The sequence below is a fragment of the Tiliqua scincoides genome, chromosome 2 (genome assembly GCF_035046505.1).
Source record: "Tiliqua scincoides isolate rTilSci1 chromosome 2, rTilSci1.hap2, whole genome shotgun sequence".
Taxonomy (NCBI): domain Eukaryota; kingdom Metazoa; phylum Chordata; class Lepidosauria; order Squamata; family Scincidae; genus Tiliqua; species Tiliqua scincoides.
This window is the reverse complement of record NC_089822.1, coordinates 119,881,863-119,942,810: the sequence shown is the minus strand read 5'-3', so window position 1 is coordinate 119,942,810 and position 60,948 is coordinate 119,881,863. Positions and strand designations below refer to the sequence as shown.

The following is a 60,948-nucleotide window of genomic DNA, read 5'->3' as shown; positions in this document are numbered from 1 at the left end:
ACATTCAAAATGTTCTATCCAAATTATTATTTTCCAAGTTCAGTGGCATGGAATATTTCACTGATGTCAGAAAATGGAAGTCCACTATTATGTGTGGTCCTGAAAAGGCCCATTAAGGCCCATCTTATTGGAACTGGGATATATAATATGCCAGTGGTTCCCAAAGTCCTACTCAGACTTTGGGAACCCTGTAAGTATGGGGAGGGGAGAGGAGGGGGCAGCAACATGATCAAGACGATCGTGCTACTGCCAGGGAGGGAAAAGTTTTTAGAACTTACCTGGGGGTTGCTGTGGCTCTCCGGAGGGTCTGGGGAGCCTGCCACCCCATGTGCAGGAATCCATGAGTCGCCAATCGGCTTTGAAAAACAAAAAATAACACTTCCTGTTTCTTTTTGTGCAACCAGTTTTTTTTTCTTTTTCAAAGGAGTTTGGAAGCTCATGGAGAGCTACAGAGGGAGTCACAGGCTCTCCAGACCCTCTGGAGAGCCATAGCGACCCCCAGGTAAGTTTAAAAAAACCCTTCTGTCCCTGGCAGCAGCACAATTGCCCCAGTTGCGTTGGTGCCAATTTCTGAGCCATTCCCTTTAAAAGGGAATGGCCCTTTTCTGGTTCCCCAGTGGGTTATGACCCATCAGTTTGGGAACAACTGTAATATGTTATACCATGATGTGTTCAGCCTTCAGGTTTTATCTATGGAGGTCCATAGTCTCTGAGTAACGGGAGGAGATATCTCTGCTTGAGGAATGTGACTTGACCTTCCTTAAAAGAATGTAATTAATCTCAACAAACAGGAAACACGAGGAGAGTAGAATTTTGTATTCAGACTGTGCTTTCTTGAAAACCATATGACTTTGAGAATAGAAACTAATCTATAAGAAGCAGGAGAACTTGCCAATTTTGGTAATAGACTGAATTTTGAATATGCATCAGGCCTTTGGAACAGATATATAAACATGGAATGTCTGTATCTGATTGTACATGTCTCTCATAGCTGACCAGCATGCTAGCTGTGATTGACTCTGTGCCAGACAATTGTCTTGAATAAACAGAAGAAGTGAATGTCAGAACAGTGGGCTGTTTGTCTCTCTGAGTTCTTTCAGACTTAGAATGCAGGGGGAAGGGGATAACCAGATTCCCTTCACATTGAAAAGCACTACAGTTCACAAATATTTGCAAAGCTCGGGGAACACCTCATTGTCCTCTTGATCGTTGTAGGTTCTCATCTCCCCATCACTTTGTATTTCCTAGGGATCTCTGACAGTACAATCACATTTATTATCTTAGTAAGTGGATTTAGGGTTGAAGAAGATTAGGAAATACTATATATCCATATCAGGGTGCAATCCTAACATGGTGTTAGGCTGGCCCAAGTCCCTTGCGCTGGCTCAGGAGTGTCAGGAAAGTGCGCCACTCCGGAAGCACCCCTCCCTGTGCCATCATGGGCTCTGGGAAAGGTGAGTTTGCGCTGGTCAAGCTCGGCCATGGCAGGGGTCTGGGGAGGGCGGGTAGGAGGCAGGAGGGAGGCGTTCCAGGGTGGGGAGTGGGCAGCAGGCATTGCTGAGGACGGGCGGTTATGCTAGATCCTGACCCCATTCCTGGGCAGCCTGGGCCAGCCCTAGGCTGCTCAGAATTGTGCTACTTCCAGGTGTGGCGAAGATCTGAGTAGCCCCACTGGGGCTGCAGTGGCTCTCCCCCGGGTAAGGGGAAGCGATTCCTCTTGCCCTGGACTGAGCCACTAAACGCCTGAACCTCGTGCTGGATACAGCGCAGGCATGCTGGCCTGTCCCAGCGCAAGTTAAGATTGCGCTGTAAATTGATTGTCTCCAGATCAATGCTTGCAGGTTTTATAACATTTCTACTACTCATGAATATACTACAGTTAGATGCAATATTGGCCTGCCAAAGTCTGTTCTTAAACTGTAGCACTAAAAGGAGCATGCAAGCAAGTAGGATTACATCATGTTTCCACAAACAGTGATGAGAACATGACATGACATTACAGCTAATCTATTTTTCTCTATTTAACCCTCCATGCATATAAGAGGACATCATGACCAGGCTTTACAATTCCACCCTCCCTGCAAACGAGAACGAGACTGAGCCAGAGATCTTCCTACTGACTGGTCTCTCCAGCCAGCCATTCATGCGTAAAGTAATCTTTGTGGTGTTTCTCTTCCTCTATCTGATTACCATCACTGGGAACGGACTTATTGTGCTTCTGACTGCAGTAGATTCGCACCTCCACACCCCCATGTATTTCTTCCTAGGCAACCTCTCCCTTCTTGATATCTGCTACACTTCCAGCACGATCCCTCAGATGTTGGCCCACAGCCTTGCAGAAAACCCCACCATCTCCCATGCCAGGTGTTTTGCTCAGATGCGCATCTCCCTCTTCCTTGGTGTGACGGAATGTATTTTGCTGGCTGTCATGGCGTATGACCGCTTTGTGGCTATATGCAGCCCTCTCCACTACTCACTGATCATGAACAGAAAGGTGTGTGGTTGTTTGGCTGCCTCTGCATGGACCTTGGCTTTTCTTCTATCTGTTGTAATCTTCTTCATCATGAAAACCCAACTGTGTGGCCACAATGTTATCAATCACTTTGCATGTGAGGTGCAAGCTGTAGTGAAACTGGCATGCTCAGATATCTCTGCCAGTTTGGGTGTTACACTAGGCAGCAGTGTTTTTACTCTTCTTGTACCATTTGCCTTCATTCTGGTGACTTATGTTCGCATTGGTCTGGCAGTGTTGAGAATCCGCTCAGCACAGGGGTGGAGAAAGGCTCTCTCTACATGTGGCTCTCATCTTACAGTGGTTGGGATCTTCTATGGCACAGCCATAGCTATGTACTTGAAGCCACCAGACAGATCTTCAGACCAGGACAAATTTGTTGCAATCTTCTATGGGGTGGTGACCCCTATGCTCAACCCTCTGATTTACAGTTTGAGGAACAAGGCTGTGAAAGAAGCGTTCTGGAGAGTGATGGGACGGAAAATGGGTGCTTAATAAATGTATTGAAATAGTTCTTTTGAGTCTTTCACCTTTATTTTATCTACTCAAAGCAATATATACTAAGAAATTGATTGTGGTATGAGGTACAGGAAGGAAAATGGATTCCTAAAATTTAATGAATATATTGGAACATTCCTCTTAGGTTCTCAAGTGGGAAAAGGTACTTGTTCAAGCAGAGAAATATCAAGCTGCTGAAGAATTATGCACCGTCCCTCCATCCTTTTTCAGCTTCAGACTTATTCCTCTTTAAGCTATTTCTCTGTAGAAGAACTGACCTTTGTCCTGATAACACATATATAGGAATGTTGAGAAGGCATAGTTTACCTCATAATACTTGGCATCTTCAAGGTTAATTTTGTATGTGAAGAGGCAAGTGAGAAAAAACATTAGGAAATAGTTACAAAATGTTTTTGGAACAACATATTAAGCACAATAATTTCATTGGAAAAATTGGGGACCAACCAAGTGCATTAAATGAATACTGCTAATGTTACCCCTGCTAATTGGGTAAGAGGCACTTTTTCAAGTGGGTGCTCCTTTTTTTAGCAGGGGGAGAGTAACTGGCTCACCTCACCCCAGCAGTGTCTGTTCTAGTGGCTGTCTGCTGGTATTCATTTGCATCTTTTTAGATTGTGAGACCTTTTGGGACAGGGAGCCATTTAGTTATTTTGATTTTTCTCTGTAAACCGCTTTGTGAACTTTTAGTTGAAAAGCGGTATATAAATACTACTACTACTACTACTACTACTACTACTACTACTAATAATAATAATAATAATAATAATAATAATAGAGGAAGTCACGCAGACATTTCAGCTGGACTTTGGACTTTGCTCTCAGTCTGGAGAGGTTGAAGAGCTTTCCATCTGATCTGGTCCGGAGATAGATGCCTTCTGTTGCAGTTCCAAAGGCATGCTTCAGCAGAACAGCGAAGAAAATCCCAAACAAGGTTGGTACAAGAACACAGCCCTGCTTCACGCTGCTTCGGATGTCAAAGGGGTCTGATGTGGAGCCATCGAAGACAACAGTGCCCTTCATGTCCTTGTGGAAGGATCTGATGATGCTGAAACAGAGACGCCTGCGTTGGCTCGGTCATGTCGCGAGAATGGATGATGGCCGGATCCCAAAGGATCTCCTCTATGGAGAACTCGTGCAAGGAAAGCGCCCTACAGGTAGACCACAGCTGTGATACAAGGACATCTGCAAGAGGGGTCTGAAGGTCTTAGGAGTGGACCTCAACAAGTGGGAAACCCTGGCCTCTGAGTGGCCCGCTTGGAGGCAGGCTGTGCAGCATGACCTTTCCCAGTTTGAAGAGACACTTGGCCAACAGTCTGAGGCAAAGAGGCAAAGAAGGAAGGCCCATAGCCAGGGAGACAGACCAGGGACAGACTGCACTTGTTCCCAGTGTGGAAAGGATTGTCACTCCCGAATTGGCCTTTTCAGCCACACTAGACACTGTTCCAGAACCACCTTTCAGAGCGCGATACCATAGTCTTTCGAGACTGAAGGTTGCCAATTCATTCATTCATTCAATAATAATAATAATAATAATAATAATAATAATAATAATAATAATAATGCTAAATGGAACTGGGATGGAATAATGTTACAGAAGAACGTGACTCACAGAGCAAATCTGTGCATGTTTACTTGGATAGAAATAAGAAACGTATACAAAAGTGAGCATAGAATAGCAGGTTTAGTCTATATCAGTGTTTCTCAATAGGACTGGGCCCTAAGAGCCTGATCCAGAACCTGGCTATTTTTTAGTTTAAACCTCAGGATTCTTCAGCCTCAAGCATCCAGTTTCAATGTGATTATACAATGTGGAATCAGTCTATTATTTATAAAAGTTGTAAAATATCACTTCTACATTATAAAAGAATGAGAAAGGGTCATTTTCTATATTACTTGGTATGTCAGTGAGAATGCTTACATGTAAGTTGATTCCCAGAGGTACCTTGGAATGATGCTGTTTCATGATGCAGAATCATTGGGAGGAGGGTACTGTGGGTAAAAAGGAGGCCATCAGCCTCCACTGGAGAGGAGGAACAATGCAGCAAGGGAACAGTGTTCTGGCAGAAACGAAATGGAGAAAGAAGGAACAGTGAAAGGTGTGACAGGTAGGCAAGTTTTGCACACATGCCCATTCGTTGCCAACCCTCGAAAAATCTGGCTGAAAATTCTTATTGAAGAAATGCTGGCCCACTAATTTGGATCTTCCTTCAAAACAATAAGACGTTAGTGGCCATTAACCTTTCGTCAATAACAAAGTCTGAGGCTTCCTTCTCCCAAGTAATAAAGGAGCCCACAGAAGCCATGAGGCTGGAAAGTGTGATCGCTACGAACCACCTGCCCCTGGCTTGCCCACCTGCTTCCCCCTCCAGCCTTCTTCAGCCACTTCTAAGGCAAAAACCCTCTTGGGCTCCTCCTCATTTCTTTTCTTTTTTTACAATGCTTTATTTATTTATACTTCGCTTATCTACCACATATTTATTAACCCAAAATACAGGTTTAATATTTTCTCCAAAATAAATTGACATCTATAATTTATTTTATTTACCTTCTCTTTTAAAAAATAACCCTTTTATTTATCTTAATACCACTTTAATTTTCACAATACTTATATTCCAAATTCCCTTTTCATCCACTTTAATTTAATTTAATATAATTAATAAAATATTTATCTTAATTCCACTTAATTTCCGCAATGTTTATATTTCAAATTTTCATTTACATCTATTTTGATTTAATATGGTTAAAAAAAAAATTCTACTTATTGTTCAACCATTTTTACCTTCTTCTTATTGCTTACTTTGTACTCTATCTTATTGGTGTTCCCTCTTAGTCCTCCGACTGCTTCTTCCACTTCTTCTTTTTCTTCTTAAGTCTGTTGAATTTCTTGGCCCCCTCTGTTTTTCTTTCTTCTTTTTCATTCTGTTATTCTTGGATTCAATCCATAAATTCTTCCTCTTCTTGAGACAGCTTGCTCTCTGAACATTTCCTCTTTTTCCTTCCTTAAGGTTCTTAGTTATTATGACAATTGCTTCTTCCGTCTCATGTCCCATTTCAAAATACTCCACTTCTTTAACTTCACCCGACATCTGATCCATTCTTTTTTCTTCTCTATTGTTTACAATCTGTTCCTGCGAGTTTACAAGGGAGGAGCTTATTTGCCCAATTTGTTCAGACAGTTCTCTGACCTGTTGCTCCATTTCTCTTCTAAAATCCATCGCAAAATCCACCAACTTGGCCTGGCTTTCACGAACATCTTTTAAATTTTCAAAAGCCATTTTTATCAACACCAACTCGAACCACTTCCTGCAGGGCTACTTTCCAATTTTGTATCCAGGGCTACTTTCCAATTTTTATATCCAAAAAAAAGTCAGTCAAATCAACACACTCAAATTAGGTTAGTATGCCTTTAAATGACCAAAATAAAAAATAAAAAAATTCAAGCCTCTTGCTCAGAAACCGAAAGTAACAGTGACCAGGCTTAAATCAAGGCTTTTTGCTGGGAAAATGAAAGTAGACTTTATTTCCTTCGTTGAAGATTACTTATTTATCTCTCTTCAGTACATACCATTAAAAAAAATAATCTTGTACTTACTCCAGCAGGGGAAATACCAATTCACCTATTCCCCCCTTGGGTGGCTAATGGCCAGCGTGAATAATTTAGAATTATCTCCTCCTCCTCCAGACTTCTTACTTACAGTTCTCGGTAAAACTTTTTAACGAGCCAAGTTTACTCACTCTTAATAGCTTTTTTCGCTGCGATGTTGTTGTATCTAGGCCACGGGAGGGCGAATTCTCAGCTTTCCGAGCTTCTCCAAGATGGCGCCTGGGATAGATATGATTCAGCACAGAGCAAAACAGAGAGAAATCCTTGAAATTGTCTGTTTCTAAGGACCCCCCTGCTCGAGCTCTCAGCTCTTCGTACCGTCTTCCTGGCACCGAAGCGTGCCTTAGTTGTTTAGGCACATGAAAACACATCTATTTCGCAGTCTCTTCGGAAACCCCCAAAGTTCACTGCAACTTTGCGGAGAGTTAGCTCTGCCCCCCCACATTCGTTACTCATTTCTGAGTCAGTGGCCTGAAGCCCGAGTCAGTGCCAGAGTCATCGACATGGGTGGCTCAAGTGTACACGAATTGGCAAAAAACGTGTTTTCGCAACTCAAACTCGAGTCACCTGACTTGAGTTTCCATCCCTGGTAATGGGACAGGGTGGGTAGTTTGGGGCTGAACTGGGAGAGTTGGATGTTGGAAGTAAGGGGGTGGCACCCGTTGCAGTGGAAGTAAGGGGGTGGCACCCGTTGCAGGTGACTTGAACCTGATGCTATTTTCCCTGGTACCAGGTACCACACACCCCACAGCATCAATCCCAGCTTGACTGCAATGCACTGGGGACAATTCAAAGTACTGATTCTGACCTTGCTAGCTCTCAATGATACACCACAGGAAGTAGTTTCTCCATTACATCCCTCCCCCATAATTTTAGAATTGTAAGAAAGGTTCTGCTCTGCTTTCTGTCCTCTTTCCTGGGAAGCTTTGCCAAAGATGCAAGGTTGGACCTTCTGAGTAATGTCCCCAGTTTGTGGGACAAGCTCCTCAGGAGATCTGCCTGCCTCCTTTCTTTCTTATGAGTTGACAGCTAGTTGAAGTTTTCCTGTTGATCGAGGCATCTCGCGGTGGCTGAATATATAGTGGGCAACGTGTTTAACAGCTGTTGCTTATTTCATCCAACACAGGGTTGGAGATCTTCTTTTAAAAATACTTTAAATGTGATGCATTTGTTGTGATCATATTATACTACTGTGCCCATCATAGCCTGCTGTTTTGGCACGAAATAGAGCATGAAAATGCCAGGAAGAAAGACATACATATCCTGCATGGGCCAAGATTTTAATTGCCAGTTTGGGACATATTCTCAGAGGTATGGGTGATTCTGCCCACACAGGTAACCTTTGAAATGGCTCAGAGGGGGAAAATGTCTGTTGGAAAGAGTTTTATCCCTTTATAATTAGAAAATGCTTTTGTTAGTTTCTAGCCACACAAATGAGTTGCTTTTAGGTTGCTTCACAGTGTCCAGATCTCATCTTTCCTCTTACCTCTATGGATAAGACCATTCTTGGAACCTCTCACTAAGTACCATCTTGAAAAGATTTGCCTTGATACAGTAGTCCTGATATCAAATCCATTTGCAGACACCCGAATAGAAGGCGTCATGGAGAGTGAGGTACTTACACAGCAGCTAGCTGTTGTAAATGGCCAGTGGAATTGGCAGGGATGTTGACCCATTTTACATTCGCACTATAGACCTAACCTGATCTGTTAAGTTTATCTTCTGTTAGCTTTTGGTGAATTTTATTATTTTTTAATTACTTTGCTTCTTCCTTTGCTCTCACTACCATTTTTTTTTCTTAATCAAGAACTGTTTCACTATCTGCATGATGGCTATTTATGAAACATTTTTACATTATTTTTTAATTGTCCTTAGGCTGCAATCCTTTCCATACAGACAAGGGAGAAAACGCCACTGATTAAAATGGTACTTAATTCTAAATAAACATGCTCAGCAGCTGACTTCACAAGGCGGTTTGATCCAGCTACATCAAGCAACAGAAGTCAAGAGAATTGTCTCTAGCCAGATGTTTTCAGGAAGAAGATCAGACGAGCCCTTCAGGGTCCTTTCTCATGGATAGGTGAGTTCCCCACGGTTTTTTTCTTATTTATCACTGCGAATTTCAAATGCCCATAGGTTTTACATTCAACACTCTCTTTGAGAACATTTTCTATGCTGCTATTCTTACCTATCAAGGCAATCCAAGGTTGATCCACGATAAAATAAAGCAATCAAAGTGCAAACAAAAGAAGAAATAACAAATTAGAAAGTAAAAGAAGACAGAACAACTGAAAAGCCACAGGTAAATAACTCTACCAAAACTGCTGGACATCACCCCCTACAGAAGCTGAACAAAGAAGCCAGGTTTTAACATATATCTAGGGAAGGGATCAACCACACCATGATGGGGAGATTATTGTATAAGATTGGTGTTATCACTGAAAAGGCTCTAATAGGGGTCACCCATGCCTCTTATGGCAAAGGCACACGGGGAGGTGTATACAGGAGGAAGTAAGGTCTTCCCACTTCACAGCCACAATTAACAATGTGGCTGTCAGATGGAAAGTTGAGAGAAAGAACACCAAATATCTCCAATTTACCACCCTATCAGACCCTCGCATGGAGGTGATGTCCATCAGCTGATGTTAGCCACCATAGAAAAATGGAGCCTCCTTGTTCAGTAGCAGTATACCTTGCTGGAGGGAACAAATAGCAAGAAAAGCTGTCACTTTATGCCCTGCTGGTAGACACCCCAAACACATCTGGCTGACCAGCATGGGCAACAAAATGCTGGACAAGATGTTCCAGTTTGATCCAGAATGTCTTCTAGGTCTTAATATAAAAATGCTTGAAGAGAGGAACAGCTGGAAGATCAAAATAACTGTATAAACCAACAAAAACATGGAAACAAATATTTAAATGTCTTGGGGAGTGCAAATATAATTGCACAGGTTCTGCAGTTATTAGGGCAAAACAAGGGGGACCCACAACAAAATGCCACAGTGTATCTGCAGCTCCCTAAGAAGAGCGCTTTTATCCCAGTTTTAAATTTACCTGGAATAGGATTTTTTTAAAGCAATGTTTGAATCTTTCAGAAAAAAAGGAAGAATCTTCAGGAGGGGAGAAGAAAAGGGGCATCTCTTGACCCTCCCACTTGCCTGAAACCTTCCACAGCTGGGTTTTAAAGTGCTACAGGGCTTGGTTTCAGGGCTGGCTGATGGATCTCGCTATACAGGATGGGGAGGGGGGAGAATAATAAAGAAAAATACAGGAAGAGAAATCTGCTCATCTGAAGCTTAGTGTGATTGCAATATGTTTTCCAAAATTTGTCAATGCTGTTATGAAAAATACTGTCAAAGCACATCAAGATCAGAGTGTGTACCTTTGTAAGCAAGCTTGCATTATGCTTTCTCTTGATAGGGCCTCCAGCTTACTTGGAAGTGGTAGGCAAACTGGTACTCAGGTGTGGCATGTTCTGGCCAGTGGCCACTGAAATTGTGTCACAGCTCATCTAAGCAGCAGGAACGGCAATGATAGTTTTTTTTCTGCAGTCTGAAGATGCGCAGGTGAAAGAAATCTGACACTGGAGTTTACTGAAAAAGGTTGCTAAGAATTTTCTGGCTGACAGGCAGAGATGACCCAGCCAGGAGACCAATGGAACTGGCCGCTTTGTGTGGTGGACTGGTGGACAGATGGAAAATGGGGTGGGGGGGAGAGGTGCCATTAAGTCACTGGGTGGCCTGAGGCAAGACACCTGCCCTTAGCTGCAATATGGGGATAATAATATGTACAGAGAAATCCAAAGCACAGCTAGTCAGAAGTAAGTTCCATTGCATTCAATGGGCCTTACTCCCAGGAAGGTGTACATGGAATTGAGTCCTGACTCGCATTACAAGGTTGTTCTGCACTGAGAACTACTTAGCATATTCAAAAAGTGCTATCCCAAATTACTGTTTTCTAGGTTCAGAGGCATGGAAGCTCATCAATATACCAGCGACACCTTGAAATGTTTTCCACTGCACAAGTATTTGCAAAGATAAAGGAACGCTTCATTGTAATTTGAACATAGCAGAGTCTCTTCTCCCCATCACTTTGTATTTCCTGTGGGTCTCCATCAGAACAATGCACATTTATTATCTTAATAAATGGATTTGGGATTGAAGAAAATAATCAGCTATTGTATATCCAGGTTGCTGCTTGTGGTTTTAGGGTATTTCTTCCCCACTATCTACGTGGGCCCAATCCTATCCAACTTTTCAGCAGCAACGTAGCTGCACTACAGCCCAGAGTTAAGGAAACAAATGTTCCCTTACCTTGAGGAGACATCCAGGATTGCCACCCTACCACAGGATGCAGTGCATGCCCATTGGAACGGTTACATCCGTGCTGGAAAGTTGGATACAATTTGGCCCCAAAGGTTCTAAGGCTAGGTGGAATACTAACCTGCCGGATTCACGTTCTTAAACTATAACGCTAAACTGAGCACGCAAACTAGTAGAATTACATAACCTGTCCACAATTAACAATGAGGAGAACATGATCTCATATTCCAACTAATCCATATTTGCCCATTTACCTTCCATGCAGGTAATAGGACATCATGGTCACACTTTACAATTCCACCCTTCCTGCAAGCAAGAATGAGAGTGAGCCAGAGATCTTCCTACTGACTGGTCTCTCCAGCCAGCCCTTCATTCGTAAGGTGCTCTTTGTGGTGTTTCTTTTCCTCTACTTGATCACCATCATGGGGAATGGACTCATTGTGCTATTGATTGCAGTAGATTCGCACCTCCACACCCCCATGTATTTCTTCTTAGGCAACCTCTCCCTTCTCGACATCTGCTATACTTCTAGCTCGATCCCTCAGATGTTGGCCCACAACCTTGCAAAAAATCCCACCATCTCCAATGCCAGGTGTTTTGCTCAGATGCTCATCTCCCTCTTCCTTGGTGTGACGGAATGCATTTTGCTGGCTGTCATGGCGTATGACCGCTTTGTGGCTATATGCAGCCCTCTCCACTACTCACTGATCATGAACAGAAAGGTGTGTGGTTGTTTGGCTGCCTCTGCATGGGCCTTGGCTTTTCTTCTATCTGTTGTACCATCCTTCACCATGAAGATCCACCTTTGTGGCCACAATGTTATCAATCATTTTACATGTGAGGTGCAAGCTGTAGTGAAACTGGCATGCTCAGATATCTCTGCCAGTTTGGGTGTTACACTAGGCAGCAGTGTTTTTACTCTTCTTGTACCATTTGCCTTCATTCTGGTGACTTATGTTCGCATTGGTCTGGCAGTGTTGAGAATCCGCTCAGCACAGGGGTGGAGAAAGGCTCTCTCTACATGTGGCTCTCATCTTACAGTGGTTGGGATCTTCTATGGCACAGCCATAGCTATGTACTTGAAGCCACCAGACAGATCTTCAGACCAGGACAAATTTGTTGCAATCTTCTACGGGGTGGTGACCCCTATGCTCAACCCTCTGATTTACAGTTTGAGGAATAAGGATGTGAAAGCAGCGTTCTGGAGAGTGTTGGGACCGAAAATGGGTGCTTAATAAATGTATTCAAATAGTTCTTTTGAGTCTTTCACCCTTATTTTTATCTAATCAAAAACTAAGAAATTGATTGTGGTATTAGTTTTTGTAAGGAACGGTCTGCTTTATTTAATGTATGCTGGAAATGGTTGTTAGGAGCACAAGCATATAAACACATTAGTCTAGTTCAGGGGTCAGCAACCTGCGGCTCTGGAGCCGCATGCAGCTCTTTCAGCTGTCTGCTGCAGCTCCTCCGGGTGAAAGTGGCGAAGTGGGTGACAGGAGGCACCTGTGTTGGGAGGGCAGGCTGCTTCCCTTTGCCCCCTGAGCTCACTGCCCTCCTCCACCCCCACCTGCCCCACATTGGTTTCCCTTTTCAATTTTGCCGGCTCTGCAGGCTTAAGCGCCCTGTTTTTCCCTTCCCCAACAAGACGTCCTCCTCCTCAGCCCTTGCAGCCCGCCTTTCCCTGAGCAGGTCCCCACTCAGTGCAAGGAGAGGCTTTTCCTCCACAGCAGAGGAGACATCCTGTGTGTCTACTCAGTAGTAAGCCCCATTACAGCAGATGAAGCTTACTCCCAGGAAAGGGTGCCTGGGATGGCAGCCTTGGAGCCTGCTCCTATGCATGTCTACTCAGTTGTAAGCCCCATTACAGCAGATGAGACTTACTCCCAGGAAAGGGTGCCTGGGATGGCAGCCTTGGAGCCTGTTCCTATGTGTGTTTACTCAGTTGTAAGCCCCATTACAGCAGATGAGACTTACTCCCAGGAAAGGGTGCCTGAGATGGCAGCCTTGGAGCCTGCTCCTATGCGTGTCTACTATGTTGTAAGCCCCATTACATTGGATGAGGCTTACTCCCAGGAAAGGGTGCCTGGGACCTTGCACTGCAGGCGTGGGAGCCCCGCGCCCAGCAGGTCTGTTCGAGAGCAAGCCCCGCTGTAGTCCCTGGGCTACTCCCAGGAAGGTGTGGAGGGCTGTAGCCTCAGCCCCCTCCTATGCAGGTCTACTCACAAGTAGTCATTGAGGCTTCCTCCCAGGAAAGTGTGAAGAGGACTGCAACCTGAGAGCTCCAACCAACTTCTCTGCTCAGAAGTCCCATTGTAGTCAATGGGGCTTACTCCCAGGATAGTGTGGAGAGGGTTGCAGCCTGAGTGAGGGAGGGAGGGCAGGCGGGCAGGCAGGGCAGAAGCTGGCCTGTGTCTTCCCCCCTTCCCCCCAGCTCTGGCTTCTTCTCTTCCCCACCTCTGGAGTCTGTGTCCTTTTTTCCTTCCAGCAGGGTGCCTCTGGAAGGTGGGGGGAGTTCTTTAGTATCCATGTACGATTAGCAGATGTCATAACCACCATATGTATTGGAATCCTGGAAGATCTGGTGAGGAGGTAGATGTGGTGTCAGCAGTGGCCCCTTTAAGGGTAAGGCCTGGGCATCCAGCAGAGTGTGCTGCACAGCTGCAGCCACTTGAAGGCAATAGGGCCCTCAAGGATATAAGGAGCACCTGAAGCAGGAAGGGGATGTGGGTTGGAGGTAGGAGTGCAGGTTAGAGAGGTGGCTGACTTACTTTGGAATCTGACCTTGGACTGTGACTTGGCTTATTAACTTTGGACTCTGCCCTGGATACTCTGACTGACTGCTGGAGACACTGGAGTTTGGTGTGTGGCTGCTGTGCCCAAGACCTGCTGATGACCCAGGGTCTGCTGTAGTGGTGGGAGGCTGCTGGTAGGAGAGAGGACCTCTGCAGGTTGAACAGGCGAGCTACCCTGGAGGTGGGATCCAGCAGGACTGCAGGGCAGAATCAGGGTCATTTGTTGGGGGAAAGAAGGGGAGCTAATTTGCTTAAAGTGGGCATAATTCTCCAGGCAGAGAATGGCCTTGGAATCAGGCAAAACACCATAGAGGACCAGGCGTCTAAAAACACAGGACAAGAATGTATGACAAAACTACCTAAAAGCTACAAGAGGGGGCTACATTATAAAAATGGGAACTATAAGAGCATAAAGTTAAAAAAAAACACTATATATGCAGTTTTATCTTCATTTTAGATGTCGAAAGGGTTTTGTGGCTCCCAAGGTTTTTTTTCCCTCCAGAAAACGGGTCCAAATGGCTCTTTGAGTGTTTAAGTTTGCCGACCCCTGGTCTAGTTGTAGGGTGAAGACACAATTATATACCTTTCCAGGAGGGAAGACATTTTACTAGGACCAGCCAAGGTTTTCCTGGCAACTGAGGTCATTGCCCAAATGCTGCCCCACACTTACTTGATGATTTGCCACACTTTGCTCCTCCTGCTTCTTGAACTGGAAACAAAAAATGGAGATGGCAAGGAACAGGAAGTGCAGAGGGCAGGAAAATGATAGTCTAGAGCAGTGGTTCCCAAACTTTTTTAGAGACTCTAGTGGCTGCTGCCTGGTTTATAAATGTCAAGGGGTGTGGCTATAATGGTGTGTAGGCAGCAGCGCTCTTCCCAAGTCCCAAACCTACAATTTGAGAATCACTGGGCTATAGCATCAAAGACACTCTAGTCCACCACTCTATGCTCCTCGTTTCCTCTTCCACTCCATCTTTTCCAATCCAGGGGGTGGGAGGAGGGGGGAGCAATGGAACTGAGTAGGATGATGGAAGTGGACATCACCCCTCACCAATCTGCTGCTTGAGCTGACTTCCTCAGTTGGTCTCACTGATGGGTTGATCAAGTATGTCAGCTTTTGCAACAACGACAACAAAACCACAACCACCACAAAAAAATAAAATCTTGATATACCACACTGTGTATCACACTATGTAACAAAATTTATCTGAATGTTTCTAATTTTCTTTATTAATTTTGGTGTAAGGATTTCCAAAATGCAGCTATTTCCTGCATTGCATAGCATAGCCTAGTTTAGCCACAATGTACATTATGCACCAATAATATGATGTGTATTACAATGCCATTCTAAAATGAGGTGAGGTACCTGCCTTTGATACTGTCCAATTATTGCGTATTGGTGATGGTTTAATTGAACATTTGAGACCAATTCCCAGCGGCTTTAGTCTGCATTGAAACTATTTGCAATAACCTCAGGGCTATGAAGCCAGTTGGTAAAAGTTTTCAAGTGATAATTAGAGAGCCCTTGCATTTCTTGGCTTCCAATTAGGTTACTTCAGATTGTCTCAAATTAGTTGAAAGCCAGTGGAAGTTTCTTTCCCTATTAAAACTAGTACATGGATGGGCTGTGATCAGGATTGGAACCATGGTGAGGCAAAGCAATCAAGTGGTTTTGGCCTGTTTCCCTATGCTGTTTACGGGTAGCCCAATCCTGAGCTGCCTGGCGTGCAAGGCTGCAGCAGTGCCGAAAATGGCTGCCGCCGCATCCCGCACACTCCAGGCAGCCGCTGGCGGCTCCTTGGGAGAAGAGAACTTTCGTTCCCATTCTGCAATGAGGCTACGATTCTACAGAGGTTCAAAGGTCAGCATGGAATCAAGAGCCTCTGTTGTCGGGTGGCCAGCCTGACACAGAGGCTCTGGATCCAGTGGAGCAAAGCTCCACCGGTCCCACCTCCCTCCAGCCCAGCTCCCTCCCCTGGCATACCTCCTCCCCACCCTCCCTCTCCCTCCCCAGAACTCCTCCTCCCTGTCTCCCCCCAGGCCTCCACCTACCTGTCCGCTGCTCGGCGGTCCACACAACTACTGAGTGGTGCAGCTCCGGCGCTCACCCAGCGCTGGGAAGCGCCAGGCTAGCACCAACAGAGCACCAGCGCTATGGCCTGCAAATATGCCTTACAGCATGTTTGCGATAGTGCACACCAATGGTGAGCCGGTGCGCAAAGCTTAGGATTGGGCCCTGAAACACCCAAAGCACCCAGGGCCACATTTCATCTTCCTCTAAATGTGCAGTTTGGTCTAAGGTCTCCTTTCCACATTTCTGACGGATTTTGTGAATCCAGGGCTTCAAGGCCTCTCTGGCTTAGGGGAGATGGTACAATTCAGCTTCCTTGATCCCCTTGGGGTTTGGCGCAGAGAAATGTGAATTGCCAATAGGCAATCTATGGGTCTGAGTCAGGGTAGGATTGGTCAGTTATGTGCTGTCTCCTCTACGGTAGGAGAAGGGGGAAAGCATGTCTAGCTACAGGTTCTGCTGCAGGCTGTTGATTTTCACTGATGTCAGTAAATGTAGCCAAGTTTTAATGCAAATCTTGTTTCATGACTTGCTGGGGAGTTTCTAGGCAATAAATAACTAATATAATAATTCATTTTTAATAACCAGCATCATCCATCTGCAGTGTATACTAGCATGCCCTAAGGTACTTCAGTTCTCAAACCTCCCATTGTTGTGTCATTGGGGGAACTTCTATGTAGATGACCAGACCCTGTCCACCCCCACCCCAGGGCTGAGGTATCCATGTCTTGCAGTATCCTCCCATCCTCCTGTGCTGTGTTTGCATGCCTTGCGCCAGTTTTCCACTACTTGTGATGTGCAGGAGTGCCACGTGTTACAGTACTGTTGCATAAATTAACAAACAACAGAAAAGATTAGTTCTAACTTCTAAAACTTGCTGTAGCTGATGGAATAAGCAATTAGATTGAATCGATGAGGTTACTGAGGATCCACAGCAAAAGGCTATCATTGAGACAAATACCAAAAGTCTCTTGTCTCTGCTTTCACAGCAGAAGGTAAGGCCTGGAATCCAGGGAGTACAGCTTCTACTAACTCCAAACCAAAGGTCCTTAACCAAAGACCCACTTGTGTTGGCCCTTACTTGCAACTTCAACACATCAGCACAACCTGCTTTAGAATATTGTGGGGGGGGGGGGAGGTCAACCAGAGCATCAGAACTGTATATTTTTACACCTTAGGAAGGAAGACAGATTGCCCCACCCAAATAGTTTCATAGGTGATAAGTGATTTTTGTAACTGAGCCTTCTTGATTTATAACCTGTGGCATCCCTAACTCTCTGTGATGACATGAAACACATCTCAGTCATGCTGAGATTTGTGAGCTCTGGATTTCGAATCATATCAAATCACAATGGTATCTCCAGGCTAAGATGTTTATTAAGCATTTAAAATTAAAAAAAAAAGTTTTGAAACCTCAGAACATGCCAAGACCCTGCTTTTTGCCTAACAGCACAATCCTATGCATTTCTACTCAGACATCCTACTGAATTGGAATTTGCTTCCAGGTAAAAGTACAGGGTTTCAGCCTTATTGAAATAACATAATTGGCATACCTTTGAAAACAGGATTGTCCAGAGGCATGCAATTTCTAAAAAGAGTCAAAGAATTTACCCATGATACTTCCTAATTGTTCCATATCGGCGATGAGTTTAACAGGATATCTGCGACAAATTCCCAAAGGCTTAGATATTTATCTCTGTGCAATGGAGACTGTTGGTAAATGTTTTCAACTTATAATAACAGAGCCCTTTCATTACTTTCTCATCCCAGAAACAGATTGATTTTCAGGCAGGTTGCTTCACATTGTCTAGAAGCCGTCTTACCTTCAATTAGAAAAAGAATTTGACACTGACTGACAGAATACCCACAAATGTTAGCAGCCACATTACAGAGGAACTTGAGGTATTGCTAGTTTGTGGGTAAAGTATTTATAAGACAAACCAAATGACATAAATATCCAGTAGATGTTCATTTCTAGCATGCTCAATGCTTGGAGTTTTTAAATATTTGTCATTCTAAAAGTTTGATATATTTCTTAGCCTGCAGCCATAATTATTGCAGCTATTTGAAATCCAGAGTTTTTCACAGATCTTTATGAGACATTTTTCCATACCCTTTCAAAAAAAAAAAATTTCATTATAAAAGCAATTTGTTCAACTTTCATCAAACAACAGAAGGAAATATCAAGACTTTCTTAACAGTTTTTGGCTGGTAGATCAGTAGAGGAGGTAAGTTCCTTTCATTATTGGTAGGTTTTTGTAAAAATTCACAGTGTTTTAGTATAGATACAAGATAAATCACTAAACTTCATGGCTGAGGGGGGATTTGAACTTAGGTCATCCTGATTCATTTGACTCTTTGTCCACAGTGTAGTTACTTTGATTTTAGAAATGGGTTATGTCAGAATGCCAGATGCAAGGGAGGGCACCAGGATGCAGGTCTCTTGTTATCTGGTGTGCTCCCTGGGGCATTTGGTGGGCCGCTGTGAGATACAGGAAGCTGGACTAGATGGGCCTATGGCCTGATCCAGTGGGGCTGTTCTTATGTTCTTATGTTCTTATGTGGATGTTCCCACCACCAACTGTGAGAAGCCTGTATTGTTGTTTTATATTAATCCTGAACATCATAACTCATTTTCTGTGGGGAGCAAGATAATTATCCTATCTTTGAATTATCCTATTCAAAGATATCCTATTCAATAGGATATTCAAAGATATCCTATTCAAAGATATCCAAAGATATCCTATTATCTTTGAATTATCCTATTTGAATTACTCAGAAACTTCTTTGAGAGCAATAGGATCTGATCTATGACAAAAAGTACATATGAAACAATTTGGAAACCATCAACATTCATGGAGAGCCTAGTAGTGCATTCTCCTCTTTTGCACTTATTAGCTTTTTTTTCCTTCCAGAATGTTTCTTTGGGTGAGGGAGGGTAGGGAATTAAGGGCCAAACTACGCAAGATGTTAAATGCATCACTGGTCCTTCCCCAGCCCTTTGCTGTGGTCTTGATTCAGCTCTCCCTATGTATACTATCTGACAGGGAAAAAAATATCTCATTGCTGCCCATGTGATCTTTTTTCCCTTTGTAAATTGTTCACACAGGACCCTGATCTGGCCTGGGACTGTGGGGGAGAAACTAAGGTTAAACACCTTTAGTGCATTCCTGATCTGGTTCACCTTATCATAGGAAAAAGAAAACTAACAAAAAATACCACATGCCCTAGCTCTGGCACAGTGATTATCCACTTATATGAAGAGATAATGTTTTTACAAATAGAACATTCTATGTCTGTTCTAACCTTCTCTCATGTTATCTTGACATGTAAATTCTGAGCCTTTGGGCAAAGACCTCCCCTTTTCTATGTTCCCCAAACACATATCCACCTAACATTAATATAATTGGATTTTAATGATTATAATTATCCACATTCTGCTTAACATTTGCATCCCCCAGTCCCTGAGATCTTTACACAGAGGCTGGATAGCCACCTATAGGAGATGCTGTCGTTGTGGGTTGGTGAAGCCCTTTTAAAGAAGTGTTTCAAAATAATATTATGCTAGCAGCCAATTATACTGAAGTAAAACTTCTGTATCCATAATTCAAGGGTAGTGATGTCAGTAATAACAGGGTTGCTACTCTTAATCCCAGATTATCATACGATATTAACAACATCTCAAAATTAGCCTCGCCAGTCTGTAAAAGGGCAGCCTATGCTCTGCATGAACTGCATGGTATTCCTATGCATGTATGTGTACTAGAAACAAGAGGTATAAAATTAACTACTGCAAAATGTGATCCTTTTTTGAAAGGCTAGATCTGTGGTTCCCAAATGGGTTTCAACCTGAATTTTGATGGGTTTCAAAACTGACAAGCTGATAGCTAACATGGAAAATGTAGTGTGCCCCATGGCAATTGAAATGGAGCAGCACATGCACATTTACTGTAGAGTAGGCAACCATGCCTAAATTCACTTTGATGGGCAATCCAAGAATGGTCAGAATGGTCTCAACCCAATGAACATGGAGCTCAACAAACATTCCAGAAGGCGGTGCCCTCCATGCCATAGTAAAAAGGATAAAAACAGGGGCTTGAACTGCTGGTAAAGTGAAACTTTTAAAAGACTCATAACCCTAGGTGGGTCTCAGTAGACTGTCATTTTAAAAAGTGGGTCCCGGTGCTTAAAAGTTTGGAAACCACTAGGTTAGACAAATGAATGGAAGAGGACATAAGGACATATTAATGGCCATAAGCCATGACAGCTAAATAGAGCTTCCATGTACAGACAGAGGCACTATACCTTTGTGTTGGGCACAAACTACAAAGAATGTTTCTTTCATGTTCTCCTCATGGACATCCCAGAGGCATTTAACTGGCTACTGCTAGACCAGTTGAACCTGTGATCTAGTATGGCAATGTTTATCATCTTAAATACTGAATATAAAAATAGCACTTGGGCAATTGTTTTCAAAAGACTGATGGATTATTATAAGAAAAAGGGGAAGATGAGGAGGGAGGGAAAACAACAGAAAAAGGAAAAATAGGATGTGGGGAAAAGAAATAAGAAAGGCAGGATAGGTAAAAAGTAGAAGTGAAGAAATAGAGCACAATGAAAAACCAAAAATAAGTAAAAGAGTGCATTAGAATGATGAATTGGAGAATAGGGGGAAAATAAGATTCTGAAAGGAGAAAGAGAAAGAAGGAAAATATCTGTGTTTAGGAACCTACATGGGGACTGCAATATATGAAAGAGGATGAGAGAATAAAAAGAAAGGGTGAAAGGGCTGGATAAAATAATCATGAAGAGTAAAAAAGGGAGGGAGGAGGGAAATGGGAGAATAGGAAAAAGAAGAGGAGATCAAAGGCAAAATAAACAGTAGCAGGGAAGAGAAGTTGAGTGTAGGAAGTAAGCCAGAAGATTTTCCGGAAAAACACACATGTACAAGTACATGCTCACTCCTCCTCCACCTCTTCCTCTCTGAGGTGGAAGGCTGGCAAGCTGAAGCCCAAAACTGAAATTCAAAGTGCTTTCAGCAGGCTGATACCCTGGACTTTGGTTACCACTGTCGGAGACAGAGATGGAGAGGAGAGGAACTTGGGGCTAAAACCCAATGCTTTCCTCTTGCCTGGAAGTAAGTTCCATTAAACTCAATGCGACTTACTTTGAACAGCTATGTATAGAATGTCACTGTAGGAATAGTGAGAGTGGAATGGGTGAACATGTGGTGGTGGTGGGGAAGAGAGAGAGAGAGAGCATCAGGGAAATAGAGAGACTGAGGGAAATGCTGAGCAAGATGGACAGAAGAAGAGAGAGAATCAGGGAAATGTGGAAAAAAGTGAATGGAGGGTGAGAGGAGAGCCTGCAGAGTTACACACCTTTCTCTGAAGCAGAGTCTTCATGAGCACACCTCCACATGCTGCCATGCTATAATGGGGGCAAGGGAGACACTGATGGAAGCCAGGGACAAGAAGGGATGCAGGCAGTTGCCAAGAGCCTGGCCTTCCATCAGCAACACCATCCAGTACTTCAGCAGCAAGATGCTGCTCACCTGCTCTCCACCCCTGAGTGTGGCACAGTGCGCACATGGGCGCAGGTTCTGGATTATCTGAGCAGTGCAAGAAGTGTAGCAGCACTGCAGCAAGTTGTTGTCAAGATACAGGAGCTGCCGCCCAAGACTGGGAAGGAGATGGCAGGGTGCTTTGGGTGCCATGGTGGTGGAGCTGGCCTCACTGATGAGCTGCAACCTCATCCTAAGGCCCGCCATGCCCCTAATACTGTTCACTGAAAGGTCATGAAGCTTCCTATTTTTGTATTGTGAGTTGACAAAGAACGGAGATCCAGGTGCTCTTGACATTTCCCCATCTAATAAATTTGCAGTCGATTGCAGAATAAAATAAGCAACAGTCAGACAAATTTAGTGGACTAAATAGAGAATATTGTCCATTAAATAAATTGTGTACTTCATAGTGGTGCCAAATAGCTTTACTTGAATGCACTTTGCAAGTGCCGGATCTGCAGCTCAGATCTGGCAGTTTTGTAATGGTCTCCTCCCATACAAGAAAATAATGCAGTCATTCCCAAACTGTGGGTCTGGTTCCACTGGTAGGTTGCAACCTGATTTTTGGTGGGTCCCCAAAGGGTGATGGAAAAATCAGATAACTAATTGACTCAAGCCCTGAGGCTATTCAAAAATCAGATACTGTAGCTGCTAATTATCCCTGCAAAGAGCTCAGATCCTGCAGTTTGCAAGCATATGTAAATATAGACTGATAAATGTTGTGGGTCTTTTTCTGGTTATTTTTCTGGTTATTAATACTTGTACATAAATAAAATGCTATTTCTATCTATCTATCTATCTATCTATCTATCTATCTATCTATCTATCTATCTATCTATCTATCTATCTATCTATCTATCAAGTGGTTGATTGATTATTTCTTTCTAGATCTCCTTTAAAAGTCTGGTAAACCTAGGTGGGTCCCAACACTTTAAAAAGCCTGGTGCTAAAACCGTGGGAACCACTTGCATAATGATTAAAAAAAATAAAATTCTTGCTGGGCCTACCCCCACTTCCAAGGATTCTCTTCCCCCACTTGCCTTTCTTGTGGCTATAGAGGTGGCAACATGGAAATGGAGAGAATTTCTATCCCCCTCCTCTCCCTACTGCCTGGCATGCAGTCCTCATATATGCAAGACAATAGGAGTGCTGGCAATTGTAGCCTTTCCAGCATCACTCACAGAAGGCAGAAACTCTAGAACAGTGTTTCCCAAACTGTGGGTCGGGACCCACTAGGTAGGTCATGACCCAATTTCAGGTAGATCCCCATTCTTTTTAATATTTTATTTGTACTATATTAGACTTGATGCTGCCATGGTATGTGACTGCATTTGGGGAAATGTTACAGACCTGTACTCTTAACAAGCTACTATGTATATTCTTTTAACAATGACAGTCAATGGGACTGACTCCTGGGTAAGTGTGGGTAGGATTGCAGCCTAGGATTGTTAAAAATTTTCCTGCTTGATGATGTCACTTCCGGTCATGACATCACTTCCAGTGGGTTCTGACAGATTCTCATTCTAAAAAGTGGGTCTCTGTGCTAAATGTGCGAGCCATTACCCAGCCATCCTTGCATCTGGACCATTGCAATTTTTCTGTCCCAGGTATCACGGAGTACAGAAGGTGAAGCCTCTCCAGTATCCTGTTGTTGCCACTGGATCATAAGTAAGTGGGCGGTGGGGGAGACATTTGGGCAGGTGGCCAGGGAGGGGTGTTGGGAGTTTATGAAGTCTTGTGGAAGGGTTCAGATTGGCTCCTGACACATTCCCAGTGATATCGGCAGGAGTGTGAAGGATCCAAACAGACTTGGAAAGGAGAGCAAAAGCACCAAACTATTTTCTCTGTGGGGGGGGGGGGCAGATAGTTCATTATCTCTAACATGAACATTTTGTGTGGACAAAAAAAGAATTTGGACAACTCATTTTACAAATTCATTAAACATTAAGTAAACACTCTAAATTATACTGTGATGTAATTTGGTTTATTTTATTTTCTGTTCCTGCAGATAAATATGGATTAAGGCAAAAATGCCTACTTCTGCGAGCCTCAATAGTGACAATGACACTTTCCCAGAGTATTTCATTCTAACAGGTCTCTCCAGGCAGTCCCAGGTGCGTGCAGCGCTCTTTGTGATTTTTCTAATGCTCTATCTGGCCACTGTCTTTGGGAATGGTCTCATAGTTATCTTGTGCATCATGGATTCTCGTCTCCACACTCCCATGTATTTCTTCCTTGGCAACCTCTCCTTTATTGACGTTTGTTATTGCACTAGTTCTGTCCCCCAGATACTGGTCCATTGCTTCCAAGAACCTCCCACCATCTCCTCCAACAGGTGCCTTGCCCAGATGCGCATCTCTCTATTCTTGGGGATGACAGAGTGCATACTGTTGGCGGTCATGGCGTATGACCGCTTTGTGGCTATCTGTAGCCCCTTGCATTACACACTGATCATGAGCCCAAGATTATGCATTGCCCTAGCAGCTTTTTCCTGGATCACATCTTTACTACTGACACTAATACCCTCCTTCACCATGAAAGCTCGACTGTGCGGTCACAATGTCATCCACCACTTGTCATGTGAGATACGAGCTGTCTTGAAACTTGCCTGCTCGGACATCTCCACCAATGTGACCTTCATGTCAGGGAGCAGTGTTTTCACACTCCTCATACCATTTTCTTTCATCTTGGTGACTTATGGACGCATTGGTCTTACTATATTGAGGATGCGCTCAGCTCAGGGACGCAGTAAAGCTTTTTCAACCTGTGGCTCTCACCTCACAGTGGTTGGTATCTTTTACGGCACAGCAATTGCTATGTACACACAACCTCAGACCAAAGCCATCTCAGAAAGTGACATATTTGTCTCCACCTTCTATGGGGTGATCACACCTATGTTGAACCCCCTGATCTACAGCTTACGGAATAAAGATGTGAAGGCAGCTGTGTACAGAATGATGGGAAGAGAAATGAAGACTTAGGACTGAACCATCTCCATCATTCTTGTATATTTCCCTCTTGAGGGAAAAAGTAATTTTGTGGACAATTTATGGTCTGATCCCAACTAGGATGGGGCTGACACAAGGAGCCATTTATGGCAGTGGTAGGGTCTTCTAGTGCCGTAAAATAGCTGACGGCATTGCTCACAAAGCAAGGCCGGTGGCCATTTTCCACGTGGTGCCACAAGACTGCCGACTTTGCCAAGCCTACTGCTAGAGGTAAGCCATTGGTGGGGGCGGGGGTGGGTGAGTGGAACAGGGCAGGAAGCAGGAGGAATGCGGCAGGGGGCTGGGTGGGATTGGGGGGCATGTCGGGGTGGTCAAGGGGTTTTCAGCAGGGAGAGTTCCACCAAAAGCCTAACCCCCATTTTGTACCTGACATGCTCCCTTTGTTCTACTTGAACTTTCACCAGAGACTTAGCTGGCATAGGTTCAAGTAGAACCATTGGGGACCATGCAGGAGCAGAGAAGGGTAAGTGAAACATTCCTTTACTTCCCTTTCCACTTCCACATGGTCTTGAGCTGCCTGCAGGATGTACAGGGCCCGCTGCACTCTGCAGGTGGCATTTAGTAAGGATTGGGCTGTTAGATTAGGAAAATGGTGCTGAGGAGTATCTCAAATATACTCCCCAACATTCTCCTTTCATAACCACAAGAGTAAAAGCAGCAAGAATTTGGCCCTGCTATTTCCCACCAGGAAGCATCAAGATGATAGCACTTTCGTTTACCCCTTCAGTAATGCCTTGCCTCCTTAAAACTGATGCTGGGAGCTGAACTAGACATGATGTTGATCACACCATTGGGGCTTGTGCATGTGTTTTCCAAGTGGAAAGGAGACAAGGAGACCCAGTTAAGACCAGGACAGTGGCCAGGTGCTTCTTTGGTTTGTCTTTTAGGGTGCAATTTAGGGCGCTTGAAGCAGGCAGGCTAGCGAGCCTATGCGGCATCCAGCACAAGTTTGGGGCCAAAAGCAGCGCAGCCCGAGGCAAGGGGAAGTCTTTCCCCTGATCCTGTGTCACACTGCAGTGGCCTCAATGGGTCTACTTGGATCTGCGCTACCTGACAAGGTGGTGCAAATCCGAGCAGCCCGGAGCTGCACCGTGCTGCCCAGGAATGGGGTCAGGTTCCAGCATAACTGCTGCATCCTGGCCCCGCCTCCTGTTCCCGCCTGCCCGCCCCAGGAACCCCTGCCACCCACCCTCCCTTGCCCTGAAATACCTCTCTCCCACCTCCTCCCTGCCCTCCCCGTGGCCCCCGACCCCTGTGTCAGCCGAGCTCAGCCGACACAACTCACCACTCACCCTTCCTCCAGGGCCCACATCGGCGCGATGAGGTTGGCGCACGCCCGTACGCTGGCCTATCTCCTCGGAAAGTGGCTCAGAAGTGCCTTACAGCACCTTTGTGACACTTTCAGGCCGGCGCAAGGGACTTGCATAAGCTCAAGTGAAGGGCAGGATTGCACCCTTAGCCTTATTTAGCCTCTCCAACATGGTCTGAATGAAAATTTATTTGCATGTTTTATGAAAAATGAAAAATGGGTGACAAAAATGCATATATGTGCAAGAAACATTTGTGTACCTACAGCCCTCATTTTTGCTGCTTAACAAATATAGCTGCATTTTAATCACATTTTAATCACAGTAGCAATGTGTTTGCCTGATATTTTCCATCTGTTTCTTGGTATAAATTGTTCATTAGGTTTAACATGTATATTATACATGCACGTTGTAGGAGGACACCACACATTAAGTTGTATCAGTCATAAATAACCAGAGTTGTCTGCCATGAATAAACTGCATAAATGTACAACGTTTATACAACTGTTATATTGTATTGGGTAGGAATTTGGCCATTTGATCACCTTCACAGTCATTTGTTCATGTTTGTTTGTTTCTGAGATTTCCACACTGCTTTTCCCCTGGTGCTCAAGTCTGTTGTTAGCAAAGTATTAAAACATACATAATAACACGTAGATAAATACTTAAAACCACAGTGTGTTAAAAACAGCAGATTAAAATATGCTTGCACCCAGCTGGCATGGGGTTGGGCCATTGTTTCCTCCAAAGTGCTCAGGATGGTGTACATATTTCATCCCCTCCTTTTTTGTCCTCACAACAATCCTGTGAGGTAGGTGAGACTAAGAGAACGTGATTGGCTGATGGTCTCCCACAAACCTTCATGGCTGCCAGGAATTTGAACCAGGTCTAAGTCCAACTCATGAGGAGATGGGTTCCTAGGATCACTTGACTTCCTAGCTGAAAGCATTGTGCCTCAGGGCTACTTCTTTCTTCCCCACCCGCTTTCCACCAGTTGTCCTGGTGGTAAAATAAGAAGCTGCTACCTGAAGCTGCTTTAAGAAGCTGCTATCTGACTTCTGTGATTCCCACTTTGTGCCCCATGGTGACTGACATATACAATGCGTAGATTCCTGTGATTCTCGCCAGAAAAAAATACTTTCTTTCAGTCCTTTAAAGACCTTCTCCTTGAGCCTTTCTTGACACAAGGCAGCAAGAATACAATTCTTCATAATCTTGAGAGGTCTACAACTCTGAGAACTACCAGTTTTGATCGCATTTGCTCCACAGTTCCAGCGTCCATTTCTGCCAGATTTCTTAACTTATGCCTAGTAAAGAAGTAGGCTCTGAGTCATCACCTTCCGAAGTGCTCCCTTGACTTCATTGTTCCTTAGTGTGTAGATGAGAGGGTTGAGCATGGGAATAAGAATAGTGTAAGACACAGCAAGGATGTGGTCCTTGCCTTCAATGAAGCTGCCTACGGGCCTGGCATATGAGAAGATGGCACATCCATAATGAAGGAAGACCACTGTCAGGTGGGCTCCACAGGTGGAGAAGGCCTTGCGAAAGCACTGAGCTGAGTGCATGTGCAGAGAAACCACCAAGATGCATCCATAAGAGAGCATGATGAAGGAGAAAGGGATAATGAGCACCATGGCCACCAAGGATACAATCGTGGCCTCAATGCTTTCATAGCCAGGGCAGACCCGATTCAATACAGGAGGGATGTCACAGAAGAAGTGATGGATTTGGTTGGGTGCACAAAACGGCAAGGAGAAAATCATGCCAGTGAGGAAGGAAGAGAGAATGAAACCACCGCAGATGCAGCCCATCACTAAGCTCCAACAGATCTGTTGGCTCATGAGGGACCCATAGTGCAACGGACGACAAATGGCCACGTAGCGGTCCCACGCCATGGCTGTCAGCAGCAGACAGTCAGTTATACCTAAGGCTACAAAGAAAAACATCTGCGTGGCACATGATGCTAGGGAAAGGGGCCTGTTGGGGAACAGCAGATCACCAAGCATTTTAGGTATCACGACCAAAGTGTAGGCTGTCTCAGACAATGAGAGGCTGCCTAGGAACAGGTACATGGGCGTATGGAGTAGTGAATCAGCCCGGACTATGGTCATAATCAGTACATTGCCTGTCACCGTCACTGCATACATCATCAGGAAAAGTCCAAACAACAGGTGGGCTAAGCCGGGGTGACTGGTGAATCCCAATAGGATGAACTCAGTGACCACAGTATGGTTGACGGAAGAATCACGGACCATATCTCTGACCTGTAGGGGCAGATAACATGCAACAGGAAGACAGACAATGGCATGGATGCTGAATGTCTTGACGCAAAAATGCACAGCAAAAGGGGGTTAAGCCTCCAGCTGATGGACAGAAAATGCCACGGGGGTAATCCGAACAAGCTTAAATAATTCACCAAATGTTACGTTTGCACTGTGCAGCATTTGTTTCCTGATTAATGCCCCAATTCTATCCTGCTCCACCAGTGCTAGGGCCTTACAGCACGTTCGTGACAATGCGCAGGCGGTGAGCTGGTGCGCACTGAATAGGATTGGGCTCTGAGTTCACTGGAAGTCCAGTGATGGGCTTACGTGTTAAAAAAAAAAAGGGAAGTAGTGCTGACTGGGGAAGGAAGGGTAAGAAGGAGTATTATGATCAGAGATGCTTTAGTGTCCATTTCAAACTGCTGCTTAATTCTTTGGGGTTTTTTGAGGGGGAGGGGCATCTTATGCTACTAAAGATGGTACAAGTATATACACTAGGCAGAGTGAGAATTCCTTTTAACCATTCTTCAACTTTTGAATCAGTACTATAGTGAATCATTATTATTATTATGTGAGGCCTTCCTGTGGGGGGAGGGGAGGGCCCGCCTGGTCTTTGCGAGGGGGACCCCCTTGTGGAGGCCTCAGACTAGTTCACCAGAAGAAAGGGGGGGTTGTGTCACCCGGCCCCCCCTCTTTGGGTTGGCAGCATTTTCCAGAGTCAGGAGCTACCAGGGTTGTTCCTGAGATGACTGGGAAGGCTGCTGCCTTTGGGGGGTGGGCTGACTTTGCCCACCTGGGTCCTGTAGCCCTGCAGATGATGTCGGGAGGTCCAGCTGTGGGCTCCCGATGTCATAGCCAGGTGCCCTGCCTGGTAAGGCAGGTCCCTGCTGGCTGGGCAAGGGAGTGCTCCCCTTCTCCCCCCCGAGGCGGGGGAGGGGTGGCTGCCCAGCAGCCGAATAACCTGTGTCCTGTCTCCCCCCTCCCTCCTCCAAGGCAGAGGGAGAAGCGCAGTGTTCCTATGCTGCGCTTTGCCGCCCACAGGAGTGCCCTGGTGGCCCCATGTTCCACTGGCTTCCTCCTTGATCCTCTGGCCCAGAAGTCTTCTCCCTGGGTAAGCTGGGGACCTGTGGGAGAAGGGGAACCCCAACAACCGCTTTTCAACAAAAAGTTCACAAAGCGGTTTACAGAGAAAAATCAAATGACTAATGGCTCCCTGTCCCAAAAGGGCTCCCAATCTAAAAAGATGCAAAAAGAACACCAGCAGACAGCCACTAGAACAGACAGTGCTGCGGTGAGGTGGGCCAGTTACTCTCCCCCTGCTAAAAAGAGGAGCACCACTTGAAAAAGTGCCTCTTAGGGCGCAATCCTAACCGGCAGTTATGCCGGCACAGGAGCCCCTGGAGGGTTGCAAACGTGCCGTAAAGCACATTTGCTCCTCCATGGGAGGAAGCTGCATTGGTGCATCCAGATGTGCTGAAGGCCGGAGGAAGCCTCCATGGTGGCTTCCTCCCCGCCACTTGTGCCTGCGCACATGCGCCAACACAAGTGGCGAAGGTAGGCGTGGGGGGCGGGGAGGAGACGGGAGGGTGGCATTTCTAGGCGGAGGAGTTGGCGATGGGTGGCCCTGTGGTCGGGCGCACGGGGAGCCTGGGGCGGGGCTGGGACCTGGTGGTTATGCCAGATCCCAACCCCCGTCCCCGGGGAGAACGGAGCAGCTTCAAGCCGCTCTGCTCTTCTCGGACTTGTGCCACCTTCAGCAGCCCTTACCCAGCGGTAAGGGGAAGAGTTTCCCCTTGCCTCTGGCTGAGCCACTTCTGGCCAGAAACCCACGTTGGATGCAACGCAAGCCTCCTGGCTTGCCTGCTCCAGCGCAGGTTTGGACTGCGCCCCTAGCCAGTTAGCAGGGGTTAGCAGTACTTGAGTAATCCAACTAAAATGGAGCATTTTAAAGTCCCACTCATTTCAACAGCATTTAAAACTCTGCATTAAGTTAATCTGTTCCTAAAACTGAGGTTTTTTTTTTCTAATAAACCAACTGAGTTTTGGTTTATTAGAAAAATAAAATTTATTAATAAATAAAATTAGAATAATAGAATAAATAAAATTAGAAAAATTGGGTTTATTATAAAGTTTGAACCAACAAAAAACTGAGGTTTTTTTTTTCTAATAAACCAACATGGCTACTTATGATTTTTGTCCTTTTTACCAGGGCTATTGGTGAGAGGGATCTCACAGAACCCACAGAAGCAGTGCAAGGCTTCAGCAATCGCAGGATTCCTGGGCTGTGTGGTGTATTTCTATGGAGTAAGAGGCAGCGCTCCATGCGTTACTGGATGTTACTGGGCCATTGTGTTTAAATAACAAAAAAAATAGCCAAACCACCTCTCCTATATATTTTTCCACAGTCAGAGAGTAGGTATAACACAAAAGCATATCAGTATTGAGCAGCGATAAAAGAAGCAACAGTTGATCATAATAATAAACCATATGGGCAGCCCAATCCTGAGCTGCCTGGGGTGTGCATCCAGCATGCCTCAGCCTGCCGCAGGCGGCACCTTGGGAGAAGGGGACTTTCATTCCCTTCTCCCAGGTAAGGGAAGCAGCCCCACAATGGGGCTACTCACTTTACCGCTGATCAAAAGGTCGGCAGTAAAGTAAAGGCATTCATGTAGGGCGCCAAGCCCTGCACAAACGGACAGGATCCGGTGGAGCTGAGCACCACTGGACCCACCTCCTGCCTCTCCGCTCCCTCTCCCCTGGCACGCCTCCCATCCACCCCCTCTCCGCCCTCTCCACGCCTCCCCCCTCCCCGGAATGCCTCCTCCCCACACCCCTGCCCACCCCCGCTTACCGTGCCACAGCTGTGTGGTCCGTGAGACCGCCAAGCAGTAGAGGACAGGCACCCGCCCAGCACTAGCCCAGCGCAGGCCAGCGCTGGGCTAGCATGGGCACTGGCCCGGCAGTAAGCCTTGCAGACTTGCCTTACAGCACGTTTGCGACAGTGCGCTCCAGCAAAAACCTGGAGCGTGAGCTCAGGATTGGGCTCTTAATCATCTACTTGTTCCTGTGATGAGTCTTTATCAGAACTATTAGCATACTTTATTATAGATGTAAGATCTTCGAAAGAACAGCCGCTGGTCTTAGGGGAAAAACATGAATAGCAAATGCAATTACATGTCCTTTGACATGGTGAGAAGTGACCTTAGACCAGGGATTTTCAACCTTTTTCATCTCGTGGCAAACTGACAAGGTGCAAAAATAATCAAAGCACACCATTGGTTTTTTGACAATTGACACAGCACACCATGCTGCTGGCAGGGGGCTCACATCCCCCAATGGCCCTCCAAACAAATGACCTTCCCCTAAACCCCCACAGCGCACCTGCAGATCATTTGTGGCACACTGGTTGAAAACAGCTGCCTTAGGTTGCCATTATCCATTGCTTGCCATGAGATGCCCTATAGTAGCATAAAACTGCAAGGGTATGATACCCTCTCTACCTCCTTGCAGAATATCCCATTCGTTAGGAGCAAGGTGGTGATTTTGTTTCCTTTTTCAAAATGCATGGCAATTCTTGTCAGGATCAGCTCATGAGGCTCTGCCATCGGAATGGGTGCTGATCCACCCCCCTTTTATGAACTCCTCTTCACAATGCATGCACCACTGCCTCTTCCTCCTGGCTGCAAAAGAAATTAGCTGGGCAAGGCAAGGCAAAGTCAGCCTCAGCCCCCTTTCCTTCAGCTGAAGCTCCTTCAAGTTTATTTTAAACAGGTCTGCAGCACTGGAGCTCAAGGAAACAAGGCTGGCCTGCCTTCCTCTTACATCATTCTCCTGCTACTTTCTTAAGCACCAGGGAAAGTGTGGATGTATTAGTGGCAAAGCACACCAGTCCCCCCCCTTTTTTTTTGTCTTCCTTCAGCAGTGAGAAGATGCATTTGCCTGATCAACTTCTTGCTCACTTTGTGGGTGGTGGGCTAGGTGGGAATGGCAAGCAGGCCCAGAGTGCAGGACACCTCTCATCTGTTCACAGCTTCCCCCCCCCCAACTCATTGCTTGAAATAGCTGCTTCAGGGCCCAATCCTAACCAACTTTCTAGCACTGATGCAGTAGCAGTGCAGCTGCAAGGTAAGGGAACAAACATTCCCTACTGCAGGATACAGCGCATGCCCCATTAACATGGCTGCATTGGCGCTAGAAAGTTGGACAGGAGGGGGCCCTCAGTCAGCCTTGTCATTGGGCCAACCCCAATCCTTTAGTATATTATAGCTTCCTCTCCAGTTAAATCTTGAAAGCCAGATTCCCTTGATGGACAGAACTGATGAATGCTGATGGAAAATTCCACTTGAAGGAAACATGGATGGCAACTGTGGAAGGGACAGAATTCATGCAATTAGAACTTACCTCCAAGTGTCCCCAGGACTGGTTTGGTAAGCCTGTGCCCAAACCGCAAGGTGGACAAAGTTACCACATCAACCCGCAGAGAAAATTGTGCCATTACAAGAAAATGCTGTTTGAGGAAGGAATTTCTAGAAGCATTACATAAGAAGCCACAGTTCCGATTAGTTATTGTGAACATCACCTCTTGGGGCTCTTTGACAATTAAGCTGCTGTGGAGCAGACTTCCCAGCAGGACTAACTTTGGAGTCCAACCTCAGGGAATTTACAGACATAATACTGAATAGCAGTTTTAGGATCACGGGCTGGGGTCTCAACAGTTTGCTGCCCCATTCCAAGATGGCGCTCAGATGTGTACTGAGCAAGCCAACTGTGATGTGGAGAGAATGGTGGTTTGAAACCAAAAGGATTCTAAAAATACAAACCTAAACAACTTGAAGGTTCTTCCTCAGCAGTTAAGGCAAAGCAAAACAGTCATTTTGTCTTTTCCAGACTACCTTGAACTGCACAGTGTTTGTACAGAGGAGATATGGGAAACTCCACCAGTATCAAAGCGGTCTACCAAGTATTCTGACCTTTGAATGTTTAGTTTTCTAATGATTGTTAATACATTTGCAACTTTCTTACTGAAGCCCATCAACGTACAGGTCATGAAACTTGAAAAGGATCAGGATTCCAACTATGGTAGCATTTGATCTCCTCGGATCATGCTATCTGAGTCTCAGAGCCAGAAATGATTTGCTGAAAGTGCCTAAAGCAGGGGTCTCTAAACTTTTCAGCCAAAGGGCCTCATCAAATATCTGGCACACTGTCGAGGGTTGGGGGAAAAAAATTAAATATAAAATTTAAATAAATACATTGGATATGGAACTTAGATGAATGAATGAATGGGCTCAAATGTCCAGGATTTCTCCAAGCACCAACACAGCCCAAGATATAAAACACACACTTAAAGGGACCCCCATTCTCCCACCCCACAAGCACAACTCTGGATGTGTTTGGTCAACTGGATCAGAAGCTCTCAGGGGGTCAGAGGCTGGCTGTGGGGCAGATAGAGACTCTCTGCAGGCCACATGTGGCCCCCAGGCTGGGGTTTGGAGACCCCTGCCCTAAAGGTACATGGGACAGGGTAGGAATGAATCAAACCAGTCAGAACCTAAATACAATATGTTTAAAAGACCACACCAATCCTATCCCCCCCATGCTGTAATATGCAGCCATGGCAAAATAGCAAATGGGAGCTAAGAAAAAACATTTTTAGTTACCTCTGCATAAGCCTACAGGCCACCTATGGGTGCCCTTGGACATACACCACCCATTTTGGTGGTGACATTTGGGTCATCTACAGCTTCTGGGTTACCAGAGGCAGCTAGTGGGACACTGTGGGAAATTGGGTTCTGGACTGTGGCCTTTGAGCTTGATCCAGGTGGATTCTTCTTATATTTGTGCTTTGAATGCATCCTTAGGGGACAGGCAGAGGGAGCAGCGAAGGGGGGGCACAGCAAAACTTTTCTCAGCATTGCCTTTGTCTCTCAGGTGAAGCCAACCCATTTTCATACCACCTTCTTTCTAGTGATCCATGTAAGAACCTGTTCCTCCTCCTTGTTCTGCCAAATATCCGACTCCTGCCGACTACACCAATTTGTCCTGTCCAAATATTCCAACTCCCTTCTAATGCCCGCTTTTTGGCTAATTAACACCTTCCTTTTCCAAGAACAACAGCTGCGGTGTGCAATGGGATGAACACAGAACTCCTTATCTATAGCAAATAACAAGAATTTATTGCTACAAACACAGTCCAGTCTTCTGCAGTAGAGTTCCTCCTCTCCAGCAGTGTGTCTCCTCCAGCAGGGTCCTGGCAGTCCTCTCTTCCTGTAGGTCTGGGTCAGGTAGCCCTCTTGGTCAGTGTCCGGCTTCCGGCTGGGTCAGCGTCCTGCTTGGCCAGCCCTTTGCTCCTTCTGAAGCTGCCTTTTATCCTGCAGCCCCTTGACAAGTCCAAATTAGGCTCAGCTGAGCCATCCCTTCAGTCCACGACCATTCAAAGTCCCATCAAGGTCAAATGAAGCTCAGGTGTCCATCAGTCTCCATTGGCCTTGATTGATTACAGCTGTGGAGCCAGCCCTGCCCTTCCCAGAGCTGTCAACCAGCTGTCAAAACATGGAATCGCTGTCAACACCACAGCATCCACCTGATGATCTTCTGATCTTCCATTACACTCCTTCAAGTCCCTTTTCTTGTTTTCCTAGACAAGTTTTTATCAGGACACCCTGACCCCCCCCCCCCATTTTTACTTGGGAAACTCTTTTGCCATCATGGCTAACATGCTAACCACCTTCCTAACTCCCATGCTAACCCCCATTCATGTTAATGCCCAACCGCCTTCCTCTTGCCATCAGCCCAAATAAAAGCAGCATGAGACTGGACTGCATTATGCTCATCTGGCATGCACCCAGCACCACAGATATGTGTGCACCTATGTGTTAAGCAACATACTACCCTAATCACATAATTTCGGAACTGCATTATTAGGAGTGGTTTGGTATGTATCCAGGGATATATATATATGTGGTATGGGAAGGCACATTGCATGGTGGGAGGGAATATGCACTCCCTTACGCCAACCACATAAGAACATAAGAACAGCCCCACTGGATCAGGCCATAGGCCCATCTAGTCCAGCTTCCTGTATCTCACAGCGGCCCACCAAATGCCCCAGGGAGCACACCAGATAACAAGAGACCTCATCCTGGTGCTCTCCCCTACATCTGGCATTCTGACTTAACCCATTCCTAAAATCAGGAGGTTGCACATACACATCATGGCTTGTACCCCATAATGGATTTTTCCTCCAGAAACTTGTCCAATCCCCTTTTAAAGGCGTGTAGGCTAGACGCCAGCACCACATCCTGTGGCAAGGAGTTCCACAGACCGACCACGCGCTGAGTAAAGAAATATTTTCTTTTGTCTGTCCTAACCCGCCCAACACTCAATTTTAGTGGATGTCCCCTGGTTCTGGTATTATGTGAGAGTGTAAAGAGCATCTCCCTATCCACTCTGTCCATCCCCTGCATAATTTTGTATGTCTCAATCATGTCCCCCCTCAAGCGTCTCTTTTCTAGGCTGAAGAGGCCCAAACGCCGTAGCCTTTCCTCATAAGGAAGGTGCCCCAGCCCCGTAATCATCTTAGTCGCTCTCTTTTGCACCTTTTCCATTTCCACTATGTCTTTTTTGAGATGCGGCGACCAGAACTGGACACAATACTCCAGGTGTGGCCTTACCATAGATTTGTACAACGGCATTATAATATTAACCGTTTTGTTCTCAATACCCTTCCTAATGATCCCAAGCATAGAATTGGCCTTCTTCACTGCCGCCGCACATTGGGTTGACACTTTCATCGACCTGTCCACCACCACCCCAAGATCTCTCTCCTGATCTGTCACAGACAGCTCAGAACCCATCAGCCTATATCGAAAGTTTTGATTTTTTGCCCCAATGTGCATGACTTTACACTTACTGACATTGAAGCGCATCTGCCATTTTGCTGCCCATTCTGCCAGTCTGGAGAGATCCTTCTGGAGCTCCTCACAATCACTTCTGGTCTTTACCACTCGGAAAAGTTTGGTGTCGTCTGCAAACTTAGCCACTTCACTGCTCAACCCTGTCTCCAGGTCATTTATGAAGAGGTTGAAAAGCACCGGTCCCAGGACAGATCCTTGGGGCACACTGCTTTTCACCTCTCTCCATTGTGAAAATTGCCCATTGACACCCACTCTCTGCTTCCTGGCCTCCAACCAGTTCTCAATCCACGAGAGGACCTGTCCTCTAATTCCCTGACTGTGGAGTTTTTTCAGTAGCCTTTGGTGAGGGACCGTGTCAAACGCCTTCTGAAAGTCCAGATATATAATGTCCACGGGTTCTCCCACATCCACATGCCTGTTGACCTTTTCAAAGAATTCTATAAGGTTCGTGAGGCAAGACTTACCCTTACAGAAGCCATGCTGACTCTCCCTCAGCAAGGCCTGTTCGTCTATGTGTTTTGAGATCCTATCTTTGATGAGGCATTCCACCATCTTACCCGGTATGGATGTTAGGCTGACCGGCCTATAGTTTCCCGGGTCCCCCCTCTTTCCCTTTTTAAAAATAGGCGTGACATTTGCTATCCTCCAATCTTCTGGTACCGTGGCCGTTTTGAGGGACAAGTTGCATATCTTAGTCAAGAGATCTGCAACTTCATTCTTCAATTCCTTAATAACCCTTGGGTGTATGGCATCAGGGCCCGGTGACTTATTGATCTTTAATTTATCAATGAGGTCTGAAACATCTTCTCTTTTAACCTCTATCTGACTTAACTCCTCGGTCAGGAGGGGCCGTTCGGGCAGCGGTATCTGCCCGAGGTCTTCTGCCGTGAAGACAGATGCAAAGAACTCATTTAATTTCTCTGCCATCTCTAAGTCTCCTTTTATCTCCCCTTTCCCTCCCTCACCATCCAGAGGGCCAACCACTTCTCTGGCGGGTTTCCTGCTTCTAACATATTTGAAGAAGCTTTTATTATTCCCCTTAATGTTGCTGGCCATGCGTTCCTCATAGTCTCGCTTGGCCTCCCCTATCACCTTCTTACATTTCTTTTGCCACAGTTTATGTTCCTTTTTATTCTCTTCATTAGGGCAAGACTTCCATTTATGGAAGGAAGCTTCCTTGCCCTTCACAGCCTCTCTAACTTGGCTGGTTAGCCATGCGGGCACCCTCCTGGATTTAGTGGAACCCTTCTTTCTTTGCGGTATACACCTCTGCTGGGCCTCTATTACTGTTGTTTTAAGCAGCCTCCATGCTCTCTGGAGAGATTGGACTCTTTTTACCCTCCCTTTCAACCTCCTTCTAACCAGCCTCCTCATTTGAGGGAAGTCCGCCCGTCGGAAGTCAAGGGTTTTTGTTAGAGATTTGCCTGGTATTCTTCCCCCAACGTGCACGTCAAAACGGATCGCAGAATGATCACTGTTCCCCAATGGCTCAGTAACGTTTACATCTCTAACCAGGTCCTGCGTACCGCACAAAATTAAATCCAGAGTCACCTGTCCTCTGGTGGGCTCCGTGACTAGCTGATCTAAGCCACAGTCATTTAGCACGTCAAGAAATCCGGTTTCCTTATCGTGACCAGAACACAAATTGACCCAGTCAATATGAGGATAATTGAAGTCCCCCATGATTACAACCCTGTCCTTCCTTGTCACCTCTCTGATCTGTTTCCTCATTTCAAGGTCCCCATCAGATTTCTGGTCTGGAGGACGATAGCACGCCCCCAGTATTACATCGCTGCACAAGCCTGGTAATTTAACCCACAGAGATTCTACGGTGGAGTCGGACCCACCTTCAATCTCTACTTTGCTGGATTCTATCCCTTCCTTAACATAAAGGGCCACCCCACCTCCAACACGCCCCTGCCTGTCCCTCCTGTAGAGTTTATAGCCCGGGATTGCGGTATTCCACTGATTCTCCGCATTCCACCAGGTTTCCGTTATGCCCACTATGTCAATATTTTCCCTTGTCACCAGACATTCCAGTTCTCCCACCTTTGCTCGTAGACTTCGGCATTCGCATAAAAGCATTTATACACGGAATGCCCCAGGATGGGCTGCTTATTCGCTCCTTTGTCCCCGCATCCTCTCATTGTGCCAAACCGTCTATCACATCCCATCATCCTACCTTTCCCAATTTCTTCTCCTACCCTGCCTTTGTCTTGTTGTTCTCTAACCTCCCCATCCTCATCCCATAGGGATGAGGAGTCCCGAACCGGATGCCCCTCGGCTCCTGTCGGCCTTCCCCCAGGGATCAGTTTAAAAGCTGCTCTGCCACCTTTTTAATGTTATGCGCCAGCAGTCTGGTTCCATTCTGGTTCAAGTGGAGCCCGTCCCTCTTGTACAGGCCCCGCTTGTCCCAAAACGTTCCCCAGTGCCTAACGAATCTAAACCCCTCCTCCCTACACCACCGTCTCATCCACGCATTGAGACCCCTGATCTCTGCCTGCCTAGCTGGCCCTGCGCGTGGAACAGGTAGCACTTCAGAGAACGCTACCTTTGAGGTCCTGGCTTTCAGCTTCCTGCCTAAAAGCCTAAATTTGGCCTCCAGGACCTCCCAGCTACACTTGCCCACGTCGTAACCACATGGTGGGCAAGCTGAATGGATGGTATCGTTCAAACCGGTGGTGCATTTCACAGATGATGGAATCTGTGGACGCTGAGCCCTCAGATACTGAGGGTACACTGTATTTTTATTTTTTAATTGTACCCCACCTTAAACATAGGAAAGGTGGTATAAAAAGCTTTTAATTAAATAAATACATCAATATTTCAATTATCATGATTTGTCATGGAAACCATGCATCAGCATCTGCGCAGACGGTGCTCCCAATATATCAGGAAGCCTAAGAAGATCTGTTGCACTGGCCAAACAAAAGAACCCTGGTCTTGTCTTTGCATAGTTTCCTGCACAGAGAGGCCCTCATTTCACAATCAGTAATACCTGAATTCCAGAGGTACTGGCTGAAATGAACAAAATGGTTAACTGCATCAAGAGTAGGCCATTAAAACTGAGATTGTTTTCAGCACTGTGTTCTGTCACAGAAGTGAGATGGCTATCTCGAGGGTGGGCATCTTCAAGGTTGTATGAACTGAGGGAAGAGCTTCTGATTTTTCAATCAGAAGTGCCTGAGCTGGCTGACCTGCTTGTGACCTGGTGCAATCAGGCTGCATTCCTAGCTGACACGTTCCAGGCCTTGAACACGCTTAAGAAGAGTCTGCAGGGAAAGAATGAAAATATTCTGACTCGTAGTGACCAAGTTACCTCCTTTAAGGAAAAAACTAACACTTTGGGGAGCCAGAATCAAAAAAAGCGAATAAAGTTGAAAAGTTTGAACCGAAAAAGGTTGCAGACGGGACAAAAATCTTGTCAGTTTAATTTTACAAATGTTCCCGAATGAACACACACACGGTTCTTTGGATTTTTGGAGAGGCAAACAAACAGGCGACAGGAGAATTCAAAGGACTTCTTACGTTTACTCGTTTGCAAACGGGACCCCCCACAAACACACACACGTGGAGGGACCCCGAAAGATTACAATGATCCAGGTTTTATAGGGTAGTCTAGGTAGGGGAGGGGGGACAAGAGCACACAAAGAGAGCAAAACACATCCATGGGAAGAATAACAGACCAGCAGGCCCACAAACATTTGGCTTTGTTATCAGATCAACATCTTGATCCTCAGGATGTTCGGGAGGGCAATTTGATACGCATCGGCAATTTGTTTACAGAGATATTCATTACAAAGGATCTGGTACTCTATGCATCCCTTTTATTTGTTTATGGCTCTTGTTTATGACTTTCTGTCTTACCCTTGTGAACCCATATCTACAGCTAGCTTGTTCTCTAAGAGGGATTTTAGATGCTGGCTTTTGGTCAGAGAAAAGCCTTATGGGTGAACTGGGCATCTTGGGATATTTCCATATTGTGAGCTGGGCATATTGGTATCAGTTTTTCACCCTGATGGGCACAAGGGAGACAGAAAGTGGGTGGAATTTTAGCAAATTAGCTTGGTACACGTGGGCAGGAGAGACAGGAGGGGCAGTAGGGCGCTGAGGCCTAACATATTGGAAACACAAGGGGATTGAGTAAATACAGCAACAAGACAGAAATATAAGAACTACAATAACTCCAATTAATACTAAAAGAGATCTAAGCCAACCAAAATCCACAAGCCAATCTAACCAGTTGGGAGAAACATCATGGGTGACATGTTTAATTACTGAGTCTATATCCACTATATCATCCTGGATATCGGTCTGGTTTAGAGAGACAAGACAGGAATGTGGTTGTACTACCTTGCATACACCTCCTTGGCTTGCAAAATAAAAGTCCAGTGCGACTCTTGACTGCTCTGCATATATCTGCAGGGCATGCAAGGCTGTGCTGAGTTTCATTAGAGCATCTCGGGAGTCACTCCCAATTCTTACGATAGCACAACTGGCTTCATCTATGTAATGTGCAAGGCGCACTGAGGTAGAAATACCAAAAGAGGCTATGCCTATACCTATGGTCTCAGCATGAGAGGGTATATAAATTTCTTTATCGGCACAGTAGGCTTTATCCAGAGGAGTGCCTTTTGAATCTACAAGGGAACTGGTAAAAGTGAGGTCAGCTCCACGGGTGTTTCTTATCCGTGCGGGCTGTTTGTGAGGTGAAGAGCAGGGGATGCCATGGAGCTTAACTACTCCAACAGCTACAGATTCGCACACCTTATGATAGTTGGCAAATTGGCCATTTTTCTTTAAAAAGAATAAGTCATTGGTGGTTATACAACCATTCTGGCAGACACACAAGCCTCCTCCCTGAGCATGATATTGTTGATGGAGCCAGGTGTCACTGCCATGGGTGGCTGATTGGGACAGTAACTCTTCCCCAGTAAGGGACCAATCCCAGTTAGAGGTGTTGTACTCTACATAGCCCTGGGTGTTCGCATTGTCTGTATAACACCTGCAAATTTCTAGGGCACAATGAGGGGGCCAGGTATGGTTCCACTGAGCACACCCTGGAACACACTGTGAGTGGGGCTCCCGTGGTCCAGTAATTAAAAGGTATGCTATGTTGGTGTGCTTTGGACATCCTTCATACATAACCTGGCTCCGAGTCTATACATGAACCAGGAAGGGCCATGCGGTATTCACCTTCTATGGGTCTCCACCCTGGAGGGGTGGCCTTGGTATTCACATAGTCAGTCATGCTAAGGGGTACAGCGGCCCACGAAGATCTTACAGATAGGGCCTTTCCATAGGGGTAGCACATGGTCTGATCCCCATAGGTTAAGCGGTGGGCTTTCAAAAAATAATTTGCATCAGAGGTGGAGAAAAACATTCCTACAAAATACCATGACATTAACAAGTTTCTGACAACATACAAATACATTGTGAAACAGATCATCTTTTCCTGAAGAGTAGCTTGAGATCGTTGTCACTCTTCGAAGCCCTGGTAACTGTCTACTCCTCAGTTTTCTTGGGCCTCTCCACCTTTTTCAGTCTGCTGTAGTGGATCCAAGATGTGACTCCGTCAAGCTTGGCTGCGGTGTACATAGTCAGCAGGATCTGGTACGGTCCTTTCCACTTGGGCTGCAAGGGGACGTCCTTCCACGTTCGGATCAGGACCCAGTCTCCAGGTGTCAGCTGGTGGACAGGAGCATCTAGCGGCAGTGGCTGGGCTTCACGAACGTGCCTGTGGAGAGAATGTAACACAGAGGAGAGAGACTGCACATATTTCTGAATTTCAGCAGTTCCCACCTCCCTTGTGCAGATGATGGAGGCCTGGGGAGTGGCCAGCTGCGGCCAAAAACCAATTCATAAGGTGACAATTTGGTGGGGCCCCTAGGAAGTAATCTAAGTTGGGCAACAGCAATAGGGAGGGCATCGGGCCATTTCAACTAAGTCTCCTGGCAGAGCTTTGACAGTTTATTTTTCAGGAGACCATTGGTCTTCTCCACAATTGCAGATGCCCGGGGGCGCCACGGGGAATGCAGGCACCATTCGAACCCTAGCAAACGAGCCAGATCCTGGGTGATTTTGGCTGTGAAGTGAGTTCCCTGATCACTTTCCAGTGCCATGGGTAATGACCAGCATGGAGTGATTTCTTTTAAGATCGTCTTCACGACTTCCTGTGCACTGCTGCTGCGAGTGGGGAACACTTCTGGCCATCCTGTGAGACCACAAACAAACACAAGCATGTACTTGAATCCTTTAGCAGGTGGCAGCTCAGCAAAATCCACTTGCCACCACTGGCCAGGACCCCAAGGAGTGGTCAAAAGATGGGGAGTCTCGCGCTTGGGGTTCCTGTTGGGGTTGTTCTGTTGGCACACTAAGCAGCTTTTGACTATCAGTCCTGCAGTAACACGCAGTCTTCTTCCAATGAAGTATTTGGTGAACAACGAAGTCAGGGCTTCTTCTCCAGCATGTGTTTGAGCATGCAGCTTGGTTAATACTTCCTTAACTAATGGGGGTGGAACAAGAATCTTTCCTCCTTGTTCATCTGTTTCTTTCCACCATCCTTTGGATTCTTCCAGGTGAAGTTCCTGAGCCAGTTTGATGTCATCCTCAGGGTAAGGGGGAGGCTTGTCTGGGAGAACGTTGGTTAGAAACTGACAGGACACACCTTGGCTCTGTTTGGCAGCTTTCCGAGCTTTTCTGCTTGCAGGTTACCAACAATCTCTGGAGAGGTGCCTTTCTGATGGCCTTTGATGTGTAAAACAGCCAGTTCCCTCGAGGGCGTCTAGCAAGTCATTAATCAGATTAGCATGCTTAATGGGGCTGCCATGTGTATTCAACATACCTCTCAATTTCCACAGCTGGGCGTGGGCATGAATGGTGGAACAAACATAACTAGAGTCAGAAAAAATATTGGCAGTCAAGTCTTCTGCCATTTTTAACCCTTCCGTCATCGCCCTCAACTCAGCAGCTTGAGCTGAGTACTGTGGAGGGAGACATCCACTTCTTCTGACATTGCCTTGCCCATCCACAACTGCCCATCCTGTGTATCTTTTGCCATTTTCCACGAAGCTAGACCCATCACAAAACAATACAATATCAGGTGAGTCTAGAGGGGCTTGGTGTAGGCCCTCCCGTGGTTTTAGCTGTGTTTCAGTCACTGTGATGCAGTCATGTTCAGGGTGTTGGTCATCTGTCCTGCTGGGCAGGTAGGTAGCTGGGTTCAAGGATCCACATGTCTTGAACTCTACCTCAGGGGTCTCTAGCATCACTGCTTGGTATTGGGCAAGTCTGGCTGGAGAAAGCCACCTGTGTGCTTGGCTTTTGAGAAGTCCTTTCAAATTGTGGGAGGTACTCACAACGATCCGGGAGCCCAAAGTGAATCTGGTGACATCTTTAAGCAGCAGGGCTATAGCAGCAATTACCCGGACACATCCTGGGAGTCCTCTAGCGACAGCATCTAGGGTTTGGAAAAGTAAGCAACAGGGCGTTGAGTTCCTGCACAGTCCTGTGTAAGTACTCCATTTGCAGTGCCTTCCTTTTCAGCCACGTAGAGCTGGAACGGTCTCCGCAGATCTGGGAGTCCAAGGGCTGGTGCTGACATGAGGGCTTTCTTGAGGCTCTGGATGGCATCTTGCTCCTCTGTTTTTAAATCCCAGCAGGCAGTTTGGAGGCCTCTCTGGAGAGCAGTTTGCAGGGGTTGAGTAAGAACAGCATACTCAGGGACCCACTGGCGGCAGTAGTTGACAAGACCAAGGAAAGCACGGAGGGCAGTTTCAGAGTCTGGCAAAGGAAGGGAGCAAATCTCTTCCACATGATCTCGGGAGAGGAGTTTAGTGCCACGCGCCACGGTGTGACCCATGAATGTGACTTCCTGGGTAACAAGTTGGGCTTTCTTTCGAGATACCTTGTACCCACAGGCAGCGAGGTGATTCAGCATGCCGACAGCGGCTTGGGTAGCCTCTTCTCGGGTGGCACTCATCAGCAAGAGATCATCCACGTATTGGTGAACCTGGGTAGTACCTGGGGGGCTCCATGTAGCTAGATCTCGTGCCAACTGTTGTCCAAAGTAAACAGGTGAATTCTTGAAGCCTTGGGCGAGGCGGTTCCAACAGAATTGGGTTGGTGTCTGGGTGGGCTGTGGCATGCTGGCATCATCTCCAAGCGCCCATGAGAAAGAGAAGATGGGCCCCGATTCCTCTGCTAGGGGGATCGTGTAAAGACCGTCCTTTAGGTCCAGGGCAGAGAGCCAGTGGTTGTCAGGGCTCAGTGAGTTCAGCAGAACATAGGGGTCTGGGACTAGCTGAGGTTCGTCATTGATTCGCTTGTTCACTTCTCTGAGATCATGCACCAGCCGCCAGGAGCCATCTGCTTTCTTGATTCCCATGACAGGGGTGTTCCACAGGGACCGACAGGGTCGGAGAGTGTTGTGCGCTAGCAGGTGCCTGATGGCTGCAGAGATACCTGCTCTCTCTTCCGGTGGTTGGGGGAACTGCTTGACCCATACTGGGTGGGAGCCTGGTTTCACTGTGACGGTGATAGGGCAAGCGTTGATGGCACAGCCTGGGACTCCTCGCTCCCAAACACCGGGATTGACACCGGGCAACTCTGAGGAAACAGTGAGCTTGACACGAGCAAGACGGAAATAATCAGCATTGTGAAAATGGGTGTGAATGGAGCCATCAGGGTTACAACAGATCACAGCCCCAAGCTTACAAAGAGACCTTCTGCCTAACAGATTCTCTTTCGCCTCAGGGAGATAGACAAAATCTTCAGAAAGCTGAATGTTCTCATCTAGGAGGCAAGGAAGAGGCTGGTACACTTTAGCAACTGTGGACCCGGTCGCGCCCTCAACAGTGAGATGGTGGGAGACAGGCTGAGACAAAGGAACTGACGTGGAGGTGATGGCTGACCCCGTGTCGATAAGGAAATCCATGGTTTTTCCCCCCACTTGCAATTGGACCCGTGGCTCAAGGGGTGAGGGGTCCCTAGGCCTTGGGCACCGTCACTGATCGGGGGTGTCGACTAGGAAAGCTTGCTGACGCTGTAAACAGACATTTCCCCACTGGCCTCTCTGATGGCAGATGTGACATTCATCTTTGGCCAGACGGGGGCACTGTTGCCTCTGTTGTTGAGGGTGCTGCTGCCCTGAGGGGTGGCCCTGGGACTGGGGACCGTGAGGAACCTGAATGGCTGCAGCCATAGCCTTGGCTTGGCGAGTTGCCTTAGCAATTGGGCGGTGCTGGTACACTTTTTGCGCTTCTGTGAGCATAACTTCAATTGAAGCACTCATGCCCCCATCTATTTTATTGAGCTTGGCTCGAATGTCTGGCCAAGAGTTAGTGAAAAACATTTTCTTTAGTATCACTTGAGACTCTCCAGCGTCTGGGTCACATTGGGTGTGGAGGCGCATGGCATCCCTGAGCCTCTGGAGAAAGACTGTGGGGGGCTCTTTCTCTTCTTGCCTAACCTCATCCACTGGTTCCCAGTTGCTAGTATGAACAATGGAAGATTTCATACCACCTATGAGGCTTTTCCTCATATTTTCTATGTGTTTCCACTGGGTATCACTGGTGACACACCAACCGGGGTTACCGGGCCAGGGAATGCCAGCCTCTGCTGTAGCCAGACCTCTGGCTGTCCCTGCAATGTGGTTAGAGTAATGTTCTCAGGCTCCAAGGAGGATTTTTTGGAGTTCCACTTCTGAGAAAAGGAGAGGCAACATGGTGTGAAGGTCTGCCCAATCTGGCTGGGCGGTTTGAAATGTGGCTTCCACAAAATTGGTCATGCAATATGGGTCTCTTGAGAAGCCATCTGATTTCTCTTTAAAGGAAGTTAAGTCAGTAGGGCTCCAGGGAACGTGTTGCCGTATGTTAGTTATCGTCCCAGTCCTAGCAGGGGCACCGTCAGCAGCTGGAGAAGGGGGTGTATAGAATGGTTTAGAAGTGACGGGATAAGCAGAGGAGGTGGAGGGGTCTGAGGCTGATAAAGCAGAGTCAGGGAAGAGTGGACACATAGGGAGTAGAGCTGAATGGGTTGGTGGGTTGCCTGGATTCAAAGGAGGGAGCGGCAGAGGTTCTGAGACAGGCAGAGCGTTCTCCGCTTGAGCAGGAAGACAAGCAGGAGGAGGAGGAGGAGAGCAAGAGGAATCAGGAGCAGGCACCCGGGGATGGGGAGGAGACAGGAGGGATGGGTGGAGCTGGATCCGTCAAGCCCAACGTGACAGGAGGGGGAAGGAGAGTGGGCTCCTCTCGAGTAGGAAAGCAAACGGGAGGAGGAGGAGGGTAAGACGCTGGTTCCTCTTGAGCAGGGAGACAAACGGGCGGAGGAGGAGGGTAAGAGCAGTCCGGAGCAGGTGCCGGAGGATGGGAGGAAGAGGAGGACAAAAGAGGAATGGATGGAGACGGACCCCTTGAGCCTGACGTGGCAGCAGAGGAGAGGGGTTGCTGCGCAGGAGTGGGTAGATGGCAAGGCATCGGAGGAGGAGGGGTGAGCGAGGAAAGCGCTGGGTGCATCTGAGGAGAGGCGAGGGAAGGGCGCTCTGTTGAAGGAGGTGGCAGAGCTGAATAGATAGGAGGATGAGGCGGGAGGGGCACAGAGATGGAGGGTGGTGAGGAAGGAAGGGTTGTCGGAGAGACGGGGAGAGCCCCTTGAGTTAGCCAATTGGGGTTTTCCTTGAGAGGGGGTGCGGTTGGAGCCTCAGCCACCAGGATCTGCACAGGGTTTACAAATTCTACATCCACACATTCAATATTACATTTCTTTAAGAGCTCAGGTCTATTTCTTAGAGGGAAAAACAATTGTAAATACTCAATGTCTACCACCTTTCCCACTTCATGGAACCACTTAGACAGGATCAATAACATATGGAAATTAAGGGTACCTTCCCTTGGCCATTGGAAATTCTGAACTGGCCAGTAATTAGCCCATTCAGAGACACACCTTCTAATCAGACCTTTTTTAGTGATGGGGTTTCCCCCTCCCAAATCCACAAAGTTGTCCAAAATACATTTCAAAGGATTCCTTTCTTCTGGCTTAGACTTAGATTGTCCCATCTTAATGGTCCTTCAAAACCTCGGGGTTTGCTGCCTTGACACACACTCAGATGGTTATTACTTTTACTTTGTAAGTCACACAACACTCAGTCAGGCAGAGACCCACGTGGCCTTGCTCTGAAACCACAGAGATGGGCGCACACACACAACACAGCAAAATGTACAATAATATACAAAAAATATGTACAGTAATTCAGACACAATCAGCAATATGTATGTACAGTAATACAAACACAATCACCCTCCCCACTGAAGCTCTACACTAGAACTTCCCTTCAAACTTCAGGGTCCCCCCCCCCGGGTTCCCACAGAGAATTCTCACCTAAGCGCGCTGTACCTTCCCGCGGGCGAAGTCCCGTTCTCCTGGGCTCTTTTGCGCAGAAGGAGACGATCAGATCCAGAGACAACCCAGCGCCAGGACGCACAACAAGGGGTGCGGGAGCCGGCTCACTTTACCTTCTGGCGGTGTGCTGTCCCCTGCAATGACTTCGTCTCGATCCCCGCAGAGCCTTGCCTTCCAATCCGAGTCACGGCACCAAAAACTGTTCCCGAATGAACACACACAGGGTTCTTTGGATTTTTGGAGAGGCAAACAAACAGGCGACAGGAGAATTCAAAGAACTTCTTACGTTTACTCGTTTGCAAACAGGACCCCCCCACAAACACACACACGTGGAGGGACCCCGAAAGATTACAATGATCCAGGTTTTATAGGGTAGTCTAGGTAGGTGAGGGGGGACAAGAGCACACAAAGAGAGCAAAACACATCCATAGCAAGCATGGGAAAAATAACAGACCAACAGGCCCACAAACATTTGGCTTTGTTATCAGATCAACATCTTGATCCTCAGGATGTTCGGGAGGGCAATTCGATACGCATCGGCAATTTGTTTACAGAGATATTCATTACAAAGGATCTGGTACTCTATGCATCCCTTTTATTTGTTTATGGCTCTTGTTTATGACTTTCTGTCTTACCCTTGTGAACCCATATCTACAGCTAGCTTGTTCTCTAAGAGGGATTTAGATGCTGGCTTTTGGTCAGAGAAAAGCCTTATGGGTGAACTGGGCATCTTGGGATATTTCCATATTGTGAGCTGGGCATATTGGTATCACAAAGTTTATCATTGCTGACTACAAACACTGAAAAATATTTCCCATTACTTCATGTATCTTCCTTGAACTGGGTGTGAGATCCTTCTGTGCTAAGAGTATGTGAGTCAGCTTAACTAAGTATTGCAGAAAAGGATAAGCTGACAGAAATCAGAAAGAACAGTGGATTGAAACATTCATCAACAGATATCACCTCATTCTGGTTGTCTCTCTGAGAGAAATACTCCATCATCAATGGCAATTAAAGCACTTCTTCCTTTCTGAACATGTTATCTATGTGCTGGCCCAGTCCTAACCTGAGCTGGAGCAGGCAGACTGGGAGGCCTGCACTGGAGCTGGCTGCAGCTCAGCCTGGGGCAAAGGGAATTAATTCCCCTTACCTCGAATAATGCGACATGGGGCTACTCTGATCTGCGCCATCTAAATCGGTGGCACAGATCCAAGCAGCATGGCACTGCACTGCACCAGTTTGCCCAGGAGTGGGGTTAGGATTTGGCTATAGTGCCAGATTCTGGCTCTACCCTTGCTCGACCCCGGAATGCCCATGGGCTCACCTGCTGTCCATCCTGGAACATCTCCATTCTGCTCCCCCCCATCCTTGCCAGACTCCAGCACCAACTTTGGGGGGCCGTCACAAACCTACCTGCCTGCCTCTGTCAGTGAGTGACTGGATTTGGCCCCCGCAGTCTAGCGCACTTCCCTGTGCTGACCCAGCTGACGCTAGAGGACGCACTCCTGGGTCAACTCAAGGGACTTGCACTGGACCAGCACCAGTTCTGGATTGTGCCCTGAGGCTGGTTTCTCTGTCTTGAACACAATGTACAGCAAGGACAGGCTGAGGCTTCAAACATAGGAGGAGGATCAGAGGGCATGCTTGTAAACCTTGTTTGCTGTCAAACAAGGGACATCATGAAACATCACCAAGCACAGATTTCCCCGATTTATGATTTTTAATAACACAGTTATTAAAATTATAGTGATTGAACTTTAAACAATCTTAATACTAATTTTAAATGATAAAATATATCCCTAAACAACAAATGGTGTGCCCTTACAATTTAGAGCCTTGTTGGTGTGCCATGAAGTTAAAAAGGCTGAAATAGCTGCTCTAGACAAAGGAGAAAAAAACCTGTTCAGTGCTCAAGACAAAGCAAACGATGGACTGCTAACATTCACAAAAGGCCTGTGGAAACCAGGGGGCTGCTGTCCGATTACCCCCCAGAAGCAACAGGAAGTCACAGGGTTGCAGAGACTGCATTTCCTCACACATCCTAAAACCCAAATGGGACAGAGGAGTCAAGGAGGAACTTGGGTCCTTCCTTGCAACAGTTGGTGCCTCACTGTTGGCATCTTGCATATACTTTATGAACTTATTTATTTTGAAAGACTTCTATCTTGCCTTTCTCCAAAGTTCCAAGGTGGCTTGCAACATTAATTTAAAACATAATTAAAATACAAGTAAATACAATAAAAACCAGACCCCAAACCATTTAAGGTTTTAATGGTCATGGCCAGCTCCTTGAACCGAGCCCCAAGCAACCTGGTAGCCAAGGCAGCTGGAACGACAAGGACACGCTGCTAAGATCTCAATCCTTTTCATACTGTGGCAGCTGAAGCTCTGGAAGAGGCTTCATTGGCAGCCCTACATACAGCTGCCTTTCCCTGTAGACCTTGTTGCCTCCAAACAGCTGCAGCTGGGCAGCACACTCACTGCATTCTGAAGGCCTGATGTTAATAACCCCATGCTTCCCAGACTTGCCAGAGCTTGGGGCCACTGTTGACACCACACTCTTATCTCCTTGAGGGATCTTGTGCATTTCCATTACACGTGTTCAGTACAAACCAGGGCTTCCTTTGAGGCTAAAGATGTGCTAGGCCTTCCAGTGGTGCTGCCAACCATCCTTCAGCAGACTTCCTGTATCTGCATGTATCCCTGCAGCACTTGTCAGCTGAATGTTTCTCCCTGAGGGTTTGCCTTCTGAGGGCAGGAAATGTCCAGTTCTTCCCAAAGACAGCAGGGTTCATGTGCTATTTGTTTTCTTTGCCAACCTGCACAAGGAGGACAAGGGAGCAAGCTGCTGGCAGCTCCTTGGATCTTCCAAGAAAGTGGGTACAGGATAGTGCCCCAAAGCAGGCCACCTCCCTTCCCTCCTCCACACACACCCATTCACACAAGCAGACAAAACTATTTCAATTCCATCCTCTGCTGCCTCACTCTTGTTCACACCCCACCTCTGAGTTACTTGGCTTGCAATCCTTTGCACACTTTCTGTGGAGTAAACTGTATTAAATACAAGGGAACTTATTTCTGAGCAGGCACACATATGGTAATATAAACAGATGGCACCCCCCCCCCAAAACTGGAAAAAGATTGAAGCCTTGTTGGTTTCTTCCTCTTTCTACTCACTGGCATTGATAGGGGGTGCAGGGGGTGCGGGCCGCACCGGGTGACGCACCTGGAGCAGTGATGCGCCCTGGGGGAGGATGCGCTAACATCGCAGCTTCAGGAGCTGGCCTATCATGCCATACACCGCTGGATGAGAAATGGCCAGCGGAGTGCAATGCAAAAAACAGAATTAAAATAGTTCCTTTCCTTAAAAGTTATGGCCAAAAACCTGAAAGAAAAAATGCATGGAGCTCTATGGAAAGTGAAAGTGAGCTGTATTGCGCATTTACTCATGAGCAGGTGCACTTGCCATAGTCTGTAGGAAAGGGCAGGCAGAGAGGACTCCAAGGACATCAGAATGGTCCTGATCCAATGAATGCAGCCCCCAAAACACCTGAGAAGGAAGTCCTCCCTCCCTCCTGCAGTCTATTGAGCTCTATGAAAAGCAAAGTCAGTCACATGGTTGTGTTTACACGTGAGTAGGCAGACATGCCTTGGCTGGTGGTCAGGCCAGGCAAAGGGGAATGTGAGGACACCAGAAGGGTCCCAATCCAATGGAACTGGAGCACAACAAATGCTCCAGAAGGCAGCCTCCCCCCCCCACTAAGAAGGACAAAGAAAAGAGGCTTCGACTGGTAAGGGGAAAGTTTTCTATTTTGCACTTGCAAAGTCAGGTGGGTCTTTATCTTGATATGCCTGAAATAGAAGAACTTTAACTGAGCACTGGGGAGGGCTGGAAATCTGACTGATTCTTTTTTTTTGGGGGGGGGGGTGTTATTGCAGGCAGGCTACAGAATAAGCTCCATTGACCACTGTGGGACTTACTTCTGAGTAGACATGCATAGGCTTGAACTCATAGGCTGCAATTCTACCCACACTTTCCTGAGAGTAAGCTCATTGACCACTATGGGACTTACTTCAGAGTAGACATGCATAGGATTGGGCTCACTGGCTGCTATCCCACCCACATTTTCCTGAGAGTAAGCCCCATTGACCACAATAGGACTTACTTCAGAGTAGATTCACTTGGTGGAACAGGACTGGCTCCCCCTTATTTAATTATTTCTTTTATTTTAATTTAATTTATAATTATTTGTTTTAATTTGCTTGATGATGTCACTTCTGGCCAAGACATCATTTCCAATGGGCCTGGACAGATTGTCATTCTAAAAAGTGGGTCCCAGTGCTAAAAGTTTGAGAACTGCTGCAATAAGGTGTTAGTAAGTTGACACTGTGTGAGTGTGAGTGTGTGTGTGTGTGACTCTACAAGTTTTCAAAATCACTAAAATCAGAATTTGGAGGAATACCATCATGTTATATCAATCAATGCGTAATTTCATGCAGAATGCAATGAAACAAACCACATTGAAATATCTGTGTTCTACCAAAAGGTACAGCCCCAAAACCAGTGGGGGCGGGGCAATGGTACATCACCCCGCCCACCACCTGGGGTGTTGCCCCACCCACTGCATGGGGTGACACATAGGACTCCCGCACCGGGTGACGCAAATCCTAGTGACGCCACTGCTTCTATTCCCGCAGATTTCAAGCAGATCCCAATCTCCAGGCGCAGGAGCACATACACACACCGCAGCCCTCATGGTGTTTGGAATGACAGTCCCTCTGTGAACTGAACAGGGAAAGAAAATTGAACTCAGAGGTTCCCAAAAGGTGCATGACGGTGGCCTGGGGTGTTGCCACACACTCACTGTGGTGTGATGAGACTGTGCAAACAGTGGTAGGAGACTCAGCACAGTGGGCAGAGCTGCTGCATGCAGGTTTTCCACATTTGAAAAAACTATCCAGCCCACCCTGACCCGTTTACTGCTGTTTGTAGGCTTGTTTCCGGTTGCTGTAACTGGAAGTAAGAGGTGGTGAATCATTGCCTGATGTGTTTTGCGTCACTGCCACACACTTCCAGGTTCTGAGTGCTCTATCTGCAGCACATAATGTGTCACAAGCCAGGTAGGTGTGAGAAGCACTGGCTTATCTCAGTGGAAGGAAACCCAGTGCTTAATGCGGGCACTTTCAGGAAGGAGACCAATGCAAATGGGGAAGTAATAGCTTGCAGGACAAATTCCAAGCCTCCTTCCTCACCTGCGTTTCAATTCCATACACACATTCCTGGGAGTAAGTTCCATTGAACAAAATGGGACTTGTTTGGGAGTATACATACACAGGGTCAAATAAACAGACAGTACCTCCCATGATTTTTCCAGTGGGATAAGGATCAAAGCGCTGTTGATTTACACCTCCTTCTCCTCCCAATCCGAAGATCCTAAGCTGAAAGAACAAAAGATCAAGCAAGTTTGCTGTCTGCCCTACTTGCCACAAGCAAGGGCAGAAACAGCTGCTCTTTCAAGCCAAAACCAAGGAGGTACTGTGATGAAGAAGGCCTCTGCTGACAATCTCTGATTGTCATCTCAAGTACCAAACTCAAGGATAACAAGAACCATGTGGGTTTTGCAAACACACGTTCAAAAACCCATGTGGAAGAATCTGAACTCACACATTGGGCGGTCAATGAGTGGCAATAGATACTTGGTTATCTGACTGACCCAAGGGATTTGGTTTCCTGAAGCATGGAATCATCAAAGTGCCATGTGACCTTACAGAAAGTCAACTTGCTTGCTTCATTGCACTGAGTTGAATTTGTACACACTGTGACTTTAGTTGCAGAAGCCTTTGCCAAACAGGAAGGTGGAAACTGCTGTAGGTTGCTGGTCACATGGTAAAACGGGTTACTAATTTCATAAAAAAATTCTACACCCTCCAAAAAAAAAACATCAAAAAGGGAAATAAAATTCAAACATCACAACATTTAAGCACAAATTGATCCTGCAAGTGATCGTATCTATTCCTACCAAAGGCAGGACTTGATATGGGAAAAGGGGGGAGCAGAAAGAAGAGAGTGTCCAGAATAAAAAACCAAAATTAGAATGAGTGGTAGAGAGGGGCCAGGCAGCCCTAGACAGGAAAGGGAATCTGCTTCTTCCTCATGTGGGGTCCAGTAGGGCAGGCTCCCAGTAGAACATAGTCTGAAGTCTCCTCATCAGCTCAGCTAGTTCTCAGGGCCACAGCCTAGAAGCTTCACTCCTATTTCAGGGTCTTTTCCACATTAAGAGACAGGCAGCCCAATTCAGCAGCACTGAAATAGCCAGTGCTGTATCCTGCGGGGCAGCGAGGCAGCCAGAGGTCTCCTCAAGGTAAGAGAACAGTTGTTCCCTTGTGTTATATTAAACTGCAGCAGCCTAAATGGGTCTACTCAGATCTGGGCCAGCTTACTTGCTGGCACAGAACCAGTAGACCCATGTAGACCTATGTGTGGGAGGGGGGATAGTATCTCATGGCAATCTCTGCTGCTGGCAAAGAGACTTCAGAAACTGCTAAGACAGACAGAAGATTTCCAGCAGGATCCTCTTAGTGAGGGTACACTCCTGAGAGGGACTTTGAGCAAAGGCTTTTAAGCATGCTCAGTAAGACAAATGACTTTTCTCACTTTGAGCAACAGACACCTTCCTCCATGGCATATCATTGGATTATAATTGAAACTCTCCTCCCAGATTTCCAACTGCACTTGGCTATGCCATGGGACTGCTGTTGAGGGGTCAAAAATCCAAAGTCCCTTTGGGCACACAGAGCTGATTGCATGATTCTCTGAACCAATTAGATTAGAGCTGACAGAGCTTATTGTATGGTTTTCTGGAGCAAGCTGTAACCCACCAAGCCACATGAAGAGCCCACCATCCATTTCCTGCTGCAAAGTGTTGCAAAATGGGTGTTGCAAAAGTGTGATAAAGCACATTTCCACCACCCAATGAGTAAGCGGTGCTGGCAGGGAAGCCTGCATTGCCCCATAGATCCTGCAGAGGGAGTCCCAGTCATCAGAGGAGAGGGGGTAAGTGCTGAGCAACTCAGGAACATGGGAAGGATGAGGGGGAGGGCATGGAGGAAGCATTCTTAGATTTGGAAAGGGAGAAGAGAGAGCAGAATGGGGAGAGGCGGGAGGGAGGAAAAGGAAGGGTGGGAGCGGCGGAGGGACCTCCTCCACCAAATCCTATCCCCCAATTCGGGCTCAGAAGCCCAACACGGGGATTCATGAGTCTGCACCAGATAAATAGCTACTGCAGACTAGTAAAGCCCCATTGAGCAGCCTGGGGCTTTACTCTGGGTAAGGGGACCAGTGGCCCCTTCCTCCAAGAACACCTCCAGCCTGCTTGGATCCAGCACGGGATCCAGTGGTAGCCATTTGGAGCTGCTGCTCCTGTGCTGGATGTGATTGGGCCCTTCAGCCCCTTATGAAAGCTCATTCCAATCTTTCATTTTCTGATGACTTATCTTCCTAGAAGAAGAGTTCTCTGAAATTCAGAAGCTTGCACTATCTTAACATTATAAGTTGGTCTGATAAGAGATAACAACTCACTGATTCATAAGCCTATTTCTGTCACATGGCTATGGCTACCAGAACACACTGATATCTGATATAGGGGAAAGAACTTTGGCGTGAAAATGAGTGAGCAGGAACAGAGCACCGTAATAACAGTGGCGTCGCTTTAGTGCCCAAAGCATCCTGCCCATCATCTTGACTCCTGCCCTTAATGCCTTTCTCTAAAGCTTCCACATGCATCCTCAATGCATGGAGCTTCTCATCAGAAGATAATCCTATAAGGGAAATAGGCATGGGGCGCTTGGGGGCATCCCCCCAGATTTCTTATTCTTTTTAGGCATCCTGTGCTATGCAAAATGTGAACCAAATTCTTAGGAAAGTCCCTGCTGGTAAAGTTGATCTCCTGATGCTCCTCTGTGTCCCACCAGGCCAAGCTGATCTGCTAGTTACAAGGCACTGAGTGGAATGCTCCCTAAATGGGAGTGCACCCGCCACTGCTGCATGCCTACCAGGTCATCTCATGCTCTGCTGTGCTTATCCGAAGGGCTTCTCTCAAAGCTGTGTTGGTCCACTGCTTATGAGGTGCCAAATGGAGTGCTCCCCAAGCAGGAACGCACACGTCTCTGCTGCTTGCTTGCTTCTCAAGTGGCGCGGCCAAGCCACAACCAGTAGAACTGTGTGGTAGGCCAGGAGTGCAGCGCTAAAGGCCAATGTCCTGAGCTCCCTCCTGGATCATAGCTGAAGCACAACTGAATGGGCTAATTGACGGTGCCCCGGGGCCTGCCTCCTCCCATCTCCCCAACCAATCAGCTGGGAGCAGTTTGCTGCCTGTGCCCCATGTGGGGACAGAGCCAAACTCGGTGGCACATGAGTTGCGCACTACCGACATTCCCTACAGCTGACTTTCCCACCCTCTTCCTGCCTTGAAATACAGTACAGTGTTCTGTATCTGCCTTCCAGGACACATCTGAGTTGCTTCTCTCCTCTTCTCTCCTCTGAGAAAAAAAAAATGGACTCGGCTAAGATGTGTGAATTCCTGGCATCTGGCTGCCTCCTCCTCCTAATTCTGCTGGGGGATCCAACTGAGGCCTGCAGCTGTGAACTCAGCCACCTCCAGACTGCATACTGCCGTGCTGATTTTGGTGAGTTTTAATCGAAATTAAATATATAAATGTCCAGTGGTGGCTTTTGATGCATACACCTATGTGCTTTTATACTATAAGTGCTTTAGTTTACTCTCTTGATGATGCCCCAAGGATAAATGCTTAGAACCAAACAACTACTCAAGATCTCAATATGCCTGTGTGTGTGTGTGTGTGTGTGTGTGTGTGTGAGAGAGAGAGAGAGAGAGAGAGAGAGAGAGAGAGAGAGAGAGAGCGCTTCAAAACATAAGAACATAAGAAGAGACCTGCTGGATCAGGCCCAGGGCCCATCTAGTCCAGCTTCCTCTGTCTCACAGCAGCCCACCAGATGCCTCAGGGAGCACACACAAGATACTTGCGTCTCATTGCCACCTCCCTGCATCTAGCATTCAATTTACGCTCACACTCCCCAGTGAACACCAGATTGCAATTGGATTTAACTTGTACTACTTTATTAAACACAGTGATCAATTTTTAATGCATGAAACCTACTGAATATACCTTCCTTTTCTCGCCAGTCTGGGGTAGGTGAAAAAACTGCCATCTACAGTCAATTCATAAGACAAAAAAAAGTTCTAACTCAAGGAGTCCCCACCCCCGAGACCCTACCATGTGCTCAGTTAAAAAAAAAGTTAGGGGCTTTTTTTCCCAACTTTTTAGCACCAGAACCCACTTTTTAAAACGACACTATAAAAAGGACTCACTTTTTAAAACAACACTCTATTAGGATCCACCTAGGTTTACCAGACTTTTTTTTTTTAAGAGATATAGAAAGAAATAATTTTACACAGTGTTTTTTTTTTTTTGTTTTTTAAAAAAAAAGGGTGCAGGAACGCACAACTTATTAATCTTTATTTATTTATTTATTTATTTATTTATTTATTTATTTATTTTTAAACTGAACTTTGAAGAGTTTTGCAGGCTCAGCTGGCTCCCCTTTTGGCAACTGGCAACCAACCTTTATATTTTGCAGCCATGGAGCACCTCCCCTCCTAAAAAAAAAAAATTTCTTCCTCATAGGGATTTGAACCCCTAGCCTCTGGCTCCACAGACCAGCACTTTAACACTTGAGCCATAGGAACTCTTAGACTCAAAGTGTTTGGAACTAATACTTGAGGTGCTGATGGCCACCAGCTGGGCTCAAGACCTTATATATTAGTTCTGAGCACTTTTACTACAGGCTTTCCTATAGCCCAATGGAGAGAGTGCTGGGCTGTGGAGCATGAGGTCAGAGGTTTGAATCCCTCCCTAGCCTGCAGTTTAAAAAAAAAGGTGGAGCACAAGGTCAGAGCCGGGGGTGCCCCCCCCCAAAAAGGTGGAGCACGAGGTCAGAGGTTTGAATCCCTCCCTCAGTGAAAGGGGAAAAAACGGTGCCGGAATGCTGTTCTGGTGCGTTCTGTTACAAAAAAAGCCCTGATTTTACAGGTCCAGCCTAATTATACACGGATTTTTTATACACAGATTTGACTCAACACGAATGGCCCCTGTAAATGAGAAGGAAAGTGCTGATCCCTGGAGAAGGGGAAAAATGCATCCCTTTAAAATCAGTTTAAAAAACTGAACAGTCCTTTAACAACAGCCTCCTTAATGAGAGAGGGGGGGCAGCTGGCTGACAATCCATCAATCCTCTCTCCAGGCGACCCCTCCCATTGGTGAAAGGAGGGGTCAGAGTGAAGCCTTTCTAAGCACTTTGAGAGAGGCTGATTTTTGGATTGTCATCTTAATGACTCTATCTTAACATCAGAAAGGTCAGCAAGGCTGTTTTTAAATCACCAGAGCAAAGAAACTCTGTTTTTAAAATTGATTTGCTATATTGGTTTTTTGCCATCCAGGTGAGTACTTGGAACGAATAATGTGCGAATAATGAGGCTCAACCTGTATTTATAACAACCAGAAAAAAAGACACACAAACATTTGTCTCCGTATATTTACACATGCTTGCAAACTACAGGAGCTCAGCTCCTTGCAGAGCAGTTAGCAGCTACAGTATCTGATTTTTGAATAGCTTTAGGGCTTGAGGCAATTAATTATCTGATCTTTCCATCACCTTTTAGTGACCCACCAAAAATCAGGTTGCAACCCACCAATATGTCCTGACCCACAGTCTGGGATCCAATGCCTTAGGAGAAGTTTCTTAGTATGATTCACATAGAAACTATACAGAAGCATATGAGAGAGCACTAGAAAAAAAAACAACAGCATGCAGGATTCCGGTGGTTCTCATTTGAACCACCTCTCATTCAGGTATATAGAAACACCTTGAATTTTTTCTGAAGGCATTTTTTTCTTCGAGAGGGCCTAAAAAATAGTTTGCTAAAATGCAACTTTGGAAACGGTGTGCAGATGCATTGCTGGGAGGAAATGGGCTTGAGTGGAACATAATGCAGAACCTTCAAAACAAAATCAGTGCTGAAAGGCTGAGAGAGCTGAAAACAAGATGTGACCCACTATCTGTTTTTACAGTCATCAAGGCCAAATTTATGAGTCGCAAAAAGGCATCTAGATTCCGGTTGCACTATGAGATTGAAAGCAGTAAGGTAAGTGCTTCCTGGAACCTACTGAAAGCTCCCCTACTGAAAGCTCTACTGAAAGCAAGTCTGGTGACGGATGGGACTCTCCAGATTCTGTATTGCCACTCTTTACATGCTGTGCGAACCTTACTGCCCATTTGTGTTCCGCACTCTATTCCCTGCAGCGCCCTGCAAGAATGGGGGTGACTAAGGGATCCCCCACACTGTCAGTACTGCTGCAGCACACCATCCAGAGAAACCCCAATGGGAAAAGGCAGAATCCAAAAGGAAAAAGTGGCTGGGCCAGTGTAGTTTTCTTCTAATCGGGGGGGACAAGAAGGTCTAAGGGAGGGAGCTGTGCCAAACAACCATATTACATGATTTAAGGGCCTCAGAGAAGAAACACTAAGCAAAGTCCTCTGCCCTCCCCGAGCTCAGGGATTTGTTTCACTGGCCCTCAACACCATCAGTCACCACAGGGGGAGAATCGTGTGGGTGCCTTTGCAAAGGACATAGTAGATACACCCAACATTCACTGATCCCAGCAAATATTCAATCTGTTTGAAGTTATACAGCCCTTCTTCATTATGCCAAAGCCACATAAAGAAAAATATTCAGTGAGGCATAACTGCTTTATATTCAAGTATTCAACATTCATAGCCTAGAACACTCTGACTTTTTTTATTACTTCATAAGATTAATTGATGATGCACTTTCTATAGCACTCTTTGCAGTGGCGTTTTGTGCTGTTGCTCTCTTTTAGAGTCTTCCATTCAAGGTACAGGTTGTGCCTTTGTATCTGCAGGGGATTCATTCCCAAACCTCCTGCAGATACAGAAATCTGTGGCTAATCAAATCTGAGGATCTCCCCACCTGTTGTCCTCCAAATGCAACTGGAGCACACCTCTCTGACTATCCATATGCTGAGCACAGCTATCCATGTGAGGAGGACTCTTCAGGAGGCCTCCAGAAGGTTGAAAATTGGCACTTCCGGTTTTCAGCCAAAAACCCAGAAGTGCCGATTTTTGACCTTCCAAAGGTCCTTCTGAGGGTCAGGGAGGCCTTCTGTGGCCTATCCGACCCTCAAGAGGCCCTATAAGTCCTCCAGAATGCTGAAAATCGGTACTATCAGTTCTCGGCTGAAAACCAGAAGTGCCAATTTTCAGCCTCCCGGAAGACTTATAGGGCCTCCTGAGAGTTGAAGAGGCTGCACACGGCCTCCCTTTCTCTTTATTTCAATTAAATCTAGCCTCTCTTGCCAGCATTTAGCTCTGACAGAGGTTTTCAGGAATGTTTGCTAATTAGGGGCTTTCTCATATTATCTTGTTCCTGTCCAGCTGTTTCTGCTGATGTCTGTATCTTGGAAAACTTTATTTTAATTAGCAACAGATTTACTGCCTTTGCTAAGGCCTTGTTCCTCATTAAAGTGTTTCTAACCTGTATATAACCTTTAATTTTATGTTCTTGGTGCCAAGAGATATCGGCTTTCCTGATTAATTAGTGCAGGGATCTTGCTTCCTGCCTCTTCCCTAATTCTTTGTATCTGTTTCTGAGTTGTAAATGTGTCACTTTAAGTCTACAGAGTTGGAATGCTTTTTTTAAGATTAGAGTTGGTGTCTCCTGTCAGACTTTTTAAATCAACTTTGCTACATCTGCCTCTCTAAGGTTACATCTGAATTACAATTTCCAAACTTGTGGCTTTAAGTAAAACTTAATAACTTTTCACCTTTCTGTGTATTTCTATACTACTATTTAACTTTCAGTAACATCAGGCAATCAAACTTTACTCTACTAGCTAATTTATATGTTGATTACACTTAAGGCATTGAAAGATATTTGCAAACAAGTAACTATTATAATTTCTTTGGAACTTCTATGAAACTGTGATTTAAATAGCCTTTCCCAGTGTTTATCAAACTGTATTTGGTTTAAAAAGAAAAGCCTGAATGTTTTAAAATGCAATAATGCTTTCTTTCCTTTCAATTCTCTGCTTAAAGCAAACCTGAAGGTGGAATTTGCCTCTCTATTAAGTTTGCTTCCAAGAGAAGCTTAAATCATTTGTCATACTACTAATTAGCCTGACAGATGGAAAATCCAGCTTCTTTTCACAAACAGTGCTTTGAAGCCTAAACCCTTATCTTGTCCTTGGCATTCCTTAAGACTGACTTACAACCTGCTTCTGTTTGTCTGCACTTTTACATCAGACCAGAAAAATGCTTTCTAGTTCTGAATTTAAACATGTGAGCATGCTAGCATAACATTTTCCTTATTTCTAATAATTTGTTTAATTGAACATTTTAGCTATAAACACCCATAAACATAACATAAACATTTGCTTTTATGGCCTTGTCTCAATGTGACAAGGCCATAAAAGCCTTGTCTGTCCATAGGGCAATTGAATATTTGGAAACATTTAATATTCCAGCTACATTATGAAGTGGTACAGCCCAGAAGAGGACTAGCAGGGTTTTTTGTGAA

The 60,948-nt window shown here is 46.1% G+C and overlaps 4 protein-coding genes across 4 annotated transcripts; 3 read left to right on the top strand and 1 right to left on the bottom strand.

The window, feature by feature from the left end:
* Window positions 1–2,050: 2,050 nt before the first annotated feature.
* LOC136638709 (olfactory receptor 13H1-like) lies at window positions 2,051–3,007 on the top strand. Its single transcript, XM_066612743.1, has one exon. It carries the CDS (start codon window positions 2,051–2,053, stop codon window positions 3,005–3,007), a length of 957 nt encoding a protein of 318 aa, XP_066468840.1.
* Window positions 3,008–11,235: 8,228 nt separating this feature from the next.
* Window positions 11,236–12,192, top strand: LOC136638708 (olfactory receptor 13H1-like). Its single transcript, XM_066612742.1, has one exon. The coding sequence runs from the start codon at window positions 11,236–11,238 to the stop codon at window positions 12,190–12,192; it is 957 nt and encodes a 318-aa protein (XP_066468839.1).
* Window positions 12,193–23,413: 11,221 nt separating this feature from the next.
* Window positions 23,414–24,364, top strand: LOC136638707 (olfactory receptor 13H1-like). Its single transcript, XM_066612741.1, has one exon. The coding sequence runs from the start codon at window positions 23,414–23,416 to the stop codon at window positions 24,362–24,364; it is 951 nt and encodes a 316-aa protein (XP_066468838.1).
* Window positions 24,365–27,005: 2,641 nt separating this feature from the next.
* LOC136638706 (olfactory receptor 10R2-like) lies at window positions 27,006–27,953 on the bottom strand. Its single transcript, XM_066612739.1, has one exon. It carries the CDS (start codon window positions 27,951–27,953, stop codon window positions 27,006–27,008), a length of 948 nt encoding a protein of 315 aa, XP_066468836.1.
* Window positions 27,954–60,948: the final 32,995 nt, after the last annotated feature.

Excerpts from the sequence above, each read along its gene's own strand:
- LOC136638709 (XM_066612743.1), top strand. The coding sequence starts at position 2,051 with ATGACCAGGCTTTACAATTCCACCCTCCCTGCAAACGAGAACGAGACT.
- LOC136638708 (XM_066612742.1), top strand. The coding sequence starts at position 11,236 with ATGGTCACACTTTACAATTCCACCCTTCCTGCAAGCAAGAATGAGAGT.
- LOC136638707 (XM_066612741.1), top strand. The coding sequence starts at position 23,414 with ATGCCTACTTCTGCGAGCCTCAATAGTGACAATGACACTTTCCCAGAG.
- LOC136638706 (XM_066612739.1), bottom strand. The coding sequence starts at position 27,953 with ATGGTCCGTGATTCTTCCGTCAACCATACTGTGGTCACTGAGTTCATC.